A 72,089-nucleotide genomic window follows, 5' to 3' on the forward strand; every position below is an offset into this window, starting at 1 on the left:
CAATAGCCAAATTATGGAAGTAGCTCAAGTGTCCATAGATAGATGAATGGATAAAGAAGAAGTGATAGATAGATAGATAGATAGATAGATAGATATAGATAATGGAATATTTATTGGACATAATGGATATATATATAATGGAATATTCCTCAGCCATAAAGAAGAATAAAATCTTGCCATTTGCAATGACTTGGGTGGAGCTAGAGAGTATAATACTAAGTGATATAAGTCAGAAAAAGACAAATACCATATGATTTCACTTACATGTAGGATTTAAGAAACAACACAAAGGGGGAAAAAATAAGAGAGAGAGAGACAGAGAAATCAAGAAGCAGTCTCTAACTGTAGAGAACAAAGTCATGGTTACTAGAAGGGAAGTTGCGGGGGGGTGGGGGATGGGTAAAATAGGTGATGGGGATTAAGGAGTGCATGTGTTGTAATGAGTATTGGGTGATGTATGGAAATGTTGAATCACTGTGTTGTACACCTGAGACTAATATTACACTATGTGTTAACTATACTGGAATTAAAATAAAACCTTAAAAAAACAGAAAAAGTCATTTTTATTTTGTTTTTATCTAACCTGTTTGGTGAATACCTTAGTCATGATCAAAATGAGATAATGCATTTGGAAGCAATATGTAAACTGTAAAATGCTACACAAAAGAATCTAAGACTATAGTTAAAGACATGAGATTGCTTCTTCTCTTCCCTAGAGGAAACAATCCTAAATCTGTTAACCTTTCTAAACAGGATTTCAATTCCAACCACACAAATTCTTGAGAATCCACTAAATTGCAGGCAGAAATAGGGCCCCACACTGATCCTTTACATCCAACATGTCCTTATATGAGGCCAGAACAGAGTTCCTAAGCCTGCGTCATGCTGCCCTAGGTCTGACTTGGATTTCTAGCTTTTAGTGAGGTGGAGTATTCTTTGCTGATTTGCATTTTCCTCATTGTAGCATTAAGCTCAATCATGCAACCTTTCTCTGTAGCGTTTCTTTGAAAGCACCAAAAAAATTAGCTTCAAAATTATTTTAAGTGATAGAGAATATTTAGTCCTTCCCTCTCACCACCAAGAAAAATATGACAAGTTTCAGGTTTGGAAAAAACTACATTTTCCTATTTATATCCAAATTTGAATGACTGCTTTACTACTCACCGGAAAAAAAATATTTCCAGTTCTCAGAAACCCACTATCTACTGACTGCTAAGTAGCTTATTTGTAGTTGGGAGTTACTAAGTTACTTCAAAATTCCTTTTCTATATAAGATACTACTAAACTTTTGGCAACAATAAATTTTATTTTTTTTTATGGGAAGCTAGGCAAAACTGCCAAGGGAGTATTACAAACCACAAAATTGTTATTATTGAGAACAATCTTAATATTATGTGGCAACAAAGATACTGAGCCACATTCCACATTTGTATAAATTCTTCTGAAGTATAGCACGGCCATAATCAATGTTATATGATTAAATTTATTTCAAAATCTTGGCGGATCTGAGGCATATAAAATAATAATAATAATAATAATACAGAAAGTGAGAGAGAGAGAGAGAGCAGGCAAGGGAGGGGCAGAGAGAGAGAGGGAGACACAGAACCTGAAGCAGGCTCCAGGCTCTGAGCTGTCAGTGCAGAGCTGGACGCAGGGCTCCAACCCACGAGACCATGACTTGAGCTGAAGTCAGATGTTCAACTGATTGAGCCACCCAGGCATCCCTAAAATAATAATACGTTTTAAATGAAGTCAGAACACTTTCTGAGTTTTCCCCCAAATTTTTGGAGAATAAGTTTCTTGGTCAATGTCAAGAATTTTTGAGACCCTGATAATTTGTCTTAAAATAACATTTTATTTAAAAATTTTAGGCTCTTTAGAAAGAGAAATTGCTTTGAAATGCTAATTACCCCCACCCTCCTTGGTTTCTATTGCATTTGTCATCATATCATCTTAAGACATGTTGGTAAGAGGCTGATATGGAAGGGCTTTGAAACAAGAAGAAAGTCTTTCCAACCTTGAATTAAGGTAATTTTAAGTATCAAGTCTGCAGACATCCAGGGGGTTGTTCAAGAACAAAGCTTCATCTGTTGCCTGTTCTTATGCATTTTAATGTACTGTACACTAAGACTCAAGAAAAAAAGGTTTAACAAGCTTCTGACTTTTGATTGAAACTCTTTTGCAGGGTTTTTCACAAAAAAAAAAACACACATTTTATAACCCAGAGAACTAAGTAAAGATTTTTTTTTTTGTTGTTTTAAGAAGAATGAGCCAGGTTTTGAAAGGCATTCTTCTAGAAACCTAAAACTTTGCTGATTGCTTCCAGGTTTTGATATATTTCTGTGGTTAACAGGATACCACAGTAGGGGGCATCAAAGAGATAGTAAGTTTGCACCTAGAAAATAATTCTATTTTTGTATTGAAATTGAATTTGCCTTTACAGATAGAATAAATTTACATTTCAAATAGCAAAGGGAATTCTGCAAAGGACTCCTATAACATCCAGACCCAAGTTATGTATAGTCTACCACCGTCAGTGACTTCTTTGCCAATTATCCTGGATCTGCAGAGAAATTCTTATAAAGGCATTTTAAGCACCATGAGAAATGTATGATTAACGTTTAGAGAAAAGCAATCTAGAATATAAAAACTATGGGTTATATGTCCAAAATACCTCTTTCTGAAGATCAGGAACTGTGGTCATCAGGGAGAATAGACACCTAGTAAACAGAAATGGGAGCTGCTGGGGAGTAACAGGAGTTTAAGCTGAGTGAGGTGTGCCCAAAGCTCGGGGTGCTACATGGTGACCTGGATGGGGTTGGGGAGATGCCTGCCTGCATGGTGAGCCAGGTGCCTGTCAGGTGCCTGCCATCCTCAGAGAGGCTGTAAGGATTAAACTCACCTTGTTGCTCATCCCTGTTTTCATTTTTTAAAAAATGTTTATTTATTATTGAGAGACAGACACAGAGCGTGAGCAGGGGAGGGGCAGAGAGAGAGAGACAGAGCATGAGTGGGGAAGGAGCAGAGACAGAGGGAGACACAGAATCCGAAGCAGGCTCCAGGCTCTGAGCTGTCAGCACAGAGCCCAACGCGGGGTTCAAAACTCACAAACTGCGAGATCATGACCCAAGCCGAAGTCGGTTGCCTAAACAACTGAGCTATCCAGGGGCCCCTCATCCCTGTTTTCATTAATCAACACCTAAGTTTCTTGTCCTTGGCCTAGTCTTAAACTTTACTTCCCACCTCTTTCCAAATAACTTCACTGCATGTTTAGGAACTTCTAGTCCACAGATTAAACAAACTCTCGAATAATTTCAAACTATGACTGGGAACTCACCTTCAAGTCTTGGCTTAACTGAAACCTGGCTCTCACCTAGAGAAACCCTCCTCTGTGGGGATTTCCAGTCGCGGCTATTTTGACACCCAGCTATGGAGAAAGACATTTTATCAGCCCATAAATGGGACCGCCTCCTTCTTGCAAGTATTTAAAAGTTGCCTTTTTTCTTTCTGATTTTCTTAGCGTGCATAGCCTGACCCTGCTCAGCACTATCTTTGAGGTTCAGTCAGCCTCCGAGAAGAATGTGTCCTCTTCTTCTTTTGTTTTTGTTCTTTGTTTTTGGCTGACAAGAGGCATGTAGTTTTTGGTGAGTACATTTAATTGGTAAAGGTTTGGTAAGTCTAAATGATGTTTAATAGGAAAAGTTTATATTTTGATCCTCATATTACCTTTCATTTTTTACAATTTAAAAAGGTTTTTTATATTAAACTGTGAGTATGTATGAGAAGGGAGCCAATTTTTTAAATGTTTCTTTTTGGGGGCGACTGCGTGGCTCAGTCGGTTAAGTGTCTGCCCTTGGCTCAGGTCATGATCTTGCAGTGTGTGAGTTTGAGCCCCGCATCAGGCTGTGTGCTGACAGCTCAGCGCCTACAGCCTGCTTCAGATTCTGTCTCCCTCTGTCTCTGCTCCTTCTCCACTCATGCTCTGTCTCTGTCTCTGTCTCTGTCTCTCTCAAAAATAAACAAACATTAAAAAAATTAAATGTTTCTTTTTGTGTGTTAATCAACTACCTTATGGAGTTTTGTTTTGTTTTATATATCATTTGCCTGGAGTTACTTAATTATTTTCTTAAGTACTATTTACTGAAGCCAAGTACAATTACTGGTGTATTTAGGTTGTCTTTTCCAAGTTTTGCTCCCTAAATCAGACTCTAACTACTTTGAGGGCCACACTACCATGCTTATGTGACAATTACTTAAAGAAGCATTCTTAAGTCCTTGGAGGGATTCTGATCAATGCTTTCTCTGAAACCTTGTAAAAGTATTTTACTTCCTTTTGCAGCAAAGACAAGTAATACTGCTTATAATAAGTTTGGAAAGATTACTTGAATGGAGGCTGCTGCTTCTCACATTTCCATAAAAAGAGCCCTGTAGCAATCAACATTCTGCTAGTGCCATCCATGTTCTAGACCTTCACTTTTCCATCCTTATGTAACACTCCTTTCTCTGGAATTGATACTATCTGACTATCCTCATTGCTGTATCTTCACATCTTAAGGTTATTCCCCTCATTCTTGAAGATTTTGGCTCGTGTCTTCTCTTCATAACAACTTCCATCATCCTAGATGGCTCTATCTAACACTAAAGCCTCAAAGTTCTTTGACAGCTTGACCCCATTAACCCATCCCTCCAGTCACAGTTGTGGGAAGGAAGGCAAGTGTAGTAGGCCGAAGCTTTCATAGGCCCTAATGAACATGCTAGTATTTATGCTCTGTATATCTCCTTGCCTTGACTCTGAGCTGGCTGTGTGACCTGTATGGAAAAATTACATCAGTTCCAGCCCTAATACTTAAGAAGTCCTGAGAGCTCTCTAAAAAATCTGGGTTCAGAACTGATGTGTCATGCTTTCTTTGGAGTCGGTCGTTTTAGAACTGTCTCTTTCCCATCGCGGGTTGCTTGGAGTGAGCTCGCGGGTCTGTAAGACCAGAAAATTGAGAGTTTCTTCGCGCCCCTGTAGCTGCACCAGGGGGCTCTGCCGCTATCACCAAGCCACAAAATGATCATGTTGAGTTACACCGGAAGCACTGTGGCTATCATTTAGATTACCATGAGAAAAAGAGAAAGAAAGAAGGTTGAGAGGCTCATCAACATTCAAAGAAGGCAAAAACGATGATTGGTCTGAAAGCTAAGTTCCACCATAAACAACGCCATCCTGAGAAAATACAAATGAAAAAGACTATCAAGATGCATGAAAAGAGAAACACCAAGCAAAAGAATGATGAAAAGACTCCACAAGGAGCAGTACCTGAATATGTACTGGACAGGGAGGGACAGTCCCAAGCTAAAGTACTTCCCAACATGATTAAACAAAAATGAAAAGAGAAAGCAGCAAAATGGGAAGTCCTTTGCTCAAAGTTCGTGCCCAGGGAGAAACAGAAGTATTAAAAGTTATTCGAACAGGAAAGAGAAAGAAGAAAGCATGGAAGAGGATGGTTACTAAAGTCGGCTTTGTTGGAGATGGCTTTACTCTAAAACCACCTAAATATGAAAAATTCATTAGGCCAGTGGGCTTACTTTTCAAAAAGGTCCATGTAACACATCCTGAATTGAAAGCCACCTTGTGCCTGCCAATAGTTGGTATAAAAGAGAATCCCTCATCCTCACTATATACATTTTTGGGTGTTCTTACGAAAGGTACTGTCATTGAAGTGAACGTAAGTGAGTTGGGCCTTGTGACACAAGGAGACAAGGTTATTTGGGGGAAAATATGCCCAGGTTACCAACAGTCCTGAAATCGATGGATACATAAATGTGGTCTTATTGGTTTGACAGCAGTTTCAGACAAGTAACTTTACAATTACTGATTTCAACAATAGAATTTAGTGATTCATCACTTACATATAACACCCAGTACTCATCCCATCAAGCATCTTCCTTAATGCCCCTCACCCATTTAGCCATCCCCCACACCCAACACCCCTCTAGCACTCTTCAGTTTGTTCTCTGTATTTAAGAGTCTCTTATGGTCTGTCTCCCTCTCCGTTTTTATATTATTTTTGCTTCCCTTCCCTTATGTTCATCTGTTTTGTATCTTAAATTCCACATATGTATGAAGTCATATTTGTCTTTCTCTGACCGACTGATTTTGCTTCGCATAATAGACTCTAGTTCCATCCACGTAGCTACAGATGGCAAGATTTCATTCATTTTGATTGCTGAGTAGTATTCCATTAGTGTGTGTGTGTGTGTGTGTGTAAATATATATATATACATATATATATATGTATATATATATATATCACCTCTTCTTTATCCATTCATCCATTGATGGACATTTGGGCTCTTTCCATACTTTGGCTATTGTTGATAGTACTGCTATAAACATTGAGGTGCATGTGCCCCTTCGAAATACCATACCTGTATCCCTTGGATAAATACCTAGTAGTGCAATTGCTGGGTCATAGGGTAGTTCTATTTTTAATTTTTTGAGGAACGTCCATACTGTTTTCCAGAGTGGCTGTTGCATTCCCATCAATAGTGCAAAAATGTTCCTCTTTCTCCGCATCCTCACCAACATCTGTTGTTGCCTAAGTTGTTAATTTTAGCCATTCTGACAGGTGTGAGATGGTATTCCATCATGGTTTTCATTTGTATTTTCCTGATGATGAGTGATGTTGAGCACTTTTCATGTGTCTGTTAGCCATCTGGATGTCGTCTTTGGAAAAGTGTCTATTCATGTCTTTTGCCCATTTCTTCACTGGATTATTTGTTTTTTGGGTGTTGATTTTGATAAATTCTTTATAGATTTTGGATACTAACTCTTTATCTGATATGTCATTTGCAAAGATCTTTTCCCATTCCGTTGCTTTTTAGTTTTGCTGACTGTTTCTTTCACTGTGTAAAAACTTTTTATTTTGATGAGGTCCCAATAGTTCTTTTTTGCTTTTGTTTTCCTAGCCTCCAGAGACATGTCAAGTAAGAAGTTGCTGCAGCTGAGGTCAAAGAGGTTTTTGCCTGCTTTCTCCTCTAGGATTTTGATGGCTTCATGTCTTACATTGAGGTCTTCATTCCATTTTGAGTTTCTTTTTGTGTACGGTGTAAGAAAGTGGTCCAGGTTCATTCTTCTGCATGTCACTGCCAAGTTTTCCCAGCACTACTTGCTGAGGAGACTGTCCTTATTCCTTTGGATATCCTTTCCTGCTTTGCCAAAGATTAGTTGGCCATACATTTGTGGGTCCATTTCTGGGTTCTCTATTCTGTTCCATTGATCTGAGTGTCTGTTCTTGGGCCAGTACCATACTGTCTTGATGATTACAGCTTTGTAGTACAGCTTGAAGTCTGGGATTGTGATGCCTCCTGCCTTGGTTTTCTTTTTCAAGATTGCTTTGGCTATTCGGGGTCTTTTCTGGTTCCATACACATTTTAGGATTATTTGTTCTAGCTCTGTGAAGAATGTTCATGTTACTTTGATAGGGATTGCATTGAATATGTAGATTGCTTTGGGTAGTATCAACATTTTAACAATATTTATTCTTCCTATCCAGGAGCATGGAATCTTTTTCCATTTTTTTGTGTCTTCTTCAATTTCTTTCATAAGCTTTCTATAGTTTTCAGTGTATAGATTTTTCACCTCTTGGTTAGATTTATTCCTAGGTATTTTATGGGTTTTTGTGCAACTGTAAATGGGATCGATTCCTTGATTTCTCTTTCTGTCGCTTCATTGTTGGTGTATAGGAATGCAATTGATTTCTGTGCGTTGATTTTATATCCTGCAACTTTGCTGAATTCATGGATCAGTTCTAGCAGTTTTTTGGTGGAATCTTTTGGGTTTTCCTTGTAGAGTTCCATGTCATCTGTGAAGAGTGAAGGTTTGACTTCCTCCTGGCTGATTTGAATGCCTTTTATTTCTTTGTGTTGTCTGATTGCTGAGGCTACCCCTACCTTACTTTCTTTCCCTACCCCTACTTTCTTGAGGGTTTTTATCAAGAAAGGCTGCTGTATTTTATCAAATGCTTTTCAGCATCTATTGAGAGGATCATGTAGTTCTTATCCTTTGTTTTATTAATGTGATGTATCATATTGATTGATATGTGGATATTGAACCAGCCCTGCATCCCAGGAATAAGTCCCACTTGATTTGGAGAATAATTCTTTTAATGTATTTTTGGATCTGGTTGGCTAGTGTCTTGTTGAGAATTTTTGCATCCATGTTCATCAGGGAAATTGGTCTGTAGTACTCCTTTTTAGTAGCGTCTTTGTCTGGTTTTGGAGGGTAGGTTCTAAATATAATGACTGCTACTTTTATATTAGAAAGGTGAGAGAGATTTGGACACACAGAGACACAATGGAGACAATGTGAAGACAGAGACAGGGATTGGAAAATGGGTCTATAAGCCAAGGACTGCTGGAAGACACCAGAAGCTGGAAAAGGCAAGGAAGTTTCCCCCCTAGAAACATTGGCATCTTAATTTTGGATTTCTGGCCTTCAGTACTGTAAGAGAATAGATATCTCTTGTTTTAAACCATCCAATTTATGGTAATTTGTTACAGTAGCCCTAGGAAATGAATACATTGACATGCACTAATGGATGAAGTCACTGCCTTGAAAGGAAATGGGTGACCACAATTCTTGGATCCATCTGTACCTGGATGAATGCAACAGGCCTGAGCTTCTAATGCATATAGCTGATTAGAAAAGTGGACTTGGAATCTCTTATACAGATCCTGTCATATCCCTGACTCTCAGGAACTTCTTCCTTCCCAATGCTACTTCAGATGTTAAGTGTATCTACCTGCTCTCTGCCAATCCAGGATCCTATCTCTTCTGATATAAGGTAGTTCAGTTCAAATGTAGTGTTTCCAGTTAGCACCAAAGACAGTAACTGACTTAACTTTTTAATAGTACTGTCAAGGGACATAATTATGGACAAGGGACCTATGTTGAGGGACATAATTTAGGAGTTTGGAGGGCAGTTTGCACAGGATAAATCCAAAATAATATTGATATTCACCCTACACTATGCAACTTGCTTTGCCAATGAACTATGAACTGAAGTAACATGTATCCTTTCAGCAGAAGTTTTGAGAACTACATGTGATTCATCATAATATCTTTTTCCTGTTTCTGCATACATGGAATCATGCATCAAGATGGTCTCCATCAGTATGGGTCCTTGAGTGTCTTTAATGAGTAAATTTCCCTTAGTGCTCTATAGTAGATATGTAGTGTGAAGAAGAAATAATGTTTGTTTTTTAAACAAAGTACTTTTAAAACCACTGAGATTTTCAAGTTGTTTGTTGCCTCAGCATAACCTGGTCTATCCTGTCTATTTCAATATCAATATCAGTAAATTCAGTGAGCATCTAAAATTATACTCTTCCTTTCTTGCTCTAATGCCTTTAGAATTCATTTTAACACTTACTCTCCGTATTTCTGTACAACATAAGATAGCAAAATCTTAAAATTATTAGAAACCGTAATCCTTCTCTTCTTGTTTTAAGTTTGCAATTAGCTCTCAGGGAATCTCTAGAGGTTCCAGACATTGTATGATGCTACAGTGGCCAGAATTTTGGAAACTGCATTTCCTAAACTCCCTTGTCATCAGGGTTTGGGTTTTGATTCTTACAGTAAGAGTTATTCATGCTAGATTGTGGAAGGTGGAAGACAGTAGAAATCATTATGGCTCAGTCTCAGCAGGTAGGCGTGTGGTCTTCAGCGACATCAGGTACGAGATTTTGCAGTGGTTTCTAGGCTTTCTACTGAACACCATGTTTTGGTATAACAGGCTGTTGAGATGATTGATGTCAGTTTCATGTAATTCCTGAAACTTTCTGATTTCCAAATATAACTGATGACTTTCACTGTCCATTGCCCTCTTCCACACTTTCAAAAGTTTTATAAATACTTTCCTGCCCAAAAAGCAGTGGTTTCTGTTTTCCTGACCATAGACTTATAGACAATGATCTGACTCTAGTTATTATTCAGGCAGACACCAATCAATCAGAGCAGATGCTAACCTAATAAAAATAGATTCCAGTTATAAGAAACCAGTACAACTTCACTGGTGGTACCAACTGAATATAAATATCAGCTCTGGTTAAGGAATTGGAGAAATGTGTATGTGAGAGAGGCATGAAGTGCATTGCTCTCCCTATGGACGCAGTCTTCACAGTTTAAAGTAACAGCTTCATCTGATAGGTAAGAGGTAGCTGCATTGCTAGTATGGTGTAACAAATGTATATGGTCTTTGTCTCAAGTTTCTGGCACAGAGTTCCTAAGACCCTTGGAAATTCCTGAGTGATAGGATAGTCTTTTGTCATGCATTAGAAATCCTTTTGAGCACACTTGAGTTTATGCTAATGAGACAACTTAACATGGGGTCTCCAGATAGCCTTGAGATGGAGCTGGTCACCAGAAAGACCAAGTGATTAGAGTATTGGAACTTTCAGACCCACCCCCTGACCTCCAGGAAGAGGAAATGAAGGGCAGCTACTGATTAAGTGCTATAAAAACTCTTGAACAGCAAGAGTTGATAAACTTCTGGGTTGGCAAACATGTGAAAATGGGGGGAAGTGGAGCACCCAGACATCATGGAAGCTCTGTACCCTTCCCATAAACCTTGCTCTATGCATCTCTTCCATATGGCTGTTTCTGAGTTTATCCTTTTATAATAACTGGTAATACAGTAAGTAAAATGGGACAGGGAGGAAAACAATAAGAAAACATCATAAACATGGATTTATTAAGGAGTTTTTGTGTGTCTGAAAATGTCTTTATTTCACCTTCACTTTTGAAGGACATTTTATTTTTATTTTATTTATTTATTTTTTTATATGAAATTTATTGTCAAATTGGTTTCCATACAACACACCGTGCTCATCCCAACAGGTGCCCTCCTCAATGCCCATCATCCACTTTCCCCTCCCTCCCACCTCCCCATTAACCCTTAGTTTATTCTCAGTTTTTAAGAGTTTCTTATGGTTTGCCTTGAAGGACATTTTAACTGGATATAACTTTTTTTGGTTGGTGTTACTCTCTTAAAATTTAAAAACTTTATTCCATGGTCTTCTGTCTTCCATATTTTCTTTTGAGGAGTCAGCCATTGGTTTTTGTTGTTACTCCTTTAAAATTATGCCTCTCTCCCTCTTCCTCTGCTTTTAAGTTTTCTTCCTTCTTCTCTAATTTCAACAGTTTTATTCTGATATGTCTAGATATTATTTTCCTTATATTTGTCCTACTTGAGATTTTTTGAGCTTTTTGATTGGTGGCTTATTGTCTTTCAACAATTTTGGAAAATTTCTCAGACAGTGCCTCTTCAAATACAATTTTTGCCCATTTTCTTTCTCTTCTCCATTGAAACTGCATATTTTGATTGTTTTACCATGTTTTACAAGTCCATTGTATAATTTTCTTTATTTTCCTTTCTTTTTACCTGTTTTAATCTGTATAATTTCTTCTGACCTATCTTCTAGTTCACTGATCATCTCTTCTATTATGTCTAATTGTTGCTAATCGTATATATATATATGTACATATATATATACATATATGTACATATATATATATATAGTACTTTATTTCTTAAATTGTATTTTATTTTATTTTTATTTTTACATGTCTTCAATTCTCTAATAAAATTCTCTGTATTTACCTATTTCTGCACCATTCCCTTGATATTCTTGGATATATTAATCAACTTATTTTATTTTTTATTTTTTATTATTATTTTTAAAAATTTTTACTCTATTTTTTTAAATTTACATCCAAGTTAGCATATAGTGCAACAATGATTTCAGGAGTAGATTCATTAATGTAATCAACTTATTTTAACTTATTAAAATGATAACTTCAAAAATGAATCATCTGAGTATCTATTTCTACTGTTTATTTTTAGTTTGCTTTTTAATCATTTGGTCCAGTACATTTTTTAATTTAATGCTGGACATTGTATATGAAACTTTTAGAGGCACTGGATGATGTTATCTTCCTCCAAAGAGAAATAAATTTTTAAAAATTTCTTCTTGCCCTTATTTAAGTAGAGACAGGTTACATTGATTCTTATCAGTCTTTTTGATGGTTGGAAGCTGGGTTTAAAGTTTTGTGAGGGATGACATATCACTGTTGTAGCCTTTAACCTAGAGTATAGTTATTTAAAAATGTCTACTTGAAAACTGACATACTGTCCAGAATTCCTTTTCCATTTCAGACTCTGAGCTCCTATTTTTGTCTGTTTAGCTTCATAAGACTGCCTAAATCTCTATGTATCCTTTAGACACCTTAACAAGTTTGAGGTGTGTGTGCATGTGTGTGTGTGGTTTTTTGTTTGTTTGCTTTTTTTTTTTTTTTTTTTTTTTTTTACTGTTAATGGTCTTCTTCCTTACACCATTCCCTCAAAGTCTTAGGATTCAGAAATTTTCTTGAGGCAAAATCCTTGTGGAATATTATACTAATTTCTCTGTGATTCTCTTCTGTGATCCTGGCTGTCATACTTCTCTTGAATCTTAATTTTTGTATTCCCATCCTCATGAGAGTGCTAAAAGCTCTTGGCCACTGCATTAGACTGTGCCCTTATCTCTTAGTTTGAAAATGGCAAATTCCCTGAGCGGAAAAATTTGTGGAGAATGTCTGATATTTTTCAGTTTGTTTCCCTCTTTTCTAGGATTTTGACTTTCCTGGTCTGGCTATTTGGCTGTCTTCTGTATCTTCAAATGACTGACTTTTTGTTTCTGTATTTTATCTAGCTTTATAGTTGTTCTTGATGTGTGTTAATTTGACAAGAGCTTCTCTTAAAAATCTTAATGCTATACTTAAAAATTAAAAGTCTAAATCCCATACAGCCTTTTATGGTTAAAAGAAGCAGAATATTTCCAATTGCTACTTATTAGACTCTTAAGTTTTTAGCATCCTCTGGTTACACCGAATAGAAGATGACTTTCAAAGATTTTCTTAAAGCATCTCCTGTGTTCTCTTCACTTGTGATACACTCATATAAATGTCCACTATGTGTCTATTTTTCCACTACATTTATCCCAACAGAAGAGTCTGAATAGCAACAAAACAAATGCTTCCAAATAGATTAGTTGAGAGGGAGAAATACAACTCTTCCTTAAGTAAATAATGCTGAACACAATTCTCACTTTTTGCTTATTGAGAATCAGGGTAGTAGTCTGCATCAGTGCATTTTTGTTCTTGAAGTAAATAACTCTCTCTGGTCCTACTTTCTTAAAAAAAATTTTTTTTTAATGTTTATTTATTTTTGAGAGAGAGAGAGAAAGAGTAAGAGTGGGAGAGGGGCAGAGACAGCAGGAGACACAGAATCTGAAGCAGGCTCCAGGCTCTGAGCTGTCAGCACAGAGCCCAGTGTGGAGCTCGAATTCATGAATGGTGAAATCATGACCTGTGCCAAAGTCAAATGTTTAACAGACTGAGTTACCCAGGCACCCTTATGGTCCTACTTTCTATTGCCCTCAGATAGTGGCTTATCCCAGTAGTGACTTTTCAAAATGCAATCGATACATTTCATTTTCCACTAGAAAAAATTTGTCATAATTTTTAACACTTTTTTGTGATGTGGCATCAATATGGTTATCCATGATTCATTGACTGAATGCTTGTCTTGTTCTAGGTATTGAGCATGCAGTGGTAAGCAAATAGACACATGGTTGTTATAGTCTGTGATAAAAATGACATGCCTCGGGGTGACTGACTGGCTCAGTTAGTTGAATTTTGGCTCAGGTCATGATCCCAGGGTTATGGGATCAAGTCCCATGTCAGGCTCTGTGCTGAGTATGGAGCCAGCTTAAGATCCTCTCTCTCTCTTTGCTCCTCTCCCCGTGCCTGCACTCTCTCACTCTCTGACATGCCTCAGGGGGATGATGCAGGTAGAACTCAACCACTCTTTTCCCTGAATATTGCCAGGCTGCTGCACTGTCTTCATTCACAGTTTGGCTGTCTTCTCCTTCAGTGATGCTTCTGAAATTTTGTGGTTTGTAGTACTGAGTGCTTCCACATTGCATGCTCTTATTCTGTTTTTTTCGTGGTGATAATGTTGTCTTCCTTTTTGTTTCATCTATCTTCTCCATGGTAACTTCTTGAATCTGCCAAATTGATGTTACTTTTTTCCTCTTCCTTTCTCTCAACCATTCCTGCACAGTTGCCAAGGGAAACCTGATAAGTATTAAATGTAGTATTAATTTAAATATTCTCTGTTTGTATAGAGATAAAATGCATAACTTTAATGACATCTATTTCAAACTAGCTTCAGGCTTTTACTGCATTTGCTTTAGTTTTTTATTAGGCTCACAGATGTTCCAGAGTTGAGGTTCCTGGAAGTCTTAGTACCAGTTAAATAGAGTGATGTCTATGAGGAAAAAGTTTAGATAATGTTGTTAGGGAAATTGGGGGTGGGAGGTAAGCATTATGGCCTATTTGAGATTATCTTAATTAACAAAAAAAGACTCTAATATGAATACGTAAGGGATGGCCTATAGGCATTTTTAACTCATTCTTAGCATCTCTTGCTCCTGGTTCCCAAGTGGTAAACAGCAGGAAACAAAGGCTACTCTCTCCATAAAGTTGGCTAACTTCATCCTGCCCACTTTTCCCCTTCAATAAGCTGGTCAGTCTACTCTCAGCTTCTCAAATTCTCACTATCTTTAGTTCTACAGTTTTGATTGGCTCTGTCACATTATGACAGTTACTAACTAGTTGACTATTCTATTCTCTGCTTTGTGTTGCTGGACTCTGAAAACCACAGTTTTGCTTTGCCAGCTGCCTCCTGTTAGGCTTTGACAATAATGATTCTTTACATTGACAATGACAAGTGGTTGCAGTGTTTGGTTTCTGTGTGCAGTTTTTCCCATAATACCAGTACCAGAGAAAATGTAAATGCAGAGAAATAATACCACCTGACCAGTGTTCTTCCTCAAAGGATTAAGTACCAGCTCCATGGGGCTCTTCTTCCAAACCTCTACATTTTAATAATACCAATGTCTCCCTTTTCTGTTTTCCCTCAGCCCTAAGACTGGTACTTGCTTCCTGAGGTTACTTTCTTTGTGAGGCCTTAGCTTCCATGTTTGCCTTTTCCATTCCTTACACATGACTAACAATTGTTTAGATTAAATTCTCTCTGTTGAAATAATATATGTGGTTTTTCTTTTTTGAACGTGACCCTGACTGGTGCATATGTGCCATTTTATTTCTTCCATAAGACATGCCGTAGGTTTATGGCACACTAAAAGTGTATAGAGAGTGACCAACATTCATATCAATCAGCCCATAGTTCCTGGCTCCCAGGTAAGGAATATACTGTAGCAAAAGGCTGTTCAGATAGGTACAGGGTGGTATGTAGTTACTGATTTCTAAAACACAGAAATTTCTAGTAAAAATTTTAGCACAATGCAGAAAACTGATGAAAGCATGGGGAATGAAGTTTATTACTACAAAATTAAGCTTTCTTTTCGGTTCTCCAAGATAATTGAATGTTCCCAATGGACGAGGCTTAGGATCTCTGCTGAAGTAATCTGCAGTCTAACTCTTGTGGTAATTTTTACTTAACACTTCTCATAAGGATTATTAAACAATTATTTATTAACCCAATTAGGCTGCTTCTTAAGGACGGGGACTATGTCTGTTTTGTTCCTTTCTGTATTTCCAATTTATAGCACAATGTTTGGCAGAAAGATGTTCAAAAATTTTGTCAAGTGAGAAACAGGAGGAAAAAGATTTTAAATCTAAAGATCACATGCATAGAGCACACAAAATGTCCCTTTTTGGAAGTCACCAACTGGTCTAGATGCCCAGGACATCATTTTCCTCTAAAGTTCCTCTTATTTTATTGTCGAAGGCTGTCTATCAACCAGGAATAGAATTATTTGGTGCATATAAGCTGTTGCCATTCTACTTCCCCTTTCTAGTAAACTCACAGTGTAGGAGGACATCAAGATTTCTTGTTCAGAAAAATGATGGGCCTGAAAGCCTTTCTGCCAAAAGCACCCAGAAATGCTGGATAAAAGTTAAGAAGCATCATTTTAAATATGTTTCTGAGTTGAGTCCTGCTTTTCCCCTCCGATTATCTATTCTGGTATTTGTTGTCCCCTTTTTTGGAATGTTTAGTCCCTTAACGTTTAATGTAATGAGAGGTGTAGTTTGGTTTAAGTCTGGTTTTTCATATTTTTTTTACTTTTTGTCTCCTTTGTTTTTTGTTTTGTTTTGCTGTTTCCTCACCTTCTATCTCCTTTGAAATTTTATTTTTATTTATTGGATTTTTAGCACTAATCTCTATTTATTCCAGAAGTTACAATATACATAATTAGCTTTTCAGTATATTTGGATTTAAAGTTTCATGTCTCATAATGTGTAAATCTTCATTTGTCCATTTAACCCTCTATCTGCCATCCTTATGCTCTAGTTATCATATGTATTACATCCACATTCATTATAATCTTCACAACTAATTTTATAATTTTTTCTTTAAACAATTATGTTTATTTGAAATAAAATAGGAGGAGCAGTCATATATATTTATTCGATATTTACCATTCTTGATTGATGGCTCTAATTCATTCCCGAAGATCTGAGCTTTTCTTTTATGTCACTTCCCTTTAGTCTGATGAATTCCCTTTAGCATTTCTTATAATGCACTCTGGTAGTAATGAAATCTCCTAGTTTACTTTTATTTAAACACCTTTTTATGGGGCACCTGGGTGGCTCAGTTGGTTGGGTGTCCGACTTCAGCTTAGGTCATAATCTCATGGTTCGTGAGTTTGAGCCTCTCATCAGGCTCTGCGCAGAGCCTCGAGCCTGCTTTGGATTCTGTGTCTCCCTCTCTTTCTGCCCCTCCTCCACTCGCACTCTGTCTGTCTCTCTCTCCCCCTCTCTCTCTCTCTCAAAAATAAATAAACATTAAAAAAATTTTTTTTTAACTTTTTAGTTTTCTTTCATTCTCATAGGATATATTTGCTAGATACAACATGCTGAATTAATAGTTTTTTTCTTTAAGGACTTGAAAATTATTGTTCACTGTTTTCTGGCCCTCATAGCTTTTGATGAAAAGTCCAAAGTCATTGAATGATTTTCCCTTTTGTACATAATGTTTCTTAGAGCTGCTTTCACAATTTTCTCTTTATTTTTGGTTCAACAGTATTTGCTTCTCTGTTGCTGTGTAACAAACTATTCTAAAACTTAGCTAAAACAATACACATTTATTATCTTACTGTTTCTGTGGGTCAGACATTCAGAACGTGGGTTCTCTGATATAGGTCTCTCATGGGCTAACTACAGTTTTCTCAGGCTTGATTGTGAAGAATGTGCACATAGCTCATGTGTGTGATTGTTGCCAACATTCAGTTCCCTATGGGCTGTTGGCCAGATGTCTCAGTACCTCATGAGCTGTTGGCCTGAGGTTTCCCTCAGTTCCTTGCTACATGGTCCTCCATAGAGCATCTCACATCATGGTAGCCTGTTTAGTGAAAGTAGGCAAGCAGTATGGAGGAAGGGGGGGTGGCAGTTGGGGTGGGGAGAGAGAGAGAGTGTGCACACTACCAAGAGGAAAGTCATAACTTTTGTCATCTAATCATGGAAGTTACATCCCATCAGTTTTCTCTATTTTATTCACCAAAAGCAAGTCAAAATGTTCAGCCGCACTCAAGGAAATGGATTACACCAGGGCATGAATACCATGAGGTTGGAGTCATTTGGACCCATGTCAGAAACTGCTTACCAGTACATTGTTTTCTTTGTATTTTTTTTAAAAGTAGTCTCCATGCCCAACATGGGGCTTGAACTCACAATCCTGAGAACAAGAGTTGCATGCTTTACTGACTGAGCCAGCCAGATGCCCCTGTGTTTACTCTTATTGGGATTTGCTAAGCTTCTTGAATCTGTAAATATATGTATTTTATCAACTGTGGTATGTTTTGTTGCCATGATTTCCTCATATATTTTTTCTACCCCATTTTCTCTCTCTCCTCTATTTTGGGGATTCCAATTGCCTGTATGTCAGCCATCTTGATATTTCATCCCTCAGATTCCTAAGGTTCTGTTAGTTTTTTCAAAAATTTTCTGTTTTTTCAGATTTCTATTGATCTAACTTGAAAATAACTGACTCTGCTTTCAACTTTATTTCAGTATTAAATCTATCTAGGGAATTTTTCATTTCAAATATTGTATTTTTTCATTCTAAAATTCCCATTTAAAATATGTAAAAATGTTGTAACCCTTATTAGAAATTTTTTCAAATTTTCACTATAATAGTAGCCTCAAAAAATGGAAGTGGTCAGACCTCTCACAACCTCTGGAAAGATGATTACTTAGAAGATATCCAACAAATGTTCACTGATTTGAATTTAGTCATAACAAAGCCAGTGAACAGAACATCAAGTCATAGAAATCCAGGAAAGGAGCAAGTAATACCAGATATCTTTACTGACTTGATCTGGGGAGTCAGGCACACTGACTTCAGATAAGTCTGATTAGTAGAGTACCAAGAAAAGGGAGTGTGTGTCTTCACTTACAGACAAGGAAGGTTTCAAATCTGTGTGGCAGACAGATTGTAAGATGGCTCCCATGATTTCTGTCAATTGGTGTTTGCATCTTTGTGTAATCCCCTGCCCTTGAATGTAGACAGGACTTGTGACTTGCTTTTAACCAGTAGAATATGACAAAGGTGATGGAATGCCACTCCTGTGATTATGTTATATAAGACTTTGTCTTGTTAGCAGACTCACTTTACAGGCTATTTGCTAGCTTGATGAAGGAAATGATACTGTTGGGGAAACCTACATGACAAAGTCCTACAGGTGGCCTCCAGCCTCCAGCCTCCAGCCAGTAAGAAGCTGGTCTTACAACCACAAAGAACTGAATTCTACCAACAGCCCAAATCAATTTAAAAGCAGTTCTTCCCCCAGTTGAGCCTGCACATGAGAACGCAGCCCAGCTAACACCTTGCTTCTGTCTTGCAGAGGACTGAGCTAAGCCATCCTAAGTCTCCTGACCCACAGAAACTGTGAAATAATATATATGTGTTGCTTTAAGCCACTGAATTCATGGTAATCTGTTATGCAACAATAGGAAATGAATACAAACTGCATTGTTACAGAGTTGTGCTACCTTTTATTTTGTTGACTTTCTGAAGTGATTTCCATACTTAACATGCTGCTTAAGTTTTAGCAAATGAAATATTTTGAGAGCAGCAATTTTATAGAGTCATTGCAGGAAGAATAGGACTCCGGGGAACCCACAAGAAAAGCTTCTTTTTTATGATCTGGGGCCAGCATTACCACTCTTGTGAATTTGTCCATAAAAATAAAGGCTTATTCAGTGCGGATAAATGCATGTATATAGTTTTAGTTGTATTGTTGTAGTGGCAAAATAACTGGAAACAAATTTTTAATAGCTAAATTGCCTTCCAAAAAGCCTGTTAGAATTCGCATTTCTTACAGCAGTGTGTAAGTGCCCTTTTTCCTCTGTCTTTTAATGGATTTCTCCTATCCATCTGTATTAGTTTGCTAAGGCTGCCAGAACAAAGTACCGGGTGGCTTAAATAACTGAAATATATTTTCTCACAGTTCTGGAGGGCTGTTTTTTTTCTGGGCCTCTCATCTGGGCTTATGGAAGGCTGTCTTCCACCTATGTCTTCCCATAGTCTTCCCTCTGTGTATTTGTACCCAAATTTTCTCTTCTTATATGGATACAAGTCATATTGGATTAGGGCCCACCCTGATGACTTTATTTTTATTTAATAAGGAAATATATATGTGCTTGTACTTATCCTTCATGATATATCACCGTTGTGATATTATCCTATTTTTTTAAGACAATGACAATTCTCCTTTGTGTATATGTTTATATATTTGTGAATAATTATATAAAAGTGGAAAAAGGTATAGAAAGATACAATATAGATTGGAAATATTGGATACATGGGGGGTGGAGGAGAGGGATGGTAAGGAGAGTGGCAGAGATGTAGAAAGCAAACAAGCAAATAAAAATCAACAACAAAATAAAAAAATACGGTGTTCATGCATGGATGGATAATACTATAAAATTTATTATTTTGAAAATTTTGGAGAGGGCCACCTGGGTGGCTTAGTCATTTGAGTGTCCAACTCTTGATTTTGGCTCAGGTCATAGTGCCAGGGTTGTGAGATAAAGCCCCGCATGGGGGTCCACGCTGAGCACGGAGCCTGCTTTGGATTCTCTCTCTTTCTCTCTCTGCCTCTCTCCCTCATTCGCATGCTGTCTCTCTCTAAAATTAAAAAAAAATTTTTTCTTTCATTGCCTATATATAGTTGTATAAAAAGAGTTGCAACCTCTCATTGACAAAGAGCAATAAGCATTTACTTATCTTCTCCAGCTGTGGCTTAACTGGACCAGCAGAGAAGGTTTTGCACAAAGCGGGATCAGTGGGAGGGCTAGGGCAGGCTCTTCTTATGGAATAACAGAATCTCACGAGGTCAAGAAGAGATATGAGAAGCATGAGCAGGCCTAGGCTTGAAACTGGTACATTGTCATATATTGGCCAAAGGGAATGACAAAGTCAGGGGACTGGGAAGTATGCGCTACTCATGGAAGTGGAGTCGGGAGAGAGAGTTAATATTTCTGACCAATAATCTAATCTACAATAGTTATATAAATATCTATTTAGCGTTATGTATTTCTATGTGTACACAAAGAGTTTTATGAAAGGATAGATCCAAAATTAATGGGGATTATCTGAACATGGTAATGTTGGAAATCATGTTTACTTTTTGTTCTTTTTACTTTATGTGTTTAAATTTTTTGCCATGCATATACTGCTTTGTATCATCAACGATAACAATAAACGTATTTTATTGGGGAATAAAGTAATTTCCTCAAATGAATGGGATGGTAGGGAGAGAGAAGAGCAGTCTAAGTAGAGAAAGCCCTCTGGAGTCAGGCTGGCTTTATACACACAGCCATGAATCCTTAAATAACTTAAGTAGAAATTTTCTGACTTTGCCAACATAATTTTGGTTATTATGCAAAACCACTGAGTTCAGTCAAGTAGATATTCAGTTGTAATTTGGTATATTATCATCCTAATTTAATTTAATAATTATTTTCTGCTCTATAAGGAAAATAAAGGAGTGGTTCTCAAAAACCCAGCTGGTCCCTAATTGACCGGGGAGCTTTTCAAATTATATAAATTTCAAAGCCCTACTGCTGACTCAGGTCTGTGAGGTGAGGCTTAGAAAGTATTTTCACAAAGCTCGCGGATAATTTTTATGATCACTCACATTCGGAAACCCTTGGATAAAGCTGATGTTGTAGACATTGTCCAGCATCCCCTCTTCCACACAGACGATGAAAATGAAAAGAATTCAATTATGTGATTGTCTACAGGCTTTCAGAAGTCCTGACCGAGCAGACTAGCTCTTTATATTGCTCCCATGTCACTAGTGCGAACACTTGCCATGCGGCTTGACTGTGTAGACTCAGATATAAGTAGCCGTGAGATACGTGAACCTGATTCCTGGGGTTCATTTATATACCTGCTGAGGAACTGATTTACTTTTAAGTGAAATTTAATAGTTCTGAGAAATTCTTGATTAGGCTGACTTCCATGGAGAAGGTTTTCTAATAGGGTTGACAAACCTCCATATCACTAGAAACATCCTTCCTTAACCTCAAAATGCAAGTTTTCCTTCAGACATGCAGGTACTGGCTCAGTGAGCCTACAGGTACATGCCCTAGAGAGGGTATAGAATAAGTTCCTGAGGTTTAATTTTTTTTAACATGATTTGGTTCCTTTTATGCTTTGCACTTTCTTAACAGCCAGGCTTTGAGACTGCTTTATTCCCAAGTGGGCTGAGCTCAGGCCCATTGGAAGAGGAGATAAGCCTATTCTCTGCACTCTGGCTAAGAAAATAGAACAACAGACAAACAAAAAAACTAATGTCCAGAATTTGGGGGGTTAGGGGAGGTAGAAAAGATTTGGAATGTTTGGATATGCAAACGTCCTTTCCTTGAGAGAGGAAGAAGAGGAAAATCGAGGAAGCTACAAGGTTCTCTGACAAGCTTGTCAAATTTGTCTAATGTGGAGAACAAGATCAAATTGACAGGCAATTAACAATCTGGACCTGTTTTCAAAATTTCTCTGCATTACAGCCAAAGGAATTTGGAATTTACAGAGATACACAGTAGAGTAAATTTCCTCTCATATTTCATGTGCGTAAAGTGTGCTGAGAAAAATAAATAAACCTAAACTAAACATACAAGAATATGTATTTCTTGTTCTCTTGCCCATCTCAAGGGCTGGAAAATTCCATCTCTACCCATTGCATCTTGAATTTCTCACTTGCTTGGTTTTGGAGAGAGTCTTATACTCCAGGCTGTAAAAGGTAGGCACAAATTCCTGTCAGGTACAGGCATCCTGATTCTTTCTAGCCACAAATTTGACCAATTTGTCCCTTGTGTCAATAATTAGGATTGCCAAGAAGAAAATGCAGAACAAATAAAAATGTGACTAGAATTATAAATTAAAACAAAAGACACAAAATTCAGATTTAAAATTTGGTTCTGTTGAAATGTGCTGACTCTGGTCTGGGGGAATGCCATCACTCTGCGGCTAGTCCTAACGAGTTCCAACATGGCCCTTTCCCTCAATTTTTCCGTCCATTATTCTTCCCTCACAGGATGCCATTCATCACTATATTAAAAGTGGTGATGTCTTAAGAAAAAAAAAACACCTTTCAGTTCTTCTAAAGATATTCCATATAATGCTCAAGGTAAAAACGCTGCCTTCCCTTCTCAAAGAGTAGAACTTAACCAAGTGGCTATTACTTTACTTTAGGTTGTTTTGGAGAATATTTTTGTGGACCAAATTTATTCAATAGTTTTATGAAACAGCTACACATTCCCTTCAATTTGAACTAGTAAAGTGCTTTCAAAAACCTTAATATTCACTTGAAATACAGCTAAAACATAGTACTCAAATTTATTATATGGATACAACTTTTTTTGGATTTAGATTGTTTCAATTTCGTTCCAGTGTCAGTTTAGGCTACCACTGTTAAATCAGCCTTAGAAATGAAAGAATGAGTCTGGTTAAAAACATTTTTAATGTTAACTTTGGCCCTTGATAAAAGAAGAATTTTTTCTTCTAAATAGGGGAAGAGAAGGTTGGGAAGTACCATGTCAATGATTCTTAAACGCTGTTAAAACTGCCTATCATCCGAGGGTTTGAAGGCAGGGCGCAGAGGGAAGCAGAATGTTTTAGATGAAAGCTTTCCCTCTCCTTCCAGGATCATTTTAACAATATGTTAAACCATATTCTTATTCTGACTCCCAAGATAGTGACCCAGAAAGAGATAAAAGAAAGAAGAGAAAGGGTCAGTTAAAGAACCATTCTGGAATGATTGACAGCTGTCTAAAAGTCCTGGATTAGATGACAGCCTTCCCCCCACCACTCTTCCTAAATTCAAGTCTTCAAATGCATCTTGTTTCTCAAATAAACAGAGAAACAGATGAAGTTTAGTAGTTTGTTTTAAGAGAAGTCAAAGGAGTTTATTTTTTTAATTCTAAAGGCTCAACCAAAACTTCATCAAAAGTAGCAGAGAGGGGCGCCAGGGTGGCTCAGTTGGTTGAGTGTCTGACTTCTGCTCAGGTCATGATCTCGCAGTTCATGGGTTTGAGCCCCGTGTAGGGCTCTGTGCTGACAGCTCAGAGCTTGGAGCCTGCTTCGGATTCTGTGTGTGTGTCTCTCTCTGCTCCTCCCCTGCTCGCACTCTGTCTCTCTCTCTCTCTCAAAAAATAAATAAACATAAAAAATAAAGTAGCAGAGCAATTAAGTGTTTTGATTGTTTTAAGAGGACCAATGATAGTGTTAGGGATTGAATGTTTGTGTCCCTCCAGAATACCCAGTATGGTGGTATTTGTAGGTGTGGTCTTTGGAAGGCAGTTAGGTTTAGATGAGGTCGTGAGAGAGGACCCTCATGATGGGATTAGTGTATTTATAACAAGAGGAAGAGACACTGGAGTTCTCTTTCTCTCTGCCAAATGAGGACACAGCAAGAAGACAGACATCAACAAGCCAGGAAGAGAGCTCTTACCAGGAACTGAATCTGCTAGCACCTGATTTTGGACTTCCCAGCCTCCAGAACTGTGAGAAATAATAGGCTGTTGTTTAAGCCACCTAGTCTATGGTATTTCATTGTAGCAGCCTGAGCTGACTAATAGAGATAGTTCAAAGGAGTAGTAGTCATAGGATGTACAGAGTAATCCTAAAAATAAGTAATGGCACATGTAGAGCATAACAGAAATAAAAGTAGAATGGGTACAAGTTAATCATCTGGTCTTAGGAGAACCAGACTGAAAATAAATGTTTAGGACTTCTCCTTTCCAACCATTACTGGACTAGTTAGTCTTGGATTTCTTCTCCTACTACCGACAATAAGAACACCAGAAAAAATATGGTTTTAAGATTTTTCCTTATTTTTGGTTTTCATCAGTTTTCAAACTTATTTATTTTTTAAATTCCAGTACAACTAACATATAGTGTTATTGGTTTTTAGCAGTTTGACCCTGATGTGCTAACTAGCTGTGGTTTTCATTGTATTTATCCTATTTGGGGGTTTGTTGAGCTTATTGGATATGGAAATTAATATTTTCTACTAAATTTGGGAAATTTTCAGCCAACACTCATCAAATATTTTTCTGTCCCATACTCTCTTCTCTTTTGAGACTCCAATTATATTGTCCTACAGGTTTTTGAAAATGCTTCAATCTTTTTTCTGATTGTTCTTCATATTGAGTAATTTTTTTGATCTCCTTAAAGTTTACTGATTCTGTTTTCAAATATGAAGTTGAGTCTGACATTACAAATATGTAATGATTTCCATTTCTATATTCTACTTTTCACTCTAGAATTTGTATTTGTTCTTTTTTAAAAAATAATTTCCACATGTCTATTGAGATTCTTTATCTGTATGAGAATTGAGACCATTGTTTCCTTTAGTTCTTTGAACACATTTTAATTCTTTATAATGGCTGCTTTGAAATCTTTGACTTCTATATATAATATTGGGCCCACTTGGAATCACTATATGTTGACTTCCTTTCTCCCTGAATGTGTCATGCTTTCCTGTTTTTTGGGGTTTTTTTTGTAAGGCTAGTAATTTTTTATTGAAAACTGAATACTATAGATAATACATTGTATCAACACTGGATATTCTTATATTCTTCTAAAGATTGTTGGTTTTTTTCCTTAGGCAAATCACATTCTTATCTTCATATTTTCTGCTAATATTATTATTAATTATTATTATTTTATTTTAAAGAGAGAGAGAGGGAATGAGCATGAGCAGGGGACAGGGGCAGAAGGGGGGAGGGAGAGAGAGAGAGAGAGAGAGAGAGAGAGAGAGAGAGAGAGAGAGAGAGAGAGAATCTTAAGCAGGTTCCACGTCCAGCATGGAGCCTGATGCGGGGCTCAGTCCCATGATGCTGAGATCATGACCTGAGCCAAAACCAAGAGTTGGACACTCATCTGACTGAGCCACCCAGGTGCCCAGGACTGTTGTTTTTTTAATTTTAATAAGCAGTTAATTTGACTGGATTAAAACTGTTATCGTCCCATTGGTATCATTGGTATATCCCATGCAATCATAAACTAGTAGTCAGTTTATGGGCAGATTAATATTCAGGTTTTGACACTTTTGCCCTTTTAGGATTACATTTCTAAATTTCTAGCTGCTCTTTCAGCCTTGAACTCTGCCCTCTGTTGCACTGAATGAGTAAGGCTTTAGTTTTCTGCTTCTGGATATATGGAGTTTGGAAGAATATTTTAAGACAAAGACATCCCAAACATAATTCTTACATATTTCAGTCATGGGTTTTCAAGTGGAAACTTTTCCGTGGTTTCTTTTGAATGCCTTTAAATAGTTGTTTTTTAAAAACATTTTGTCCAGATTTCATAATCAGTATCTGTGGAAGGATCTGCTTGAATATATCACCCTGTAAATATGGGAAACTAAACCTTCACCCTTACTTTTGAAAGATATTTTTGCTGCATTTAGAATTATGTGCTAAAAGCTTTTTCTTGTTTTTGTTCTGCACTTTAAGAGGCGTTCATTGAATTCTGGCTTCCATTGTTTCTAATGAGAATTTAGCTGTCATTCTTATCATTATTCCTCTGCATGTAATGTATCTCTTTTTCTCCAGCTTGGGTGTGTGTGTGTGTGTGTGTGTGTGTGCGGGAGAGCATATGTGTACTTTGTCTTTGTCAGCCTGGGGTTCACTAAACTTCTTGGATAAATATACGCCTAAGTACATGTTTTTCACAGTTTGGAAAAGTAATTTTTGCTCCGTTTGCTCTCTTCTCTCCTTCTGTGATTCCAATTATAAACATTAGACTAATTAATTTCTTTTAAAAACATATTATTTTAAAAAATAGTAACACTTCATAGTGGGATTTAAAACATATGTAACAATGAAATATATCACAAAAAAAAAGCCAAAAAATATGGAGGACCAGGAATGGAATTGTACAGTATACTCCCTTAATTGTATGTGTACAATATTAACCCTAATTAAGCTGTAATAAGTTAAAAATTACATATTGTAGTAAGTTAAAATTATATATTGTAATCCCTAGAGCAACCACTAAAAATAATCCAATGACGTGTTGCTAAAAAAAATTAGAAGAATTGAAATGTAATATTAGAAATATTTGCTTAAGCCCAAAGAAAAAAGAAAGGAGGGAGAGAAGAAATAATAGATAGGACATATAGAAAACTAAAAGCGAGATTGTAAACCCAGTCCCAAAGATATCAATAATTATATTCACTGTAAGTGGATTAAATACTGCAATTAAAAAAATAAGATGGTCAGAATGGATTAGAGAGAGAGAGAGAGAGACAAGTGTCTACAGAAGAATGCACTTTCAACATAAACTGATAAGTTCAAAGTACAAGAATGAGGAAAAAGGAGATCATGCAGGCAATAAGCATAAGAAAGCAGTTGTGATTATATTAATAGACTGCAAAGTAGACTTCAAGGAACATTGCCAGAGATAAAGAGGAACATTTTTTTTTTTAATGTTTACTTATTTTTGAGAGTAAGAGAGACAGAGAGAGAGACAGAGCGTGAGCAGGGTCAGATCAGAGGGAGTGGGAGACAGAGAATCCAAAGCAGGCTCCAGGCTTTGAGCTATCAGCACAGAGCCTGATGCAGGGCTCAAACTCACAAATTACAAGATCATGACCTGAGCTGAAGTCGGACACTTAACTGACTGAGTCACCCAGGCGCCCCAAAAGAAGAACATTTTATAATGATGAAAGGATTGATTCATCAAGAAAATATAAAAATCCTAAGTATCTATAAACCTAATAATACAACTTCAAAATACATGAAGCAAAATTGAGAGAACAAAAGGGAGAAATAGACAAATGCACAGTTTTTAACATCCCTCTCTCGGCAATTAATGTAACAAGGGGATAAAACAAATAGACAAAAATCAATAGGAATATAGAAGATAGATCAACCAACTTGACTTAATTGAAATTTATAGCATATTTCACCCAGCGACTGCAGAATATGAATTCTTTCAAAGTGAATATGGAATGGTTGCCAAGTTAGACCATATGCTGGCTCATAAAGTAATTCTCTATAAATTTTAAAAGGTTGAAATCTTATAGAGTATATTCTCAGAACAGCATGAAATTAAATTAGAAATTAATTACAAATAGAGTACCTAAAGAAACTCTAGATATTTGGAAATGAAACAACTCATTTCTCTATAAGCCATATGTCAGGAAACAGCAAAGAGGAAAGTAGAAAATATTTCAAACTGAATGATAATAACAAATACTTCAAAAGTTATGGGGAAATTTTTTGTTTATCTTTTTTAAATGCTTATGTCAGATCATGGCAAATTCTCAAATCAATGACCTCAGTTTCTACCTTAAGAAGCTGGAAAAAGAGGAGGTAAACAAAGTTAGAAAAAGTACAAGGAAAAAATAAAGAGCAGAAATCAATAAGACAGAAATATCCAAACAATGGGGAATAATAAATAGTTAAAAGTTGGTTTTTTGAAAGAAGTAATAAAATTGGCTGACCAAGAAAAAAGGAGAGAAAACACAAATTACTAAAATGAGGAATGAAAGAGGGACTATGGATATTAATGAACTATCTGGGGTGATGGAAATACTCTGTATCATAATTGCTATTTTGTTACAGGAGTATGTACATTTGTTAAAACCCATTGAACTGTACACTTAAGATGTATGCATTTCACTGTAAGTAAATTTTACCTTAATTTTAAAAAGTTAAGTCAAATGTATCATGTTCTCTGTTGGCTTCTTTCTTTCCTTTTGTGTATGCTTTTGTGCAAACCAGCATTTAGGTAAGACTTGAATTTATTCATCCTGTTCTCTAACTTGGATTCAACCCATTCTCTAACTTGGAAATGCAGTCTTTTGACCTATTCATTTTGTAGTTACTGTAATTGTATGTTCTTATTTCCTTTCTTCTTAGATTATAAACTCCTTAAGAATAGGCCTGTCTCTTCTGTACACTATGTTCTGAGGACCTCATCTGGTACCATGAACTTTGTGGGTGCTTGACAAATATCTGGATTATTTCTCAATGTCCAGCTTTTGATCATAATTAAAGCAAGCAGAGCTAACCAAGATAGGATCAAATATCAGGCATTTAAGAGGGTGAATTAGAGCATGGCTGCGAGTGCTTTTGTGAGTGACTGTACATGTATAGCTCTGTTCCACAACAGATGAAGAACAATTTGGGTTCATTCCACATTAGTTATTTTTTTTCTTTTTGTTACTGGGCATGCTTAAGACTTCTCATTTTTAATGGGTCTGGAAAATCATCTCAAGAATGTTACTTTGTTGTAAAAAAAACATCTCTAACGATGTTAAGGATTACCGTGCCTCACTTCCTTGTCAGAGACCTCATCGACAGAAATGAAATCACATAGGATGTATAGGGGAAAAAAATTCCCTAAGGTCATATAAATTGTTAAATGTACAACACTCCATGGTAAATGTTAATTAAAATCAAGTCAAATGGGAGGGATCATATCAAATATGCATTGGAGCCTTAACCCTAAGAAAGTGGATAAGATTTACTTCTAAGCGAGTGCCTTTGAGGGAGTAAAGAAGAATTAAGAAGGCTGGTGGGAGAAAGAAAGAAGTGGGGGACAGATTGGAGGTGAGGACAACTTATTTTTAAAGCATCAGAAGCTCGAGTTCATCAATTCAGAGGCCATATGCTCCTTCTTTCCTCCTCAACATTTATTGTGCATTGATTTTGTACCACGTGCTCTGCATGGTTCCATGGCCATTGAGACAGTCCCTGCCCCTGGGACAGTCTGAGACTTCTGGGGATTCAGTGTGTAATCTGTACAAAGTGCCTCCTATTTCTGGACATTTGGGCACCTTTCAGTCTTATAGTGTTTATTCACTTTATGGATCCTAATACTCCTCCCTCTCCCCTGGCAGCTCTCCACTTAGATTTCAAACTTATGAAAAACTAGGCCCTGTCTTATGACTTCATCTGTTATTTTATACAGAACCTAACACCCTGTAGGCAGCATAGCATTACTGTCCTTAGCCTCCAGCAAAGGGGCCTTTGGCTTGGGTCCTATGCCTCAGAGGGCTCCATTTATCACACACACACACACACACACACACACACACACACACACAAATATAAATGTGTGGACTGTGTGTCACTCATGAGATGAGCTCAGCTGTGGCACAGCATGACCTGTAATCCTAAACAACCCCTCTTGAGACAAACCCATTCATCTCTCCATCCCTTGTTCCTGTCCTCAAAATAAAAAGTGACTGTGTCTGCGTGCTGAAGATTGTAGTTTGTGCCACTGCAAACATTAGAAACAAACATTTCTGAGGGAAGGATTTGAGTAGTAGAAGCACTCAGGTAAGAGAGAAAACTAATTAACTAACCTGCCAATTTCTTCGTCTCAGATTAGATATGAATACATTTTCACACAATGAGTTGTTATGTTGCAATACTGCCTAGCATCCATTTTCTTACTCGCTTACAACCATTGAACACGACATCGGGGAAAGATTGTATAATACTAAATGATTCATATTACTCTTAAGTTGATATGTACTAGGTCTAGATATAACATGTGTTATAACTGATTCTTAATTTTTTTTAAACATTTATTCACTTTTGAGAGACAGAGTGTGAGTGGCAGATGGGAGGGAGAGAGGGAGACACAGAATCCCAAGCAGGCTCCAGGCTCTAAGCTGTCAGCACAGAGCCCGACATGGGTCTTGGACTTACAAACCATGAGATCATGACCTGAGCCAAAGTCGGACACTCAACGTACCGAGCCACCCAGGCACCTCTATAATTGATCCTTTATATAAAATCTCAGATATAGATGCTGATTTAAGAGATGATAAAAATTATTAAATGATAATGGTATATACAGTGAAATTAAAATACCTTGTAATATTTAGCAATTGCAATACTTTTTCATATGTAGCTTTATTACAGTGTTTGAGCATGATACAAAAATTCATGATTTGTTTCTGAATCTAAGTAATGCTGTAGAGATTTTACTTTAGTTGCTATTGTTTCAGCAAAGTTTCTCCAAATTCAAATCAGTAAAAAGCAAACAAATAAACAAACAACAAAACTTACATAGGAACTTCTCTGGTTCAAGAAAGGCCATCTTCTTTTGTAGCAACATGGATGGAACTGGAGAGTGTGATGCTAAGTGAAATAAGCCATACAGAGAAAGACAGATACCATATGGTTTCACTCTTATGTGGATCCTGAGAAACATAACAGAAACCCATGGGGGAGGGGAAGGAAAAAAAAAAAAAAGAGGTTAGAGTGGGAGAGAGCCAAAGCATAAGAGACTGTTAAAAACTGAGAACAAATTGAGGGTTGATGGGGGGTGGGAGGGAGGGCAGGGTGGGTGATGGGTATTGAGGAGGGCACCTTTTGGGATGAGCACTGGGTGTTGTATGGAAACCAATTTGACAGTAAATTTAATATATAAAAAAAAAAAAAAAAAAAAAAAAGAAAGGCCATCTAATTTGGAATGACTCACAGTAGAAACAAATTGTATGAAAAATCTTGATTATGACCACATAATTAGTGGTTTTGCTAAGATGAAAACTAGAAAAGTAAATTTCATGGAATAAATGCAATTAATGAATTTTGTGTGTCTTTGTTTTGTTATTCCTCAGTTATTACTGACTTATCAACAGAGCACCCCAGACATGCAGTAATAATTAAATTCAGTTATCTCTGATATTTAGCTGACTTTTGATCATATAAAACAACATAATTTCATACATTTAAAAATATTTGTTATGAAAGGTAATTTGTCAAGGTACAAGGATAGAACCTATTTTATTTGAAAGTTTATTAATATAACTCAGAACTTTCAAGTATTTTTTTTTCTGCTGGTTTGTAAGTCTACATTTGTCCTCTTGCACTGGGCCATGTATATGCTAGGGGAAGTTTCACAAAGTATGGTATAATGAATATATTTTTGTTTATTGGTTGATATAAGAACTTCATGGGAAATAAACATTTTCTTCATGGTTAGAATTCATTTTAAAAAAACAATGCTTTAATTTGCTGAAAATCTTTTTCTAGCAATTTTTTTTAAGTTTATTTATTTATTTTGAGAGAGAGAGAGGGAAAGCTCCCAAACAGCTCTGCACTGTCAACACGGGGCTTGGAGCTGGATGCAGGGCTCAAACTCAATAACTGTGAGATCTTGACCTGTGCCAAAATCAAGAGTCAGATGCTTAGCTGACTGAGCCACCCAGGCACCCCTTCAAGCAGTTTTAAATGAAAGTTTCTGGTGATTTCTTTCCCTCTAGAATGATTCTCATATTTTAAAATAGCATTTGATAATGTATCAGTTGGCTTCTTTTCTCCTTTCTGAAAAGCTCAGACATTAAATCAGATGCCCCTAAGGGAGGCATCTTGAGGTGGGTGGTGTGATGGGTGGAGGCAGAACCCTCCGAACCAGTCAAGAGCATCTTTCCAGGCTCAGTCTGGTGTGGGGTCAGAGCCTCAGTGGGAGGAGGAGGCAGTCTACTTTGTGGGGAGTGCAGGGTGGGGTGTTAGAGCCACGCTGGGTAAGGAGGGCATTCACATGGTAGGGCACCCAGAGCAGAGTGTCAGAGCCCAAGCCGGGTGGAAGGGTGCCCATGTGGAGTGCAGCCTGGCCATGAGGTTTCAAAGCCTGAGCAGAATAAAGACGTCGTCTATATAGGGAACACCTGGCAGCAATAATGGGAAATGGATTACAAACTGGGGGATTAATCAAAAAGATGAAGATATCAAGAAAAATGGGAGTCAGGATTTTCACTATGTAGTGGAAAGGGAGAAAACTGGGATGAACACTGTGGTGTTAGGTTGGAATCGGCTGTATTGGTGTGAACTCATGATTTCAATAAATATAATAGTTTAAATTAATAAAATAAAGAGATGGGTATAGATGTGCATGTGTATGCACGATGGCCTTGCAGTAGCACCCCCTTTCCACCTCAGTAGCAATGAGCTCACTTTCCATCCAGGTTTCTAAATATCATTTTCTACTAAATAAGTATCAGGGTTTTCCAGAGATGACTGATTCCAGGGCTCAGTCAAAACTTTTGGGGCATCCTATTGGGCCAGAGAGTAAATTGTTCTCAGAATGAAGGCCCATATCAAAAGGATATATGCACAGCACAGGAAACCATCAACAAAATGAAAAGGAAACCTACCGAGCAGCTAATACCCAAAATAAAGAATGCATAAAAATCAATAGAAGAAACCAATTTGATTTAAAAAAGGTGGGGAGAGGAGATCTGAATATACATTTTTCCCAAAGAAGACATACAGATGGCCAAGGTATAATGTACCTATACCTGTTGCTCAACATCATTAACCATTAGGGAAGTGCAAATCAAAACCACAATGAGATATCACCTCACAACTGTTAGAATGGCTACTATCAAGGAGACAGGAAATAAGTGTTAGTGAGAGTATGGAGAATAGGAAACTCTTGTACACAGTTGGTGGAAATGTAAATTGGTGCAGCCACTATGGAAAACAATATGAAGTTTCTTCGAAAAAATTAAGAATAAAACTACCATATGATCTAGCAATTCCATTTCTAGGCATTTGAAGAAAATGAGAACACTAACTTGAAAAGATATATTCACCCCCAAGTTCATGGCAGCATTATTTCCAGTAATTAAGATACAGAAGCAACCTAAGTGTCCATCTACGGACGAATGGATAAAGAAAATGTGTTGTAGCCTGGTGCCCTCCTGCTGCTCCTGCTGGGCACTGCAGATGGCCAGGGCTCCACCCACAGTCTGACCTCTGCTTCAACACCCTGTCAGGTGGTTTGAAGCTTTTTGTTAAGAGAACAGAAATGCTTCTGCCTCTTTTCAGGAACTGGAGGATAAGAAAGAGTTATCAGAGGGATCAGAAGATGAAGAATTGCAGTTAGAAGAGTTTTCCTGTTGAAAACACTTGATCCCAAAGACTGGAAGATAAAGCAATGATTTTAAAACATCACCCAGACAAATGGAAAGCAGCTGGTGAACCAATAAAGAAGGAGATAACAACTACTTCACTTGCATAACTAAGGCTTACGAAATGTTATCTGATCTGGTGGAAAGACAAGCATTCAGCAATGTAGATCCTACTTTTGATAACTCGATTTCTTCTAAAAGTGAAGCAAAGGACACTTTCTTTGAAGTGTTTCCCCCAGTGTTTCAAAGGAATTCCAGATGATTGAGTAAAAAGAAAAATGTCCCTAACCTGGGGTTATGAATTCATCATTTGAAGATATTGATGAATTTTGTTCTTTCTGGTATAATTTTGATTCTTGGAGAGAATTTTCTTATTTAGATGAAGAAGAAAAAGAAAAAGCAGAATGTTGTGATGAGAGGAGATGGATTGAAAAGCAGTAGAGAGCAACGGGGCACAAAGAAAAAAAGGAGAAATGAAAAAGTAAGAACATTAGTTGACAATGCACATAGCTGTGGTCCAGTGATTAAGAAGTTTAAGGAAGAAGAAAAAATTGTGAAAAAATCAGAAAAGAGAGCCAAAGCAGAAGCACAATGGAAGGGGCAAGAAGCTAAAGAAAAACAAAGACAAGCCGAACTAGAAGCTTCTTGGTTAGTGAAAGAGAAAGAGGAGGAGGAAGTTAGACAATAAGCATTATTGGCTAAGAAGGAAAAACTATTCAGAAAAAAGCCATTAAAAAGGAAAGGAAAAACTTTGAAACACATAAGACCTGGAATCACTTTTTTTTTTTTTTTTTGAGAGCATGAGAGCAGGGGAGAGGGGTGGGGGGTGGAGGGGAGAGAGAGAGAGAGACAGAGAGAGAGACAGAGAGAGACAGAGAGAGAGACAGAGAGAGAATCTTAAGTAGGTTCCATGCTCAGTGCAGAGCCAGATTCGGGGTTCGATCCCAGGACCCTGGGATCATGACCAGAGCCAAAATCAAGAGTTGGACACTCAACCGACTGAGCTACCCAGGTGCCCCTGGAATCACTTTTCTGACAATGAGGCAGAGCAGGTTAAAGTGATGGAAGAAGTGGAAAAATGTTGTGATTGACTTGAACTAGCAAGCTTACTGTGTTTGAAACACTGACATCACCTACGAAAGAAGTAGCAAAATCTGCTCTGTAAAAAAGAGAAGAAATAAATGAGCACATTAGAAAAGAGAGGAATCTGAAGCTCTCCTGTGACAGCATCTAAGAATGCAGACAAATCAACTGACAAAGTGGAAATGGCAGTAAAAATTAGGCAGAAGATGATTTGCAATTACTACTTAATTGAACCTCTTTCCTGTGGAACAAAGTGAGGATGGGAAGTTATTGCTAATTACATGAACATACCTTCTTCTGGAGTCAAGAGGACTGCCAAAGATGTTATTGGTAGAGCAGAGTCTTCAAGAACTTGATCCTCATAAAAAAAGATGACACAAACAAAAAGGATTTTGATAAAATTTAAAAAGAGCATGGAATGGTGTCCCAAGCAACACCTTCAGAACGATTTGAAGGTCCATGAACAGATTTCACCCCTTGGACAACAGAACAGAAGCTTTTGGAACAAGCTTTGAAAACACACCCATTAAATACACCTGAGAGATTGGAAAAACTAGCAGAAGCAGGGCCTGGCAGGACAAAGAAGGACTGCTTGAAATGATAGAAGGAATTTGTTGGGATTGTAAAAACAGAGAAAGCTGCTCAAATGCAAGTGCTGAATGCAAGTAGACCCAAGAAATGGCTCACGACAATTTTTGTTGTATGTGCATTTTTAAAATAAAACTGAAAATACTGTACAAAAAGAAAATGTGTATATAAAAAAATTTTTTTGATGTTTATTTATTTTTGAGAGAGAGACAGAGTGTGAGCGAGGGAGGGGCAGAGAGAGAGAGAGGAAGACACAGAATCTGAAGCAGGCCCCAAGCTCTGAGCTGTCAGCACAGAACCCGACTTGGGGTTCGAAATCACAAACTGTGAGATCATGACCTGAGCTGAAGGAGGACACTTAACCGACTGAGCCGCCCAGGCACCCAGCCACCCAGGCGCCACTGTGTGTGTGTGTGTGTGTGTGTGTGTGTGTGTGTGTGTTTATACACAATGTGTACACATACACAATGTGTATGAATATCAAATCAGTGTATTGTACACCTACAATTAACATAATGCTACGTGTTAATTATACCTCAATAAAAAATAAATAAAAAGTAATACAACAACAACAAAAGCACAAAGAAGCCAGCTTGAAGGAAATCTTACTGATCAATTTGAGCAGCAAAAAGATATTATCTATTATCTAAGAGATGGTAACCCATTGAATATAATAGAAGTCATAAGTTCATGCTAATATAAATTAATAAATGATGATTTGATGAAGAATGGAATATTCACATTATTTTAAAGTGTCTCTACATAAAATATTTATTAATTATAAAGAGAAGAGTAAGTTTGCAGTGGAGAATCTTGGCAGACACCAAATAGTTAAATCAAATAGTTAAAGCTGACATTCTCTATAAAGGAACAAATCAAAATCTGCACCACCTGGGAATGCAATGAGATCTCAGCATTGTTTCTGCAATATTCCCACCAAAGATGCAGAACCTGAATTTAATCAGGAGAAAACATCAGACAACTCTAAATTGAGAGACATTCTATAAAATAACTGGCCTGTCGTTTTCAAATGTCTCAGGGCCATGAAAGACAAGGAAAGACAGAACTGTTCTAGTCTGAAGGAGACTAGAAACAGAACATCTCAATGCAACGTGTGACTGTGAACTAGATCTATAAAAGACAATAATGGGACAATTGGGGTCTGAGGATTAAACTGGAGTGTAGTGTCAGTGTTAACTTTGTGGTTGTGATGGTTGCATTGCAGAGTGTGAGAGGATGTTATTTGCAGGAAATACACACTAAAGCACTTACAGGGTGATGGGGCATCAGGCTGGCGATTTATTCTCAAATGCCTCAGGAAGAAAAGGTCTTTGAATTCCACTTAACTTTTCTGTAAGTTTGGGATTATTCCAAGACAAAAAAAATATGCTAAATATAAAAAATTGAAAATAATCCTTTCGAATTATAATTTTTTTTAACGTTTATTTATTTTTGAGACAGAGAGAGACAAAGCATTAACGGGGGAGGGTCAGAGAGAGAGGGAGACACAGAATCTGAAACAGGCTCCAGGCTCTGACCGGTCAGCACAGAGCCCGACGCGGGGCCTGAACTCACGGACCTCGAGATCGTGACCTGAGCCGAAGTCGGCCACTTAACCGACTGAGCCACCCAGGCGCCCCTCGAATTATAATTTTTAATTTACAAATTATAATTCTGAACATGAATAGAAAATCACAAATCAGTTTTGGCCAACTAACCTGAAGCCACTTTAAGAGCACTGTTTATGTAAGACATCCCCATTGTTCTAGTGAAATGGCAGATAAAACGTAAGAAATGTTTTGCCTTGTAATTGATATATAAGCACAAAATCCCATATAGTGAGGGGAGAAACCTACATCCATATGAATACTGAATACTCAGTACCGAGGTCTGAAGTAGACTGCTGAGCACAGAGTAGATTTCTTACATCATTAGAGCAGAAAAAAGCATGTGTTCTGCCTACTAAGACAGAACATCACAAGTGGTTGGATTGTTAATTAATTGATTGATTGATTGGTTCATCCTGGCTCTGCCATTTACTAGCTGTTAGACCTAGACAAGTCACTTAATCTTCCTATGTCTCAATTTCCTCATATGTTTAAGGATAATTACAGTGCCTACTTCATAGGTGCTCACAGGGTGAACTTTAAATGAATTAGTATATGTACAGTGCATAGAATACTGCCTGGCATGAAATAATGCTACCTGAAAGTATTAAATGCTACCTGTTGTTGTCATTGTTATTAACTCATTCATCAACAGTACAATCTGCATTTTTCACTGTTAATGATGGTAATGTCATGGTATGTCACTCCCTACAGGAAAGTGACAGAAACTTTCCCTGTTGTGGAAATTTCTTATACCAGCCCCAACCCCCTCCCCTGCACCCCCACCCAGACTGTGTCCCTCTGGACCCTTCTTAATGGCAGAGTGTCAGTAGCCACCATGGCCTGACCTCAGCCTAGAACCCCACTGGCTGAGCTGGGAGCCCTTAGCCAGCATATCTAGAACATATTTTATATTTTCTGGCAAATGGTTCATTGTTTCCTTTCATGTGACTCTGCCTTTAGGATGTTTGCCTCTTTACCTCCTTGTAGAACTAATCAAACTGTCTAGAACTACTGACCAAACTCCACCTCCTCTGTGTCCCGCAAAGCTCCCCTGTTCACCTCGGTCCATTTTGAAGTCAACACAGAATCTTCAATACATTTGAAACTGATATAATGTTGCATTTTTATTTGACATTTTTTTTTAATTTTTTTTCAACGTTTTTTATTTATTTTTGGACAGAGAGAGACAGAGCATGAACGGGGGAGGGGCAGAGAGAGAGGAGACACAGAATCGGAAACAGGCTCCAGGCTCCGAGCCATCAGCCCAGAGCCTGACGCGGGGCTCGAACTCACGGACCGCGAGATCGTGACCTGGCTGAAGTCGGACGCTTAACCGACTGTGCCACCCAGGCGCCCCTTTTATTTGACATTTTATGTTTTCAATAACTATTCAGTGCTTAGGCCCCAAAATTCTATGATTATGAGCATACGATTATGAGCCTTGACAGAGGAGGGTTTCCATAATTTTTTTAAGGATCATGTGTAAAATTTTAAGCTTTTATTATTCTTATCAGTCAGTAGTGAGACTTCAGTTCTTGTTTGCTTGCATCTATTTGTGGGACTCATTTAGGCAACTAACTCCCTTATGGTCTGTGAGTCATTTATTTATGCATTTTACTGCTGTGTCACTGTGACGAGCAGATGGCAGTAGATATCTCTGGACTTGATTTAAGGACTTGAATTTCCCTTGCGTTTATGGATTGCCACTTTTAATGCTGCCATCCCCTTCAAAGTTGCTTGCTGGAGAGCATCTGAGAATGTACAGTAAACACCTGTGTTTGCTTTACCTCGTCTAGCACAGATGCCTAAGTGTGGACACCAGTGGAGAGAATAGGAATTTCAGAGTCAGTCGACTACAGCTGCATTTAACACTTGGCTCTTCAAGAAGGTAGATCATAATAGCTGATGAGTTTGGGCAAATTTCTTCATCAAAGAATAGTGAGTGGCATTGACTGTTGACTCCCCAGAAGGCCACCAGAAAAACAAAAGAAAACAAAACAAAACCTATTGATCAAACAAATCTATTTGTATTGGATTTGCTGTAGAAAGGGGGAGCATCATCTTGACAGAGAGTAATATCTCAGGAGAAGTCAGGGGAGGATACTTATAGGATTTAGATAGGTTGGATAGCTTGTAATGTGGAGAACTAGTTGAGGAGGGGGAGAAACTGTGACATAACAATACTGGGTTGGTGGCCCGAATGAGACAAGCATGCAGCTAATGTTGGAATTAACCTATTTTAGTTGGTTCACAGTCTTATTTTCCACAGGCAAGCAGGTCATTTTTCTTCTTTTCAGAGGGACAGGAAGGTGTGTCTAGTTCTAGGACTGCTTAACATAGGTTTAGGAAATGTGTTAGTTTTAGTTCTTAGTGATCAAATTATGTTGTTGGATTATCGTATTACAAAGAATACCATATATAAATGAGAGTGGCACTGAGTAAGTGCTCATTATAATGTTTCTTTTCTCTCCTAGCCCAGCCACTCCCCAACCCTTCCACCTCTGTTTATCTATATGGGGACCTCCTCTTCTTGGTAACACCATCTAGATCAGTGGTGTGCCATAGTAATTAATAGTTCTCAAAAAAGTTTATTGATGGATGACTGCGTGGCTCAGTCAGTTAAGAATCCGACTTCAGCTCAGGTCATGATCTTATGATTTGTGAGTTTGAGCCCCGCATCCAGCTCTCTGCTGCCAGCACAGAGCCTGATTAAGATTCTCTGTCCCCCACCCTCTCCATGTCCCTTGCTTATGCACGTGCTTTCTCTCTCAAAATAAATAAACATTAAAAAAAGTTTATTGAATGAATAAATAAAAGTCAAAAGATAAAACTTTAAAAATCAAAATCAAAGTATTTGCAGAGTTTTAATAATAGTTTAAACCCGTGAAACTGGATTTCTTCCAAGCATAATTAATTTATTTATTGCCTTACTAAATGCAAATTTCTCATTAACTCATTAAAGTTCTGGAAACCTAAAAACCTAAGGGAAAGCACTTAGATTTTGATTCCAAATATTTAGTTAAATTATTCAACTTCATTAGCTCTCATAGGGAAAAGTTATCCAAATTAGTTAAGAGTCATTATCTAAAGATGTTCTAAAGATGCTACAACATCAGAATAAAGTGAGAGGACTGAATATTAGGTTCCTTTTAGCATCTTTTTTGTTTTTGAACTGGTAGGCTTTGTTTTTGATCACTTTCATTAGGAAACAATTTCAGTTACTTCTGAATCAGTTTGCACCTACTTTTATTGATAAAGTACAATAAATTGTACAATTGTAAAGGTCTTACATCCCATAATGTTCCATTTTCCCACAGCACTTGCCTGATTTCTCTGTCTCTGTTTCTCTGACTTCTTCTTCTTCTTCTTCTTCTTCTTCTTCTTCTTCTTCTTCTCTCTCTCTCTCTCTCTCTCTCTCTCTCACACACACACACACACACACACACACACACACACACACACACGGAGGATCCCAGACATCAAATGGGAATGACATTATATCAGCAGTTCCCTGATCACTAGAGCCTCTCAGAACTTTTAAAGGTACATGTATCAGAATACTTTCTCTCCTCACCAACCCCTAGGAGATTCTGACTCAGTTAAGGCTAAGCTGAGCACTTAGGAATCTATTCTTTTAAAAAGCATCTCAGGTGGGGCGCCTGGGTGGCTTGGTCGGTTAAGTGTCCGACTTCGGCTCAGGTCACGATCTCGCGGTCGGTGGGTTCGAGCCCCGCGTCGGGCTCTGTGCTGACAGCTCAGAGCCTGGAGCCTGTTTCAGATTCTGTGTCTCCCTCTCTCTGTGACCCTCCCCCGTTCATGCTCTGTCTCTCTCTGTCTCAAAAATAAATAAACGTTAAAAAAAAAATTAAAAAAAAAAAAGCATCTCAGGAGATTTTGGGGATCAAACAGGTTCGAGAATCAACCCCTGAGCAATATGGCCTTAAGAGCATTCACAACTCCTGCTTTCAGAGGATCCCTGCATTCTCTGACAGTCATTCATGCACATCGGGTGCAATTGCTTGGATGTCTGCCTTTTCTGCCACCATTCTAGTTTCAGTGGACGCAAGCAGGGCACATCTGGTTACAGGCATGCTTCATTAACTGCAAGGTTAACACAACTGTGACTTTTTTTTTTCTTTTGGAGGTCCATCAAAAGGACAAGATGAACAGGAAAAGGAAATTGAATATAGTAAAATTCTATTCTTCTTTTAAGAAACTGGAGCCCCCTTTATTCCTTTGTGTGCACAAGGTATATCAGCTGACAATGGATCATGAAAACCTCAGGAAGAAATGTCTGAGTTTCTATAGAATTTAAAGCCCAGACTGATCTATTTTAGTTTTGAGGCAGGTGCTAATTCTTGTGGCTAAGGCAGGCCTCTCTCACTCTTTCATGTGGTGTTGGACTAATAATAGCTACCATTTATTGGCAGCTGCTATGTTCTGAGAACAAGTTCAGCACTTTCTCTACTTTGTTTCATTTAATCTTAACAGCAACACTGTCTTCCTCATATTACAGAAGAAGAAACTGAGGCTGGGAAAGATCAAATAATTTACCCACGGTTAGAAACCATGTAAATCGCACAGCCAGCTGGACACCCAGGTTTTTTAGCTCCAAACCTGTATCCAGAAAGTATTACAGGATAGTGATTACAACTGTGGGCTTTGATCCCTCCTGCCTGGGTTCAGCCTCAGCTGTGTAACCTTGGGCAACTTGTGGAACCCCTCTGTGCCTCAGTTTCCTCATCTGAAAATAAGGTTCTTAACCCATTAAATGGGCAAAAGATCTTGGCAGATGGCAAATAACCTTATAAAAAGACACTCAACATTGTATGTCATTAGGGAATTGCAAATGAAAACAACAACGGCATACCATTACGTACATATTAGAATCTCTGTGATATCTACCTCCCACCTCTTTTCCAGTATGCAACTTGGACTATACTGCAATGAATTTCAGCTGTTTGATATCCCAGTGATTGTAGGTTCTTAGCCCTACAGTTGACTTTGAGTTTGAAATGTATCCTTTCTGGTCTATCAAACTTCATTGAGTTTATCTATAACCCAACTTCACAGTCTGATATGAATTCTAGATTTCAAATAACCTTTAATCTCTTAGGGGACAGAATTACAAATATTCCACTAAAGTTAATTACTTTTTCTAGAATGGTATACATATATGTGTGTGTATGTGTGTACCTGTGCATGTGTGTGTGTATTAAAGATAGGTATTGTTTTATGTTCCTATGAATTCTACAGATATTTAACTAAAATATGTAGACACTGAATATCCTCAAAACAGAATCACTTTTTTATGAGTGCTTAAAAGATTGAAATGTTTACGTATAGATCTTCTGGAGAAAGGACAAAGACACGGTTTTAACAACAGAAAAAGAATCTATTGCTTTGCATTTTTAGATATGATAATTTTGATAATATTAGTGCGTGAAAATTAACGCATGAAAGCTATTTCAAACTAAAAAAATCTAGGGGAAATGTATGTATAAAATATGATATTATCAGTGATTATTCTAATAATACGCTGAAAACACATGTGTACTTCTTACAAGTAAACTCTAAATCATAGTTTTTCACTGGTGCTCTTGATTTATGGATCCTTGGAGTTCTCAAACATGAATCTTAATCTTTCAAGGTGGCCTAGAGGATGCATTTGGCTTATCAATGTTGATGGTGTGGAAAATTCTCAAAGGGGAGAACCCTGCCTTTCTGGATAGTTTATCAATAGGCCAGTGAATGTTTGACCCTTTTATTGAGTCAATCTATTGTGTTGATTAGTCCAGCTTCATAGGGAACCAAAAGGCTTATGAGACAGTGTTAATAAAATACTTTTATTCCTTAGAAGAGAGGCACTTCACAAAAATGAAATGTATACATCTTAAACAATTTAAAATTTTCTGGAATACCAGAAGTTTACTTTACCTTGAGTATGTTGCTCATAATAGGCTTTGTATTTTTATGATAAGGGAGGGAGTACTTTGCAGGGCCAGGTATGATGCCATTCTCTAAAATGAGAAAATTACAGGGCACCTGGGTAAGTCGGTTAAGCGTCTGACTTTGGCTCAGGTCATGATCTCACGGTTTGTGGGTTCAAACCCCACATCAGGCTCTGTGCTGACAGCTCGGATCCTGGAGCCTGCTTCAGATTCTGTGTCTCCCTCTCTCTCTGCCCCTCTCCTGCTCATGATCTGTCTCTCAAAAATAAATAAATGTTAAAAAAATTTTTTTAATGAGAAAATTAAGATCCCAGGTAGTCAAGTGACTTTTCGATAGCCAACATGAAATGTCTTTCTGCCTGATCGAACTGCTCTCATTCTACTTCCTATAAAGGTATGAATATCCCCTAACTTCTCTAATTTTTCATTACCATCACCACCTGGTCTCACTGCCTCCAGGCTTAGGCCATTTAATATATTCTCTTCATTGCATCTGAAATGATCTTTCCATAAAATGCATTTCTAATCCTATGACTCCTATCTTTAAAATTCTTTGTGGCTTTCTGTTGCTTTTTGATAGAGTAAACCTTTAACTGGGCCAACAAGGTCTGACATAATCACCTCATTAACACATCTCTACCCACATCTCTCACACTGTTGTATTAAGCTGCACCACCTCTTGTCCTTCTATTTCTCTAGCCTGTAATGCTCCCCACACCAACTGATTCTTAGAAGGGGTAATTCCTTCAGGTCTCTACTGAGATCTTTCCTCTCCCCATACCCTATACTCTGTTCTTACTCTCCTGACCCATTCTCCCAATTCTACATTGGAAAAGTTCTGGGACCCCTGATGGTAAAGCACATTCACTCCTTGAGCTTTCTGGGGGGTGTTGGCAAGTAGGGGACAGGAAGGCCCTTGGAAGGAACAATCCTGCACTGGTTAGAGTTGCAAGTTAGAGTTGCAAGTTAGTCACTCAAAGTATAGCAAGTAAGAAAGGTTAAAAAATGTTACAGTGATCTTTTCTGTCAGGTGATTTTTTGTTTCAGTATGTTTTTCCTGCAAAAGAAACACATACCAACTTAATAATTATGGAAGCTTATATCTAATCGTTTGCAGTGTTACTCAAATGTTGTCTGTTAACCCATAGCATTATGATCACCTGACATCAGATTGGAAATGAAGATTGACAAGATCCCCAGCTGATCTAAATGCAAAATAAATTTTAACACACTGACAAGCTAAGCATAGGCTTGAAGTTAGACAAGTCTGGGCCCTAGAGTAACACTTTCCAATAGAACTTTCTGTGATGATAGAAATGTTCCATATCTGTACTGCTCAAAACATTAGCTGTTAACCACATGGGTCTATTGAGCACAAGAAATGTGGCTAGTGCCTGAAGAAGGCCCCCTTGAGTATTTAGCAAAGTACTGGATTGGCGCATATGTATGAGGAAATTATCCAGATTGGGAAAGAACCATCCAAGAAGATTAAACTATAGAATAGGAGAATAGGAGTGCCTGTTCCTACAAACTCAGTGCTTTATACAGTGTGGCAAATATTAAGTGTTTAGCTTTTGTTATCATTGGTGTTGTTGAATCCTTCTACTCTTAAGAAAGTTACTGTTATTAATCCTCATTTATAGATGAAAACAGAGGCACAGAGAAGTTAAATAACTTGCCTAAGATCATACAGCCAGTATGGGGTAGAGCTGGGTCTCAAATTGGTTCTACTTGACTTCAAAGCTCATATTTTCAACCACAAATCTGACCTAACTCCAATAGGAGAGATTATATATATTTCTTCTCCTTTGCTCTTCAGTTCTGCACTAGCTCCAGATCGACTGGGTCTTAGTGTAAGCGGATCTTCAAAAAGTGTTTGTGGTTGATAAGAAAGATGGTCCTTTCATAAACCATTTCTGGAAAATGCCAATATTCCCTAGGAAGCAGCTCACATATTTCTGATTTTCCCCTGCACTAATATTAACATGATTTCTTAAATGCTGACAATATGTGGGAAGGTAATTTGAGACTTTCCCTCTCTGCTAGAAATTAGAAGTATGAAACAATGACTTGGTGATCTGAACAGCTGCCTGGCCTTTCTCTCCATCCCTTTGTCAATCACAGTTCTGCTCTCTGACCTGGGTTAATTAGTTTATTTTTAATGCCCCCATGTAAAATACTTGTCCCCAATAGAAAATGCTCTGTAATTTGCAACTTGGATTGCCTTCCCAACCCCAACTGAGCACTTGACTGCCTTTTTTCACGTCGTTCCCTAACCTCTAGACACAGCTATCTTGCCATGCCAGTCACCTCAGTGACTCTATCATCTCCAAGGCCAAGTAGAAACTCTTTATTTTTGGTTTATGTAACCCATATGTCAGCTGTAGATCTATTACCCACTGACACCTAAATAAAGTCACCTCAGTCCTAGGAAAGTCTAGTATTTCTCTCCAAGATTTCTGTGTCTGCATCGTTTGCATGAATACTCCTACTGCTGGGCTCAGGTTTTAGTGGGTAGTGCCTCCACAGCAACTCAAATATGTAATTCTGCTTGTTTTTAAGTTCTATACACATTTAAGGAGCTCCCTAGAATTTGACCATAAAATTAGCTGACACAAAGCTAATTTTGGAAAGATTTATACTGCATCAATGCAAATGACTTCAAATTGAACATTAGCCATTCCTTTTTTGAAATGCCTTTTAGCTACTCCAACATTACTGGCCTTTTACCCTACATGGTCTCCAACTACACATCATATCCCTGATTCTTCTCTTACCCTCCCTTTTTAGAAGTTAAAACATATATTTTTTTTCTTTGCTTTAGGAAGATCACTCTAGCCACTTTCTAAAATATTTACCATGGTGCCCGCTGACATTCACACTCTTTGGTCTGTCATAAGCAGCAGTCCAAGTATTGGCTCAAAAAATTATAGTAACCTCCCTAAGAAAAATTCTGGTGCCAACTGTTAAGATAATACATTTTTCACTTCCATTGACCTAATTTTTGCTCACCTTTCCATCCTCATCTCCCCACTAGTGTAAGCGCTATTTCTGCTGTCAACACATTATGTTTTTCCTCATTTCCATATTTTAAAAAGTAGTCACTGCTTCTGCCTGGAACTCCCTTCCATCCTCCCATAAAAGGAAATATATTTTTTAAAGGGAAAGTCATGCCTCTTGTACAATATAAAATTTGAAAAAAATTAAAGATTTTATTCAGCTCATTAATTAATCTAGGAGTTAGTAAGATGCTACAACAGGTTCAAAGGAGAGTCCAGAGAGCAGAAACTTATATGGGCCATACCGGCCATTAGGAATATTGAGAAGAATTTGCTTCATAAACACTAAACTGTTTTATTCACATTGGTGGGGGAAAATCAACTGATGCTCCATCAGAAAAAAATTCATTTCTACATCTTTGGACAAAATTAATTTGCACTTCTGTAAGTTGTCTACAAATTACAGAGTTGTAAGTAGCCCAAAGGTCATGAAAGGCATGAAGACCCCCGTAGAACTGGATATCTTTGGAGGACATGCTAAAAACAACTTGGTTTTCATTAAACACGTCCTGTAATCCTTTTGGTCCATTTCCAAGGAATTCACAATTTTTCTTTATAGTCTCTTTCTCTCCCTCTACTATCTTCTGCTCCTCTCTTTCCCCATTTGGTTTACCTGTCTCTGGTTCCTTGTGGTCAACTCATTCCTTTCTACATACTCTCAACCCATGTATTTAATAACCTATCTATAGTTTGCTCAGGATCTGGATCGTTAGCTTGCTAGACAGTGGTTTTTATTTAAAAAAATTTTTTTTAATGTTTATTTATTTTTGAGACAGAGGGAGACAGAGCACGACTGGGGGAGGGGCAGAGAGAGAGGGAGACACAGAATCCGAAACAGGCTCCAGGCTCTGAGCTGTCAACACAGAGCCTGACGCGGGGCTCGAACCCACGAACCGTGAGATTGTGACCTGAGCCAAAGTCGGATGCTTAACCAACTGAGCCACCCAGGCGCCCCGTAGACAATGGTTTTTAAAATGATTTATTTCTTGGGGCCCCTGGGTGGCTCTGTCGGTTCAGTGTACGACTTTGGCTTAGGTCATATCTTACAGCTTGTGAGTTCGAGCCCCACAGCTGACTCTGTGCTGACAGCTCAGAGCCTGGAGCCCGCTTGAGATTCTGTGTCTCCCTCTCTGTTCCTCTCCCACTCATGCTTTGTCTCTCTGTCTCTGTCTCTCTCTGTATCTGTCTCTCCCTCAAAAATAAATAAACATCTAAAAAAAGTCTTTAAAATAATTTATTTCTTTCTCCTTAGAAAAGAATCAGGAAACCACTGTTTGTGTGCTTGCGCTTCTGGTTACTCTAATGTTTCACTCAGCTGGGTTTGGAGGCTTGAACTACTTGAACTAGCTATAGGGTTTCTTAATATATTTTTTCCGTATCTTAGATTTCACTTTCTTCTTTATGATGTTGGAAGGTTGAGTGCAGTTCAAAGATTGTCCTTAACAAAGAATGTAAGAACAAAAGGGACCTTGAGGAATTCCATATTTTCTGTCATTTGTTACATTTTTTATGCATACGTATTCTACAAATGGTGGTCCTCTGCTTTATATATTCTTTCACTTGTTCTAAGAGTAAGGTTTGGCTGCCTGCAGCAGTGTTCACAATTCTCAGAAAATTAAGGGAATTAGTCTTTGGCATTTGGCTCACAGGTTGATACCACTCTTTGGCTTTCATCTTTGGTCATTTCTGCATTTATGTCCTGAATGTGAACTTTGTGGAGAGCTGTAGTGCTCTGGGTTCTTTATGTTCTTCTTCACTTTCTTCCTTCTTGGGATGATACATAAGAGTACTCTTAGAATTGTATTGGAAAAGTCAATACTTTATAGAGGTAAATTATATTAAGGCTTCTGATAATTCATTCTATATAGTTCTTACTGAAAGATACTTCACTGAGTAACTTATTAGGTGGCCACATAAGGGGCCTGTTGATGCTGAGATGGTATTTTTCAAAAAAGGAGGGCCAATGAGTAAACAAAGTGGCATTTGAAGAGCAGAGGTAAGTAGATCCCATGCTGGTGAAGAGAGAAATCTCGTGATAAGAAGGTCATATATAATGCAAACAAACCAAAGCTATCCAAACGGTGTCACAATGATTCCCCAGTGACTTACAAGCACCATTGGGAGTTACTCTTCCACTGGATTTTCAATTCTGAATCATGCCTAGTGTTAATTTAAGCACAGAGAGTAAAGTCTTACACTGTTCTCCTGGCTGCTCTGGGTACAGTTGGACAATCATTTGTGTGGTTGAGGCTATAAAATCTGCTGCTCACAAAGCTGTAGGGATTGAGGCTCTCTGGCGTGGGTCAGCCGGGGAGGAAGGCTCTGCCTGGGGTAGGCACTGTAGTGGGTGGAAAGCCAGGCTGTGGTAGGCGGATCCAGCCTTAAGTATGTTGTCATGCAACAATGGGCACCCTCAAGGCCTCTGCCCACCGTTTCTCTTAAGGAACCTCTGTTATAGCTTCCTAGAAAGATGAGTGGGGAGTGGAGATTTTAGCTTCAAAGGTAAACCCTTAGGGTTCATGGCTTTTCTTTTTTCTTTTCTTGTGCAGCATCTTTCTGGTCACAAACCCCTGAACTGCAGGCAATTCCGTTGCACCAACCATTTTTAAACAGTAAAAGGGAATGGCAGGGCATAAAGACATGACTGAAAACAAACAAACAAACAAACAAACAAACAAACAGTGTGCCAGACATTGTTCACATTGCTTTACGTTATTAATTTGCTCACTCCTCATCACACCTAAGTGAAGCAGATAATGTGTTATATGTTACAGATATATAGATTATATAAAATTATACACATACTGTTCTATATTACTTGGTTAATTTGCTCGCAAAGCAATAATTCATAAAAAAAGGCTCTTCTTGTTTTACACAACTTACAGTTATAGCTTGGTGGGGTTAGGGGGATGTGAGAGAGGGGAGTCCTTGTCTCTGTTTCATTGAATTAATTTCTGCCCTCTAGTCCAAAGTGTCTCCCCCTAATCCACTCCGTCCTCTTTTAATTTCTGAGGGGAAAAATTCCATGTGTGAAGCTCAGCCATTCCTTTTGTAGCTGGCCATCCCCAGAAATATTGATTCAGCATTTGATACCATGATTGAAATCACACTGAACTTTCCAACTTTCATGCTAAACGTCTTGGTCTGCTTCTCTATTTGTTGATCTATCTGTGATCTTCACCAGCAATATAGCCATGGTAGCAGGTCCCTAGCTGGTTTTATGTGTCTCATAGTTGATGAAAATCTTTGGCTGACAGATGGTGATGATAGGAATCTTTTAGAATAGTTTTTGGGTTATTTGAGCTACCACTGTTCCTTTCAGAATAATAATAGCTAACACTCACATAGTGCGACACTGTGCCAGGCTGTATTCTAATTGCTTTATGTATACTATCAAATTTTAATCCTCACAATAACCTATGCAAGCAAAATTAGTTTGACTTATTTCCTTCCTTCCAGCATTTTCTTCTAATTCCAAGTCTCATGTGGATGCAGTAAGTAGTGGGACTTAACATCACATGCTCACACTTGATTACAAGGGAGGCTGGCAAGGCAGGCCCTGGTTTTTGCCTTGGGAGTTGGGACTCATCATGAAGAAAGTGAACACAATATGGAAATGTGTTTAGAAGATTCCAGGACACCATAAATATAAATAATGCCACTACAGAGACAGAGGAGGAAAATCAGGAATGTGGCATCACAGAAACCAAGGGAAAAGTGTGTTTCAAATGCCACAGAGTGCTCACTTTGGCAGCACTTTAGTAAAGTTGGAACAACACAGAGAGGATTAGCATGGCCTCTATGCTAGGATGACACACAAATTCATGAAGCTTCCATATTTTTAAAACAAACAAGCAAACAAAAACACCAAATGCCACAAAGAGATAGAGTACTACAAAGAGTGAAAAATATTCATTGGCTCTAGTGATGTGGAGGTCACTGGTGACCTTAGGGAGAACTGTTTCAGCAGTGTCGGGAGGGGAAAGAAATGGATTGGATTGAGGAAAGAATAAGATTGGAGGAAATGGAAGTAGTGAGTTTAGGCAATTTGTTAAAGATCAGCAGTGAAGAAGGGGAGAAATCTAGGATAGCAGTTGATAGAGTGGGAAGTGGGATCAAGGATTAAAAAAAAATTTGTATGTGAAGGATTCAGTAGAGAGAAGATGATGAAGATATAGGATAGAAAAGATATAATCAATAATGGTAAACTTCTGAGAAGGTGGCCAGGGATGGGATTCAGCACAATTTCAAAAGGTGGAATAGATGAGAGAATGGCAGCAATTCAGATGAAACTTCAGATGAAACTTCAGTCCCAGCCAACAAGCTTGATTGGTCTCATGAGAAGCCTTTAAATTAAACAGGTCTTTGTGATAGAAATTCAAAGGAACCCCTACGGTAGACTTTGTCTTTTGAGAAGTGGAGTCATTTACCATTGAAATTGGGAGAATGAGGGTGTGTTGGTTGAAGGAAGAAGGTTATAAATGGTGACGAATAGCAAGCAAGCTGACTCAGGTCGTACAGGGTAACTGCCAGGTCGTCCTGAGGGCTCCGGCAGGGTAGGAAATCATTAAGGTATAGATAGAAATGCGAATCTGGCCTTTTTCACAATTTCCTGCAGCATGGTTTAGCCAGCAAGATGCAGGCACAGAGGGAACAGATGATGTATTCATTCAGGGTTGGGTTTATGAAAAGACAGAGGGTAGAGGGGCAGGAGAGTTTAAGATGCTGGTGAGTTGGGGCGCCTGGGTGGCTCAGTCGGTTAAGCGTCCGACTTCAGCTCAGGTCACGATCTCGCGGTCCGTGAGTTCGAGCCCCGCGTTGGGCTCTGGGCTGATGGCCCAGAGCCTGGAGCCTGCTTCGGATTCTGTGTCTCCCTCTCTCTCTGCCCCTCCCCCGTTCATGCTCCGTCTCTCTCTGTCTCAAAAATAAATAAAACGTTAAAATTTTTTTTTTTAAGATGCTGGTGAGAGGGGCGCCTGGGTGGCTCAGTCGGTTAAGCGTCCGACTTCGGCTCAGGTCATGATCTCACTGTTGGTGGGTTCGAGCCCCGCGTCGGGCTCTGTGCTGACAGCTCAGAGCCTGGAGCCTGTTTCAGATTCTGTGTCTCCCTCTCTCTCTGCGCCTCCCCTGTTCACGCTCTGTCTCTCTCTGTCTCAAAAATAAATAAACGTTAAAAAAAAAATTAAAAAAAAAAAAAAAGATGCTGGTGAGAGAGTTACCAAACGGATAGACCAGGTAATCTAAACTAGTAACATGGAAAGTAAACAGCATGGTAGTGGTGGTGGTAGTGTTAACTAATAGGGAGTTCAATGGCCTGAATGTCCTAAAGATACAGAAGATACAGAAGAATGTTTGTGGTGGGTAATGGTTGAATAGTCAAACTGGAAAGATAGAAGTTTAGGGTCAAAAGTAGATGTGGTAAGCAGCCTCTAAGAAAGTTCACAACGATCCCTGCCTCTGGGCATTTATACTCTTGTGCAATCCCCTCCCCTTGAGTGTGGGCTTAATTTTTAATAAACAGAATATGGCACAAATGATGGGGATGGGATGCAACTTCTGAGATTAGGTCACAAAAAGACTGTGGTTTCCATCTTGAGTATCCAGTCTTGTGCTCTCTTACTCCTCATTCTGAGTGTCTGCCATGTTGTGAGCTTCCCTAGAGAAGCATGTGGCAAAGACTAAAGGATGCTTCTGGCCTACAGCCAGTGAGGAACTGAATCTTTCCCAAAACCATGTGAGGGGGCTTAGAGGCAAATCCTCTGCCAGTTGAACCTTCAGATGAAACTTCAGTCCCAGCCAACAAGCTTGATTGGTCTCATGAGAAGCCTTATACCAAAGGTACCCGGCTAAGATCCCTGGATTCTTGACCCAAGTAAACTGTGAGATAATAAATATTAGTTGTTTTAAGCTTCTAAATTGTGAAGTAATTTGCTATGCAGCAGTAAGTAACTAAGCAGGGTTATCACAGTACTAATTAGATGCTATAATCTTTTGTTAAAGGAAATATAAGAACCTTTTCATAAAAGTCATGTTAGAATTGGATTAGAGTAACATTTTTGTTCCAATACCTAAAGACTGAGAGAGAGAGATATCAGGGAGTGGGGGAAGAACAGAGAGTGAGAGAGACAGTGGATCTGAAGCAGGCTCTGTGCTGACAGCAGAGTCCAATGTGGGGCTTGAACTAACAAACCACAAGATCATGACCTGAGCCCAAGTAAGATGCTTAATTGACTGAGCCACCCAGGTGCCCCAGTTAACACTCTTCCAATTTATCTGTTAATGTCCTCATTATTTTTAGGAGTCAATATTTATTTAAGTTTACTAACACATTTTTACCAGTATCTCTGTTTGCCATCGTATCTTGTACTCCACCTCTCTCTTCAGCTCATTTTCTTTTCTGCTGTGGTATATTCTTAATCATTTCTTTCAGCAAATGTCTATCAGTTTTATCCTTTCTATATCTGAAAATGCCTTGTTTTATCCTCTTTTTATTTATTTATTTTAAAAAATGTGTTTTTTTTTTGTTTTGTTTTGTTTTTTGAGAGAGAGAGCATGCACATGAGAGAGGGAGGGGCAGGGACAGAGGGAGAGAGAATTCCAAGCAGATTCCACTCCCAGCATGGAGCCTGATATGGGGCTTGATCTCACAACCATCAGATCATGACCTGAGCTGAAATCAAGAGTCAGACACTTAACCAATGAGCCACCCTGGTGTCCCTATCCTTTTTTAAACATTAATAGTTCAGATGGATATGAAAATAATTCAAATATATAGAAATACTGAAAGACTTGTACAGTGAACACTATATACCAACTACTCAGATTCTTTTTTAAAATTTTTTAAATGTTTATTTATTTTTGAGACAATGCGAGAGACAGAGTGCCAGTGGTGGAGGGGCAGAGAGAGGGAGACACAGAATCCGAAGCAGGCTTCAGGCTCTGAGCTGTCAGCACAGAGCCCGACTCGGGGCTCGAACTCACAAACCACGAGATCATGACCTGAGCCAAAGTCAGATGCTCAACCAACTGAGCCACCCAGATGTCCCTAGATTCTTTATTTGTTAACATTGTGCTATATTTGTTTTATCTTACATCTATTTATTTATTTTTCCATCTTATTTTTTTTTAATTTTTAAAAAATGTTTATTTATTTTCTAGAGACAGAGAGAGCAAGCAGTGGAGGGGCAGAGAGAGGGAGACACAGAATCCAAAGCAGGCTTCAGGCTCTGGGCTGTCAGGACAGAGTCCGATGTGGGGCTTGAACCCATGAATTGTGAGATTATGACCTGAGCTAAAGTTGGATGCTCAACTGACTGAGCCACTCAGGTGCCCTAGTATCCATCTTATTTTTTGATGCACTTCAAAATAAGTCCTAGACATCCATATACCTCATTTTTAAACACCTAGACTGAATATGATTAACTAGGGTTCAGTATGTGTTTAGAGTTCCTTTTTTGAAATAAAATATACACTATGCATAAAACTCAACTGTATCATTTTATGAGTTATGACAAATACATGTACTTGTATAACCTATACTCTCTTCAAGATACAGAATAGTGACATCACTCCAGAAAGTTCTATCATGCCCCTTCCCAGGCAATCCCCACTATCCCCCTTGAGAGACAAACACTGTTCTGATTTCTTTTTCACCATAATTTCATCTGCTTGTTCCAGAGTTTTGTATGAGTGAAATCATATACCATGTTCTCTTCTGTGTAAAACTTTTTCACTTAGCATAATGTTTTTGAGATTTATCCATTTATCTGTAGTTCATTTCGTTTTATTACTGAATATTATTCTATTGCATGAGTATGCATACATAATATATATTCTGGTGGTGAGGGATACATGCTGTTTTTAGGTTTTAATTATTATGAATGAACCTGATATAAATAAATCTTCTTGTTGACATATGTGGAATTCCTGGGTTGGAGGGTAGGTGAATGTTTAGTTTGGTAAGAAACTCTCAGGCTAGGTGGTTCTCTTTTCATGCCTACAGCAGCCATGGCTTGTGATCCCAAGAAGCATCTGAAGCATGTAGTATATCCAAAGCATTGGATGCTGGATAAACTGACCCATGTGTGTGCCCCTCATCCTCATAAGCTGAGAGAATGTCTTCTTTTCATCATTTTCCTAAGGAACAGACTTAACTATGCCCTAACAGGAGATCAAGTAAAGATCTGTATGCAGTGTTTTATTAAGATTGATGGCAAGGTCCAAACTGATATAACCTACCCTGCTGGTTTTATGGATGTCATTCGCATTGACAAGATTGGGGAGAATTTCTTTCTTTTTTCTTTTTTTATTATGATTTTTTAAATTTTTAAAATTTACATCCAAGTTAGTTAGCAAATAGTGCAATAATAATTTCAGGAGTAGATTCCAGTGATCCATCCCCCATGTATAATACCCAGTGCTTATCCCAACAAGTGTCTTCCTTAATGCCCCTTACCAATTTAGCCCAACCCCCCTCCTGCAACCCCTCCAGCAACCCTCAGTTTGTTCTCTGTATTTAACAGTCTTTTATGTTTTGTCCCCCTCCTTGTTTTTATATTATTTTTTGCTTCCATTTCCTTATGTCATCTGTTTTGTATCTTAGATTCCTCATACGAGTAAAGTCATATGATATTTGTCTTTCTCTGACTAACTTCACTTAGCATAATACCCTCTAGTTCCATCCACATAGATGCAAATGGCAAGATTTCATTCTTTTTGATTGCTGAGTAATACCTCATTGTATATATACCACATCGTTTTTATCCATTCAACTGTCGATGGACATTTGGGCTTTTTCCATACCCTGGCTATTGTTGATAGCGCTGCTATAAACATTGGGGTGTATGTGCCCCTTTGAAACAGCACACCTGTATCCCTTGGATAAATACCTAGTAGTGCAATTGGTGGGTTGTAGCTGTATTTTTATTTTTTTGAGGAACCTCCATATGTTTTCCAGAGTGGGTGCACCAGCTTGCATTCCCACCAGCAGTGCAAAAGAGATCCTCTTTCTCCACATCCACACCAACATCTGTTGTTTCCTGAGTTGCTAATTTTAGCCATTCTGACTGGTGTGAGGTGGTATCTTATTGTTATTTTAATTTGTATTTCCCTGATGATGAGTGATGTTGAGAATTTTTTCATGTGTTGGTTGGCCATCTGGATGTCTTCTCTGGAGAAGTGTCTATTCATGTCTTTTGCCCATTTCTTCACTGGATTATTTGTTTTTTGGGTGTTGAGTTTGATATGTTCTTTATAGATTTTGGACACTAACCCTTTATCTGATATGTGGTTTGCAAATATCTTCTCCCATTCCGTTGGTTGCCTTTTAGTTTTGCTGATTGTTTCCTTTGCTGTGCAAAAGCTTTTTATTTTGATGAGGTCCCAATAGTTCATTTTTGCTTTTGTTTCCCTTGCCTTCAGAAATGTGTTGAGTAAGAAGTTGCTGTGGCTGAAGTCAAAGAGATTTTTGCCTGCTTTTTTCTTTGGGATTTTGATGGCTTCCTGTCTTAAGTTTAGTCTTTCATCCATTTTGAGTTTCTTTTTGTGTATGGTGTAAGAAAGTGGTCCAGGTTCATTTTTCTGCATGTTGCTGTCCTGTTTTCCTAGCACCATTTGCTAAAGAGACTATCTTTATTCCATTGGATATTCTTTCCTGCTTTCTCAAAGATTAGTTGGCCATACGTTTGTGGGTCCATTTCTGTGTTCTCTATTCTGTTCCATTGATCTGAGTATCTGTTTTTGTGACAGTAGCATACTGTGTTGATGATTACAGCTTTGTAATACCTCCAGCTTTGTGATGCCTCCAGCTTTGTTTTCTTTTTCAGGATTGCTTTGGCTATTTGGGGTCTTTTCTGGTTCCATACAAATTTTAGGATTGTTTGTTCTAGCTCTGTGAAGAATTCTGATGTTATTTTGATAGGGATTGCAGACTGGGGAGAATTTCTATCTGATCTATGACACCAAGAGTCGCTTTGTTGTTCATCAGATTACACCCAAGAAGGCCAACTACAAGTTGTACAAAGTGAGAAAGATCTTTGTGGGGACAAAAGGAATCCTTCATCTGGAGACCCATGATGCTCGTACCATCCACTATCCTGATCCCCTCATCAAGGTGAATGACAGCATTCAGATTGATTTAGAAACTGTAAATAGTACTGATTTCATCAAGTTTGACACTGGTAATCTTTGTATGGTGACTGGAGGTGCTAACCTAGGAAGAATTGGTGTGATCACCAACAGAGAGAGATACCCTGGTTCTTTTGATGTAGTTCACGTGAAAGATGCCAATGGCAGCAGCTTTGCCACCTGGCTGTCCAATATTTTGTTATTGGCAAAAGCAACAAACCATGAATTTCTCTTCTCTGTGGAAAGGGTATCTGCCTCACCATTGCTGAAGAGAGAGACAAAAGACTGGTGGCCAAACAGGGCAATGGGTAAAATGGTCTTTAGGTGATGTGATTGGAAGTCTTTATGTTTAATGAAAGATAATACAGCATGATTTAAAAAAGAAACTGTAAGGCTATTTTCCAGAGTGGTTTTTATTATTTTACATTCCCACAACAATGTAGGAGAGTTCTGATGGCTCCACATTCTTGTCAACATATTGTGTTGTCAGTCTTTTTAATTTTAGCCATTTTGTTGTGTATATATGGGAATTCATCATGTATTCCATTGTTTCTGACTCTCCTGTTCGTGTTGAGATCTCTAATGGCAGCATCATGTTTTCATTTCTTTGCAGCTAATCTATTTTTTCCTATGATAGTTTTTAAGACGTTATCTTTTCCTTTTATGTTCTGAAGTTTTACTGCAATATGTCTAGGTCTGGATTTGTTTTCCTTTATGCTGCCTTTTCAGTTTGAGAATTTAATTCTGGAAAATTCAGTTTGGTGTAATTTGTAATTATGTCTGTATGCTCACTATTGTGGGGAGGTTTTATCAGTTGGACCTTAAGGTGTACTGGTTGGTATAGGTTTTTCCTATGGGAGCAGTTTCCTGTTGGTTTCTTATGGGACTATGTGAGATTTCTATGTAAATTTCTTGGCACAGAGTTGCTACACTGTGAGGGCACTTGGGAGAATTCCATCCCACATATGTGAATGCTTTGTCTAGGGGTTCTGATTTCTGAACATCAGCTGTTTCCACCTATGTTCTGGACAAGCTGAGAACTAGGGCTGGTAGGTCCTAATTTTCTAAGCTCCTGGCTCCATCAAAAATCCAGTTCCAGTTTCCCCACTGTCCACAGAGACTGTGTCCTCAGCTTATATCTTCACACAAATACTAAAACTGCAGCCCCACAGGTGCATTTCTCTTTGGGTTACAAGTCCTGCCCAACCCCCCCCCCAACCCCACCCGCCCCCGCCATTAGATTCCTACTAACTGCTATGGATTCCTTCCTATTCTTGACATCTGAAATTTCCCCCTTTTTACTTTTGAGATTGAAAATATATTAAAGATATGTTTAAAAACATTTTTTTTCCCTGGAATATCTATGTTTTGTGTAGAAAGGCAGTACTCACTACTCCTTAGCTCAATCTGTCATCTTGATTGTAAGTTTCTACTTAGTCTTTAAACCCATTGCAATTTGGTTTCTTCCCCACTATTCCATTGAAAATGTATCTACTAAGGTCTCAAATGACCCACTAATCATTAGATCCAGCGGACATTTTCCAGTGTTTACAGCAAATAGCATATGATGGTATTCTTCACTTCTCCCACTTAAAGACTTTCTCCCTCTGGGCTTCTATAAAGCTGCTTCTCACAGTTGTCCCTGCTTCCAAATTTTCCCTTTTCTGCCTCCTTTGAAGGCTATAAATTGTTGATTTTCAGTATCTGGCTCTACCCACATGTGTCTCTTGGGCTCTTTACCTGTGGGTATCCACCTGCCTACTCAATATTTTTTGCATTGTCCCACAAACACCTCAACTTTTCCAAGACTAAATAAAAATTCCCCTAAATCTATTTTAAGAAATAAAGAAGAGTAGAGTGTTATTTCTGTTGATCATGGCCTTCAAAGGAGAAAGTTTACATGAATGTGGAAGAGTAGTGGTTTGGATATTGTAGTAAGGAATTAGACAAATTCTCGCCACAGCTTCTAGTTTCTAGGTACACAGACCAGGGAAGATGAATACTTTTCTCCAAAGAAGGGGGATCTGTGGGATTTCAAGACCTTAGAGGAAAGCCAGCTCTCAGTTCAGAGGCGATGGGAAAGTCTTCAGTGATTAGATCAAGTTGAACTATGGTTCATTGGCAAAGAAAGCAAGATTTAGTGTGTACAACAGAGAGGAAAGTAGCTGAAAGAAGAGAAAATATAAAGAAAGAAAGCACTCCCCAGGTGTTTTCTGAGCTTCTTGAGGGCAGGTGCCAATCATAACCACCTTTCCATCCTTAGAATCTATCCCAGCATCTGGTATATGCTAATCTCTGAGCAAATGTTTGTTATAATAAAATGAGACTGTTGTAAATGGCTTTTAATTATTTTCCATGAGGGGGCGTGCAGTAAAAGATCCTGCTCTCTGATGATAAGAGGAAATGAGAAAGAAGGATATTAGCTTTGGGCATTTAGAAGGACATAACCCAATTCTACAAACATTTATAAATGCCTATTGAGTTAGCCACAGTTGAATGTAACACCCACATCTGGGTATCCTTTCCCCTAGTCATATAGATTAATTGGCTATGATTCTGATTGCAGCAGATTCTCTCCCCTCTCCCAGCACTTAGGGGGAGATATCTATAATACAGAACAGGTACTACTAGTGGATATGGCCCGCCCACTTCTCTTCCTGTAAGTTTATTAGAAAAGAATTTTTTTTTACAGAAATTAAATATAATGAACAATAACCAGTCACTGGGTTATAGCAGCTGAAATGTCTCTTGCTGCAAATTGCCCCTCTTTTAGATATTTCTCTCATGGTGGCAAAGCAAGTGAGTTACCTCTGCGTATAATTTCTCCTAATGATGCTAATTATTTGGTAATGAGGCAGTGTCCCTGCTTGGCCATTCTGGTGCCCAGGCCTTCCAAGACTCATAGGAGACTCTCCCAAGTTTGAGGGGTTCTTGGCTTTCTGAAATCTGCCACCTATACCGCAAAGTATTAATAAAAGGAAAAAATGTAATTTCTGTCTTTGCATAATGCCGTTTCCCCCCTCTGGTGTGTGGCATTGTTTTCCTCTGCATTTGATAGATTTTTTTGTTGTTGGGCATAGAGATTTTTCTGTCTTCTCTTGGACTCTTCCCAGCCAGTCTACAGACCTCCATGCTCTCTCTGTAGTGGCATACCTCCATCACTATCAATCCCTTTGTGGACTCGCTAATTACATCATGGCTCAATTGCTTTTGTCAGAACAAAGATTGGAAAAGTTCATCTCTGTTTCAAGGAGGTCTGCATCTGTTGTGTGATACAGATATAAACCCATGTTGTGACTGAGGGGTAAACAAAATGCTGCAGAGTACAGGAAGAGAACTGCTAAGAAGGATAGGCGAGAGACATTGGAGTAAACGTTTACAAGTTTTCATTTTAGACTCTGTATCCTTCTTGGTAGAAGTTCTAGACAGTAGCAGTCCACTTTCTGGAGGGAGAGACAGGCAGCTTAATTGGAATTCTGATCACAGCTATTTAAAATTGTCCCTTTAAATAAAAAGTACCTTGTCTGTTATGTAAAAATACAGGAACTTTCAACTGCTTTGCCAAAGCACATTGGTATATTGTGAATCCTATACAAATGTGTCACCAAATTTTGACAAATTTGTAAGATTAAAGCTTGCTCCAACTGAGATTCCTACATTTCAGTGATAAACCACTGAATTTTAAGCTGAGTAGATCCTGGAACTGAATGTAGAATAGGGAACAGAAGGTGCCAAGTAAGAGGTAAGAGGCATAGTGTATTGTCAAACCAGGCCCCCAAATGATGGTATGTTTACTGAACACTTGCAACCTTGGCCTGTGAATCATCAAAGAGAATGTGGACAGGGCAAATAACGTGACTTTCTTTTCACAGACAGTGTTGAGGGTTGGGCAGGAGAATGGGGAAACGGCTTGACAGGCTTTCATAGACACTGTGAGACATCATCACACTGAGTAGTGATGGTGGGTTAAAGATTACTGACTTTTCAGTGTTCTTTTAGGCCCTTTAATCTCTTCAAGTGTGCCACTAAAATTTATAGTATTCAAAATGGTACTCCCCCCAATGCCCTGAATGTAGTGCAAGATGAGAATCACTAGAGTAGGTACATTTAAAATTAAAATGAAAGAGATCTCCTTGTTCCTTTTTCTTATCGGGTAGAAGCCTTTAACATCTCTTACCTCAAATGAATATCATCTGTTTCCTTTTTATCGGAGTCACAGAACATGAGAACTCATTAAAATCTGAGTTTTATTAACTCTCTATGACAGTTTTCCCCCATTCTTTATCTTCCTTGCACAAGCAGGATTATGAGGCTGCTTGATAGGTTTTTAATATTGTCATGAAAAATCTCCCCTTGGGCATGTTTGTGCAGGAGATAACATAACCTTAAGAACCTTATTCAAATGAAATGAGCAGATACCACCGAGACAGCTCAGCACCAAATACATTTCAGATAAGTTCTTGTCAACTGCCGTTTGTTAGCTCATTTGTAATAGAACAACCACTAGACGGAGCTAGGACTTAAGAAATCACAGCTGTAAGTTGGGTGACTAATGTGATGGGTAGAACGCTATCTTATGCAAGAAGTGTATCATTACTTTGATTTCAAAGCCTATGCAAGCCTTACGTCACTCGGCTAGCGGCTGTCATCTGTTTACTTTGTGTCCACACAAGATGATGTCCATAATGGCCCAGTTTACTTAGTCACTTGAATGACGATGGCTCATCTTGGTATAGCTCTTTACAATTTAGAGTGCTGCCCTTGGCGTCATTATGTTTGATCTTCCCAGTTACTCTGAGGCATTGCTGGGCAAGAATCAGTTCTTGTATCTTTGAGACCAGTAAATGGAGACAGGGTATCTGCAATACATTAGGATGTGTCAGGATGGTTAACCCGGACTATTGAGGTTGTGGGGTCTGCTTTTCCCTCTTAAACTTGTGTTTCGACTCTTGACCCAGCCTGGAACTAACTAGAAAGCTGTCAATTCATTGCTTTTGTGGGGCAGTCTCTGGCCACACCCACTGGGGGGAAAAGGGTCATGTGCAGGTGGAAATCTCCCAAAATAATTGAGCACAGGAGAGTGAGCAAACGTGAGCTCCTGCTCAGAAACCTTTGGTGTGTGTGATTATTCATCATATCAGGGGCAGGTGTGGAGACAAGCACCTCACTCCGTGTGGTGTAGACCATCCTTCAAGCCCAGGTTGTGGTTATTACTTAATGTCAAGTGTTCAGGAAGGTGCCCACCTCACTCTCCTATCCCAAGCATATGCCCTCAGAGGCAAGCCCACTGTTTTAATGTTTGTCAGTTTGTTCCTGTTTCCTAACATTACACTCTGATACCAACAGGGCGTGCGTCAACTAAAAAAAAAAAAAAAAAAAAAAAAAAAGCAAAAAAAAATGTTATATACAGTACATATATTTTCTCAGTCTTTTGTTAAAATATCACTGGATAAGAGTAGAAATCAGGTCAGTCACTCAGCAAATTTATCAAACGACCAGGACCTGCATTAGTGCCTTCGGTTATCTTTAAAAACACCTCAAGACAGCTCTTCTGGAGCCCAATCAGTTGGCCACTCTGCAAGTCTGACCTCTTACAATTCAACTCCTTTAACTACTGGTAAAACACTGGCAACTTTCACAAATAAGGCTAACAGACCCTAATGAGAGGCGGGAAAGTGTTCCAAGAGCCTGGGAGCTCCCAGAGGCTCCAGTCTGAAACAGAGCGAAGGCAGACGGGTACAGCATCATGTTCCCCCAAGGCTCGTGGTGATCTTGTTGCAGGTGAATCCACCCAGGATGGCGGCTCAGAACGCCCTCCTCTTCACCAGCCCAAGGCGCACCCGAACCCATTTCCCGGCGGTGCCCAGAGGGTGGCGCTGTCAATCCAGCCTCGGCCCACGACTGCCCGCCGCTTCCCGCCGCTGCGGGAGCCCCCCGCTCGCTCTCCCGCAGGCCGGCGGGGGGCAACGCCCGGTAGGGGGCGCCCCGGCCCAGGCGCCGCGACTCCCTCCGCCCACCCGGAAGCGGCTGCGGCGAGGCGAGCCCCGGGCGAGTGCACAGCGAGGCGGGCGGCAGGGAGGGAGGCGCGAAGAGGGCGCGAGGGTGGCAGCCGGAGGGAGCCGCCGCCCCTGGCCGCCCGGGTCCCCGCGGGGCGCATGGGGCGCTTCGAGCCGGGATCGCGCGCGGGCCCCGCGCCCAGTTCCCTGCTGCCGTGAGAAGCCTCGCTGGACGCCCCCAGGACCCCAAGCTGCCGGGAGGATGACCATGGCCGGGGGCAGGAGAGGACTGGTGGCCCCGCAGAACACGTTTCTGGAGAATATTGTCCGGCGGTCCAGTGGTAAGAGGTGCATTCGGATTTCGGTTACCCAGGCTTATTATCCGTGCCTCGATTGCCGACGCCTCCCGCCGCTCGGCGCCAGCAGATGCAGCAGAACCCGGAGCTCTGCTGGGAGCCGCGGCGCGGGCACCCGGGGCTGCCTCCCGGAGGCTGGGCTAGGTGGGCAGGGTGGGGCGAGGGCTGTGGGCCCCCATCCCAAGAGGAGAGCTCTGTTGGGGACGCCTTTGGGGCCTTTCTCGCGCCTTCTCTGTCTCCTCTCCAGAGAGCGTGACAGCTGATGGGTAAAGTACTGGGAAAAGTGATGGGAAGCCGGACGCGGCAGGAACGGCAGCGCGTTCCCCGTGGGTACTGCCCACCCCTCAGGGAAGGCTATTCAGGCTCTCCGGGGCTGCACCCGAGGCGCTGCCTCTCCCGGAGGAGAGCCAGCGGGAGAGAAGGCCACTCGGGTTCCGGCCCCCGAGGGATGGGGGACGGCGGCTGCCTCCACCTTCCATCCGGGAGCCGAAAAGTCCGAGGTGTAGGGACGTGGGGACTTAGGGACGTGCCGCAGGCCACCCGGTTCCACCTCTTAACCCACCCACCCTCTTCGAGGTTAAGTTAAGGTTCACGAGGGGCAGAGTTTCCTGGACTTAGATGACAAGTGGAGCGCATAGTTGCAGAGCTGGCCAAGCAGTCACAGGGGCAAACCTGTCATAGTTCCTCTCTTCCAAACCCCAGCAGCGTTTTATGCCTACAAATCTTGCTCACCTATAAATTCCCAAACTCACCAAGCCTGTAAATCTCTCCGTTACCCAGTAAACCGGTGCTCCCCGCTGCTCTCTCTCTCCCTCCGGGGCATTAAGATGGACAGTGGCATGAAGCGCTGGACGGCGAGAGTCCTAAGAGCAGGGATGGAAAGGGATACATTTCAGATGTCTCCTTTAGGAGCCACAGCAAAGCATCCTGGCTAAAGCACTTGCAGAGTATATAGCTCGGCATCTGGAAGGTGCGGTGCACCCGTTCATCAAAGGGCTGAAACGAAAGGGGCCAAGTCTGGAGATGCTCTTTACAGGCTCCGGGACTCCTTTCCTTCCAGAGGCAGATGACATGAAGAGTTGACTTAGGAAATAGGTTTTAAAAATGTGGAAATATGACAGTTTCAGAGCCTTAAGGAGGAGCTTGTGTTAAAATCATGGGCTTCTATTTGGATTTAGTTAGGGGTTCAGGGGAAGAGCATGGAAGGTGACTTATGCTCCCAAGAAATGCTCTTTATTAAAAAGTGATTTAAGTTTAGCTCACAATGAAAACCTTGCTAATTAGGATAGCATATTGTGTATTTAAGTATTTTAGAAATGGTCATTTATTGTGTGCCTCGTAAGAATAAGGGCATTGAAGAGTCTGTGGTTAGTCACCTTTCCCTTCAAGGTCTTCCTCACTCAAACTAACTAAGGTGGCTTTTAGAACAAGGTCACAGCTATTACCTGGGACTTCAAGGGGATGCTGGTTATTACATGAATAGTCACAATGAACTCTTCTGTCATAAAAAAAAAGCTGGAGGTGTTCGTGGGGTTTTAAATAAAAGCACTATTTAAGAGTTAATTTGCTGGGATCTGGCGTATTAGCTGGGGTAGGAAGGAAAAAAAAAGGCTAGAGAGGGAAGGAGGCAAACCATAAGAGACTCTTAAAAACTGAGAACAAACTGAGGGTTGATGGGGGGTGGGAGGGAGGGGAGGGTGGGTGATGGGCATTGAGGAGGGCACCTGTTGGGATGAGCACTGGGTGTTGTATGGAAACCAATTTGACAATAAGTTTCATATTTTAAAAAAAAAGTTAATTTGCTGTGATTGCTATGGTTATTGACCTGTGAGGAGTCATGGAGATAGTCTTGCAGATTTGGGGACCCTATTGCCAGTGACACCAACTTTCTCATAAATAGCAGTGACAATTCCATTTTTTTTTTGGGGGGGGGTGAAGATGCAGTGTCCTTTAAATTAGGGGAAACCTTGTGTCTAATGTGTACCATATTCTGTTTTTGAGTGGAGAGGGAGGTAACAGAATCTTACATGTAATAGTCATAAGGTTCCTTGGGCTTGTAGGAGGACCTTAAGAATTGTGGAACTAATACCACACACACACACACACACACACACACACAATGAATCTTGGAGCTGAGAAGGCAGAATACCCTAGTTTAGTTGATTTTCTTAGAGCCACTTCTCTCTAAGCATATATAGAATGTCAATAGAATAAGTAGCTGGGAATATTTTTAGCATTGACATTTTAATTTTAGTACTGATTCCAACAGTTTGACTTCAGTTAACCCACCAACCAACCAACATCAACCACACAGACAAAAACACCTTAGGAAAGTCAGGTGAACTTTTACAATTATCTATGATTTCAGAAGAAAATATTCTGGTCTTGAAATGTGAGATTTAAGCTTTTAGTGATCCCTTTCATCACATTTCTAAACACAAATAGAAAAAAATAATGTGGACTCTTGGAAATATCACAATATCTACATGCATTATTTTATTTTACTGTGATGGAAAAAGTCTATTTAAAAATATTGATTGTCTCCTCCTAAAATCCACCAGCCATTTTTTTTTTTTTTGGACATTACAGTATTTAAATAGCATTTTACCTTTAAATAGCAATACTTTTTGACCATCTATATTAAACATTTTCTCCCAGTAATCCTATGCAGTATTACTGTTCCTCTTTTACAGATCATGAAACGGAGTCCTAGGAATATTAAGAGACTTATTCAAAGGAGCAGGCACACAGTCCCTGACGCAGGTCTTTGGAGGGTATCATTCATCCTTTCTGTAGCATCATTGTTTCTCCAGCCATATGACTTTGCCTATGGAACTATTGTTATCCTTAAAAGACAAAAACAAAACAAAAAAACCCCCAACTCTCATTATATGCTTATGGGTAATAGAACTGGCTTTGTCTTGGGGCATTTGAATATCTGGTATCTGGAATATGATAACCTGTAGGATTAGATGCTATGTCCTCTGCCTCTTCTTTCCCATCTTTGTATAGATGAAGACACTGAAGGGAACACATCTCCTCAAATATTTAAGGGCACAGCTGATGAGACCCTTGACCCCCGTGTCATGCTCCTATGTTACACTATGCAATGACCTTCCTTGTATTACCATTATTTTATCTTAGAGAAGCTTAATTTCCCAGTGGAGATTAAATAAAATGTTATAACACCAAGAACAACATCCATTTTGGCTAATAACCACACTACCACATCCAAACAGAATAACAAGGCAAAAGAGAAGCTAATTCTGTTTTAAGGAAGGCAGTATTTTCACCTTTCTCGGGGGGTTAGCTAAAGTCACAGGCAGGGTAACAGGCACTTATTCCTGCACCTGCTGTAGTTATAAAGTGTTAAATAACTTTTCAGAAAATATCACCTCATATGCCAGTGGGGGAGGTGCAGTGCCTCCATTTTCAAGTGTCAAGAGCTAAGAATCATTTGGTTAAGTAATTTACTTACAGTTAGTAAAAGGCAGAGTTAGAAAAGGCAGAGGCACATCAGGGACTAGTCAGCGGTTGTGACAGGTTTGTTCATTCAAAAAGGATTTGTTGAGCACAGTTATTGAACACTGGGGATAAAGTGGGAAACAACTTTACCCTTAGAAAGTTACATTCTAGTGAATCTTGGTCTAAGCTTCTGGACCCCGTTCCACACTGTTTTCTGGCTGCACCTCTTATTTAGGCCTGACGTTGTGTTTAAGGGAAAAAAAAACCCACAAGACAATTTTTAAGGTGTTTACTGGTCTTGATGGGACTAAAATCTAGTTTAACTTTCTCTGATACTTTCTGAATACCATTTGAAGGAGAGATTTGATAATTATCTGTGTTTTGAATAGTCACAAGTAGTTAGCAGGAATAATCAATTCCTCCCCAATTTTGCTTGTGGTCATGTTGGTGATCATTTCAAATTCTTCTATTGATTTTTTTTTACCACATAGGCAAAGCCAGCCTGATTTTCTTTATATTCATGATTGGAAAGTGTTGTTCCAGAATATTTTTTGATGGTTGCTTAAATCTGCAGGCACTTACTGTCAGAATGGTTGTTGAAGCAAATAGGAGATCTGTCTTAGGAAGGCTGGCAGACCTTAGTGCCAGGGAACTACAAAAATATTACCCTAAATGGTCCCATTCTAGGCAGAACATATGTTTTAGTGTTCGGAAACCTATATCAAACAATTGTAGGTGCCAGTAAGAATCCGTGCACATTAGCAGGAGTGAAACGCAGCACATTTTGGTACAGATTTATGTACATGTATAATTTACAGATTGCTAAATCAGCTGTGTTTTTGTATAGTGTTAAGTTGGTTCAGGTTGTTGATATAATTAGTACACAAACAGGATGAAAGCCGCGGGTAGTGTTGTGTCTCCTCATAGATGTGTTGAGCCACGGTAATATTTATAAAACAGAAAACTGGTTAAAATACATTGTTGCTCTGAAAGGGGGAATGGATGGTAATCTGGATTATTACCAGCCCAATAGCGCTTGTTTCCTCTTGTAATGAACTCTAAGATAACCTTCAGCCAAGGCTCAGCTGTCTTGCTCTGAAAGTGTCAAAAAGTTAAACCTTGTGACTGATACCAGCTCGGAAACAGGGAGAAGGCTTCTGCTTTAACAGAAGGTAATAAAGCTTCCAAACCCCACGGTTTCTATGAAGTCCTTCTATTTCAATAATCTCTTGTAAAAGAATAGATGCATTTGTGGTCAGTCTTCCTTTGGCAGTGGTTTCTCCCACCTTACCTTGAAGTTTCTCAAATCTTTGCCTTCCCTTTAGTTTTGCTTGTTAATGGCTTCTAAGCAAACATTTAAAAAAGATTTTAGTTCTTTATCCAAAGGAATCCCTTTTGTAAAGTCAGTGTCTGCTTTATACATTTAGGGTATTTGGACTGTGGTTTGTTTTTGTGTCCTTAAGTGGCCACACCTGTACCTGGTGAGAAAGAGGTACGCCAGAATCACAGAATCTTAGTTTTTGAAGTACTGTTTTTTCCAGTGTTTGAGTAGACTCCAGAACATCCCTCTCTGTTGTTATCCAGCCGGTGCTTGAATACCCTCAGTGATGGGACACTCACTTTGTCAGGAATGTTCTGTTTTAAGCAACTGTAATTGAGCACTAGTGTCTCTTGTCTTGTTTTGCCTTCTCTTCCCTTCTCTTCCTTTCCCTTCCCTTCCCTTCCTTTCTCTTTCCTTCTCCTCTTCTTTCTTTTCTTGTTGTTAGTCTTTGGTCTCACCCAATTCTGTCCTCTTATAGCCACCACTCATTTGAGATCTGCCCCATGGAACAAAACTGACCTATTTCGCTCCTTTTTCCACCAGAAAACCAAAAAAAAATTTTTTTTGGTGGTAATTTGATAACAGTTTTCCTGTCTTGATTCTTCTCCTTTTTTTTTTAAACCTTTTTCATTGTATAATACCACAGTAGGAAGGCACATAAGGTAATTTTGTATAACTCAGCACATTTGTATAAAGTGAATACTGTGCTGTCCCCATCTACGTCAAGAAATAGAGTCTTGCCAGCTCTCCAGAAGCCCCCGGGGGCCCGTGGGACCCCTCCTGATCCCAACTCCCTTATTCTCCAAAGAGAGCCATTTCTTGACTTTATGGTGATCACTTTCTTGCTTTTCCTCCTAATTTGACCACCCTGTTTTATATTTCTGAACACCGCAGTTGCTTTTTGTCTGTTTTTGAGCTTTATATGCCTGGGGCCCTACCGCATGTATTCTTTTGTCAGTTGGGGATTAACCTGTATGGTTACATGTACCGTTGGTTCATTTTCACGGTGACATAATACTTTATGGTATGACCTACTATACGTTTTATTTATCCACTCTGCCGTTAATGGACATGTGTTGGTTCACACACTGGAAAGCAAAGACGTACCAAAGAAAGAGGCAGGCCACTCCAGACGGGTAGGTGGCAGGTTTAGTAAGCAAGGGAACTTACTTAGGAAGCTTGTCTTGGGCAGCTGAAAGACAGGTAGATTCCCCACCCACCACCAGAATCTTAAAAGTTTATATAGAGGCCTTAATTGGGGTCAGTCATGTATTCAGTCCACATGGTATCAAACCCTTCGTCTCTCAAGGCTACATGCTTGGAGTGGCTCCCACTGTGGGAGCAATGAGCAGAATGTATACCCCAAGGGCAGGGGAGAGGGTGTGGGGCCTTCAGTCACCTGGGTCCAGTTTGCAGGTCAGCCTAGTGGTCATGTTGTCTCAATGGCTTCCTCCAGCAACAACTGAGTTGTTTCCAGGATTTTGTTATTGGTGCTGCTGCAGGCATCCTCATACATGTCTTTTTGGACATGCGGGCAACATAGTTCTCATGCATGCACAGCTGGGGTGTGTATGGTTAACTGGTAGATGCTGTCGAGCAATTTCCCGAAGGGTTTGTATCAATTTACAGTCCCACCAGCAGCGGAGAATTCTTGTCACTCCTTGTTCTTGCCAAAATTTGGTATTTTCTCCTTTTTCTCTTCAATACTGAGTTTGCCCAAACAACCTAGTAACTAGCAAAGCAGGGTCATTTAGAGTTATGTTAATAGCAAGCACATGAACAAGTTTGAAATGAAAACAAAACTTGCTCTTGTCCTTTGGGAGTCATCAGTATCTACTGTGTGTTGAAATGTTCTCACACTCTGAACTCCCTCACGCATGATGGTAAATGACATGAAAGACTGGAACAATCAGAATTGTGTGCAAGAAAGGGTACAGGCAAGGGTGCACCCATGCATACGCGTGTGTGGATGTGTGTGTTTAGCAGACTCATTTTTCTTAAATAGAGAAGCACTAAACCCTGGGGACAGAGATTATGTAAGAAGTAGAGCTGGAAGTGAGAAGGAAATAGGAAGTGAATGATTTATGTTTATTTTAATGGAAGATGGAAAATGATGGAAGGGCATAGATGAAGGAGGAATGAAAAATCACAGATAAACTAAAAGGAAAAGCAAAGGCTAGCTTATGGGTTTAGACTCACAAACATGGTGGACCTCCTTTGTGCCCAATACTGTGCGGGAGCCTGAGCATACCAAAATGAGTGAGACTTTTCTTATATTGGGTCTCATTGAGGGATTTATGATAAAGACCAATATGCACATGAACTTCAGAAGATTTAAGAGATGTTGTGTCGACTGAACACACACTGTGCATTTTTCCTTTATAAATGCCTTACCCCAAAATTATTCTTAGATTTTTATAGCCATTTATTTTTTTTGTGTGAGATTGGTTGTGGGATGACCAGATGCCTTAAGTCAATTTAAAGAAGATTGCAGAATGTGTGAAGCTTCGTTTTGGTGGGTGGAAGCTTTCCTAAAAAAAAAAAAAAATCTTATTTCTTGGGATATTTCATTGCTCTGACTTCTTTGGCATGCTGTCTTGGGTTGTTTACCCATTGTGAATTTTCAGCTGTTGGCTTTAAAAATAAAACAGTTATTTTATCAGCAAATTGGTTTTATTCAGAAATCGCAGAGAATGATTTGGGACAAGCAGGCTGTGGCAGAAACCATAGGCTAGTCCAACAAAGGAGAGGAACGTTATTTTATGGAGAAGAAGGAGGAAGTTGGGAGGCGTTGTTTGGAACAAACATCCATTAGAGAAAGGCAGGAATTCAAGGTGATGATGGTTTCTCATTGGATGAGTTGCTGAGGTGGTTGATTCTTCTAGGAGATTCAGTGTACATCTTTTCCTGTTGGGGCCTGTAGCTGTTGATTCTTTCCTGTTGAGGATTCTTCTTTGGGGGTCTGTAATGGACAGTTCTTGGTGTTGAGTGGTTCAGCATGGGAGCTCCCCTTTCTGGCCTCTGCATTCCATTTTAGTAGGGTTTCCCATTATTAATTTTCACATAGCACATCTTAGATGCCGGAATTTGTTTGATGCTCTGGTTGTTCTATGTGCATGTGTAGTCTTGCTGAACACACTGCGACCTGACCAACTTCGGCATCTCCTCGGTTCTCAGGGTCTCTACTCTAACAGTCATGTGCTGCTGTTAATGACAAACTACGAGAAATTCTTCCGATCGCATGTTAGACAGTTATGCCAGTAATCGTTTGCTTACTCATTCTAAGATTGTTCATTTTGCATAGTTAAAATGACAATCTTCTGATTAGTCCTATGTTGCATAAAACTGATGTTCTGAAATTAACAGAATCAATTCTATAATTATTAATGTAATTATTAACCAAGAGTGCTCCCAAACCATCATTTTTCGTATCTTTTAAAATTTTTTTTAACGTTTTATTTATTTTTGAGACAGGGAGAGACAGAGCATGAACAGGGGAGGGTCAGAGAGAGGGAGACACAGAATCCGAAACAGGCTCCAGGCTCCGAGCTGTCAGCACAGAGTCCGACGCGGGGCTCGAACTCATGGACCGCGAGATCATGACTGAGCCGAAGTCGGCCGCTTAACCGACTGAGCCACCCAGGCGCCCCTCATGTCTTTTTAAAGGTCCTGCCTGGGTGGCTTAGTTGGTTGAGTGTCCGACCTTGGCTCAGGTCATGATCTCACGGTCCATGAGTTTGAGCCCCACGTCAGGCTCTGTGCTGACAGCTTGGAGCCTGGAGCCTGCTTCGGATTCTGTGTCTCCCTTTCTCTCTGCCCCTCCCCTGTTCATTCTGTCTCTCTCTCTCAAAAATAAATAAACATTAAAACAAATTTAAAGGTCCTGTCATGACATTGGGTGCTTTTGTAAAGAACGGCCTCTCCTTCTTTCCTTCTTTTCTTTTTTTTTTTTTTTTTTTTTTTTTTTTTTTTTTTTTTTTTTTTTTTAAATTTTTTTTTTTTAATGTTTATTTATTTTTGAGACAGAGAGAGACAGAGCATGAACGGGGGAGGGTCACAGAGAGAAGGAGACACAGAATCTGAAACAGGCTCCAGGCTCTGAGCTGTCAGCACAGAGCCTGACGCGGGGCTCGAACCCATGAACCGTGAGATCATGACCTGAGCCGAAGCCGGACGCTTAACCGACTGAGCCACCCAGGCGCCCCCTTTCCTTCTTTTCTGAAAGCAGCAGCATATAGGCGCCCTGCCCTGACATTTGAGTGCTGGGGTCAGTATCTCAAAGATGATACTGTACTGGCAAATTTTACTGATATTTAGCTCCTGCTTAGGTTTGGTTTCTATTTTAAAGTAGGACTTCACAACCATGGCAAAGAAAATGGAGTTAATTTGATTTGAGTGGTAAGATCGTATTTATTTTATCTCACTAGATTTTTAAGTTTTAGTTTTCTTTTGTGTCTTCTCAGCATTATTGGTGTGGAATTGGTTGGAGTTCTGCACTGCTATCATGAAGGTTGTGTTTTGAGCCTCTTTGTGAGTCCGTGTACTGCCTGTCTTCTGCTTGCCTCCCTAGGGCCATTCTCTTTTCTTCTCCAACCTGCTCTCTGTCTGCGAGGCCAACCTGTAAGGATTTTGTCAGTAGGCTCCCTTGCCTTCTGGCTCCTGGCTTGCTTCAGCTTGTGGGGCATACCGCCAGGAGATGGGAGGGAGAATTTATTTATTCTGTGGTGTTTATTCTCCCAGTTTCCTCTCTACAGCATTCTCCCTCCCTCCCTATATCATAGCCTTGCTGTTTTCCCTTGATTAAAGGTTACATATCCAGCTCGCTCTCTTTGGGTTTGGGTAGAGCTGAATGTCTTACAGTTTCCAAGCAATACTAACCTTGGGGGGTACTGTGCTGTCCCTGAAGTTTTCCTTAGTGGTGTTCTTGGGGCAGGCTACAGCTGGCTGGTACTACCTTTCAAGATCTGATTATGGGCATCTATTCTAGGTTCTGGGACTTCACATTGGTAGCTTTAAATATACCATGCTGGGAGT

At 39.2% G+C, this 72,089-nt stretch overlaps 1 non-coding gene and 4 pseudogenes across 1 annotated transcript; all 5 read left to right on the forward strand.

Annotated features, from left to right (window-relative positions):
- The first annotated feature begins 4,992 nt into the window (after positions 1–4,992).
- Positions 4,993–6,061, forward strand: LOC125925973 (ribosome biogenesis protein NSA2 homolog; annotated as a pseudogene).
- A 21,819-nt stretch (positions 6,062–27,880) lies between these two features.
- LOC125925797 (dnaJ homolog subfamily C member 2-like) lies at positions 27,881–34,269 on the forward strand (annotated as a pseudogene).
- A 169-nt stretch (positions 34,270–34,438) lies between these two features.
- Positions 34,439–35,305, forward strand: LOC125925798 (dnaJ homolog subfamily C member 2-like; annotated as a pseudogene).
- Positions 35,306–49,531: 14,226 nt separating this feature from the next.
- Positions 49,532–49,636, forward strand: LOC125926088 (U6 spliceosomal RNA). The gene has a single exon (XR_007459010.1). It is a non-coding gene; the product is annotated as a U6 spliceosomal RNA (small nuclear RNA).
- A 4,161-nt stretch (positions 49,637–53,797) lies between these two features.
- Positions 53,798–56,229, forward strand: LOC125925974 (40S ribosomal protein S4-like; annotated as a pseudogene).
- Positions 56,230–72,089: the final 15,860 nt, after the last annotated feature.

The sequence above is a fragment of the Panthera uncia genome, chromosome F1 (genome assembly GCF_023721935.1).
Source record: "Panthera uncia isolate 11264 chromosome F1, Puncia_PCG_1.0, whole genome shotgun sequence".
NCBI classification, from domain to species: Eukaryota; Metazoa; Chordata; class Mammalia; order Carnivora; family Felidae; genus Panthera; species Panthera uncia.